The sequence below is a fragment of the Orbicella faveolata genome, unplaced genomic scaffold, assembly GCF_042242905.1.
Source record: "Orbicella faveolata isolate gen_17 unplaced genomic scaffold, um_ofav_v1 contig_47, whole genome shotgun sequence".
Classification (NCBI taxonomy): Eukaryota; Metazoa; Cnidaria; class Anthozoa; order Scleractinia; family Merulinidae; genus Orbicella; species Orbicella faveolata.
The window spans coordinates 10934539-11000795 of NW_028301577.1; the positions used below are offsets into that span (position 1 = coordinate 10934539).

Sequence of the window (66257 nt, forward strand, 5' to 3'; positions counted from 1 at the left end):
AACGCAACCTACACAAACACATAAAGGTGCCGAAAAGCCAAAAACCAAACAAAAAACAAAAATTACGAGGAGCCCAAAGGTTCCTAACCATGGAATCCTGGCTGCCCAGAAAATACGTTTTTCCAGTGGCACCCGGGCAATCATACAACCTGTTAAACCCCTTTACCAGTACAGCCTGTTTTGAAAGAGTCAAAGTTGAATTGTTTTCAACAGAATATTCAACAAACGGTACAACATGAAACTTATTTAATTATTCTACAAAAAATATTTACATTTCCTCATTTCTTGTAGTGGTCTCAGAGGCAACGAACTTTTTTTAGCCAGGAAATAACGCTCAGAATTTCAGATTAACCAATCGGCAGTGCTTTTCCTTGTCATGTTGTTTCTTTTCCACCAACGTGGTTGAAGAGCTTGTTTTTGATGACTTGAGACATGAGGCCGTGAACAGCCTCAATGGATGTCTTGGAGCTGAAATATCAAAACATAAACGTTAATATGGTAAAACAAAAAAAAAACTATTGAATGTAGAGGCAAAGTAAATGTAACTCAAGAAAATGTTTAGTGTACCTTTTTAATACAACAAATGTTACGTTACGTTATGTTGTTAGAATTATGTACACCGCTTACCTATCTCTGGTTGTCTTTGTCAGCTTTCCTTCTTCTTTCTTGTCTTGATCTATTCCCATCACAAAACTACCCATGCGGCCGACCTAACAAAGGTGAAGCAATACAGAGATTAATAAGCCCAAGATCAACAAGAGGATATACTATTAAAACTCAAGAAAAAAAAAGATTTTACGAACAAAGGCAAATTTTGAGCAAGTTTGACTCTTACGGCCGTTTCACAAGGCCTTGGTTCAGTAACTGAATAATTGGTTGAATGTTGGGTGGGGGAGGGGAAGAGGAGCCGTAGCCTCCATCTCTAAAGCTTAGCTGAAATTCAAAGTTAACCCTGGACTTTTCTGAAAAAAATGTATTCCAAGTTGACACCAAGCCCTGTTTAGATTAACTCTGCTTTAAGTTTAGTCAACTTGGTCAACCATTCTCTGTAAGGGGGTACAAAAGCCATGTATACTTCTTGCAGCTAACAGTTATTATTTAAGATTTCAAAAACAAACATTAAGCTACATGAGCATTAGCTCACGTAATTCAGTTCTGCTTTTTTCGCAGTCTGGTAGCACCCGTTTCCATGACAGAAAACGAAAAAGCCAATAAATTACTTAGCTTCTTACTTGAGATTCAGCTTGTTCCAATTTCTCGGAAAGATCTGCAATTTGATGGTTTGTGTAATCTGCATTCTAAGAACAAAAAAAACCAACAACATACTCAGCTCTTTAAACGGCCTAGCACTCACTCGGTCAAACAAAGGTAGTCATTTCTCTCATTGATGCATTTGTTGAACAGAGGTTGAAGATCAACTTGGTTTGGCGAATCTGTTTCAACCTGAAGGTAACACTGTTGTAATCACAGGAAACAATATTTATTCTTGGCATTACACGTATCTTCCTTAGCAATCCTAATGAATGAAATCATACTGCATTGTTTGTACGTGTTGGAAACGAGTGAGCCTGAGAAAAAAAATTGATGATCCACAACATACATGTACACACTTGTAGACGAAACATGTACACAATGCAAACTCTGAGGACTCCTTTAAAGTTGACAGTATTTGAAAAATGTCATTTATAACCATGGGTTTTTGTTATGAACAGCAATTTTAAATGACACAGCTGGCTGTAATGAAAGGAGGGGTATGAAGAACCTGCTTATTCCAAAAGCAATGCTCCTTCAAGGATGACAGAGGGAGAAAAGAATACATACTAGTTAAGTAAAGCTTTTGACTGGTATACTGTGGGATATCCGACGAGTCACTTGAATTTTCTCGGTATACACATCATTGGCCTTTAGGTGAGTGTGTATACCAAGCAAACACAAGTGACAAGTGGGGTATTCCATGATACTGTATATCACGAGAGAGCCTTGCATCACTATTTTATACTATGTCATAGATTAGAAAATGCACTGGTCAACACAATGGATGTAATGCCGTCTAATATACGACCGCTTTCCTGTACTCTGATTGGTTGTCGTTTCTATGGCATGGCATAAAAAGAGATATACAGTGTGCGATTTGTTACTTACCGTGAGCAGACTTGAAGATGAGAGCGTGTTAACCCAATATTTATTCCAGAGCATTTCAAGAAGCTTTCTGTCTAATGAGGACTTGAAATATGAAACCTCCAAAGAGTAGTATCTGCAAATTACATGTAAAGATTCAAATGGTTATGCAACTGGTACATTAAACTTCTCAAACTCATTAACAATTCATCAAGTTTAAACAAAGGAAATAGTGACTGCGACGGTGTTTTGATATCTGATCTTACTTACCATAGATTTTTATGATTTTATTTCTCCGTGTTCTTCTTAGCTTTAGCTTTCACTAAGACGATATACCAAACACTCAAGACAGTGTTTGACCACAGTACCAGACACCTCAAAGTTCATCAAAAATACTCCACTATGCACTGAATTTTCAACTCTCTTCTCGGTGCTTGGAAATGTGGTCAAACATGGTCTTTTGTGTTTGATATATTACATAAAACACGTACATGCACATGTATACAGATCTGTTTTGTTTTTCCTCACTGTTTTTCTTTTTACTTCCATTAATTCTCTTAATTAAACTGTTACAAAGACATGAAGCAGGGATGTACTTAGTATATGTTTTGAGAAACCTACTGTTTACAATGAACCCCAAAGTCTTCAATCTTGTTCAGTGGGATAGTTTGATATTCTGATGGCCCTTCATCTGGTGGTTTGTAGCCCTGATTAAAGACAAAACAAGAACATTCTTGGTGCTAACAAGAACATTGTTTGGTGCTAATTCAACAGGGACTAGACTAGTCTTCAATATTCCACCGTCAACCAAGGACCTTCATTTTGTACATATTTATAAATACATTTGGTGATCACAAAACAACATGAATACTCAACTGTCAGTGCAAAACTGAACAACAACTAAGTATTGGCCAACTGTAGAGGATAGCAGGTATAAGTGTAAGCAAGATGTGTAACTTCAGTATTATTTTTTCCCCAAGAACTCTTTAAGATTGGAATCAGCCCATCCCTCCTCTCCTCCTCCCTTAAATTGGTTGGTTTGTTGTCACTGGCTCTGTACCAACCTAATTAACAAGATGATGATAATTAAGCTATAAAATAGCTTCATCCTACCTTTGGATAGGTTCGGAATGCTCCTAAATTAACTTTTCCTGCTGAAATAGTTCTTGTAGGATCAATCTAGGACAAAATATATCACTTCAATTAATGGCAAGAACAAGAAAGTGTCAATAAGGTCTTCTTCAAGTTAACATTTGTCATGCAACATACAACTAAAAGATATTTAAACACCTTTTATTGGATGACAGAACTTCTTGGATATAATTACAAAGTTTTAGAAGCTTACGTGTAGAGTTAAACAGAACCTTGAAAAGTCAGTTCAAAACAAAATCAATGGGTGTGAATGCAATTATAAACTAAAAGTCAAACATCAAGTTAACTAATGGCCAGCTCAAACCAGCTCCCTAATTTGGCCAGATATCTTATTCAGACTGTAAGCCAATCCATATAATTATTATCAAGAGTCCTTAAAAAATTTCGCTGTACAAAGTCCACCTCTTTGAAATAGCCAGTTAATTCATCCCCAGGTGAATGGAATAAAAACACCCTAAAATTAAACTGCCTCATATCTAGGGGCACATTAAGAATTTCAGCCCAGTGCAAAAAGATCATCAAAGGTGTAAAATATCAATGGAGGGCTAACCTACCAAAGTGAAGCACATTCCTAAATTCCCTTCTGCCTTGGAGGACCACCCACGTACATGTAAGTAAGGTAGGTAAAGTCTGCATATGAGCAGCCAAATGGCTCACCAAGCAGGAGCTTATCCTAGTTTCTGTCACATGAAACAACTAGGAGTATTTCTACTCTCCCATGGATGGGACCCTAGTTCATTGCAGGGTTACCCCTAGCATTAAGGTTGCCAGTACCCATTCATACAACCGGGTGGAAAGAGGCACTGTGAGTGTACAGTGTCTTACCCAAGAACAGAACACAATGTCTGCGGCCCGGACTGCTCAATTCAGAGATGAGCGCACTACATGTAATCATGAGGCCACCATGTCTCCCCATGTAGGTAACACACAGTTAATTATGTATGCTGGTCAACACAGTGTTTTAAAATAATAATAATAATAATAATAATAATAATAATAATAATAATAATTTTTTTTAAATTTTTTGAACTAAACGGCTTTAATTAATATTCAACACAAAATAATAATAACAACAATAATAATAACAATAATAATAATAATAATAATAATAATAACACTTTCTGACAGTTCACAGCTACATTATGGTATGTACAATAATAATCTATGAGACGGTCACTGACAATAATGTTTATCAAAGCCCCTAAAGTACCAGTACACTGTACATTGTTTATACAGTGTTTTAAAATAATAATAATAATAATAATAATAATGATGATAATAATAAATTTTTTTAAATTTTATTTTAATTTTTTGAACTAAACGGCTTTAATTAATATTCAACACAAAATAATAACAACAATAATAATTATAATAATAATAATAATAATAATAATAATAATAACACTTTCTGACAGTTCACAGCTACATTATGGTATGTACAATAATAATCTATGAGACAGTCACTGACAATAATGTTTATCAAAGCCCCTAAAGTACCAGTACACTGTACATTGTTTATACAATTAAATTGTCATACTGACCACAATAGCTACAAAAGGTTCTTGAAATTGCTGGTTCACCATCTGAGTGCCAACATCAATTCCTGATAACCAACAGCCATAACCAGGGTGACTGTGGTACCAGCCAATGGCATTCTCCAAACGACCCACCTAATATGAAAAAACAAGCGGATACTAAAAATTGGTAAAAAAGGAAAGGAATTAAATGGTTGTCACTGGCTAAAAATATGTGGTTATCGGACGTTTCGGCCACTGCTGTTGCCTTCTTCAGTAAAAGATGGAAAATGCAAATGTTAAACGGTGTCCTGCTAGAATATGTAATAGATGTGTGATAAAACTAAATGAGCAATAGTCTCTAGAGTATTCTTAATGAGCGTAAAAATTCTTAATGCCATTGTACACGTTCGGTAGCGCTATGTGTTCGTTTATAGCGTTCCTGTCTCGCACGGAATGCCAAGCTTCAAGAATTAGTCTTTGTTTCCATACTGATGATCTGTCGACAATTTCAACGTTCTCCAAATCTATTTGGTGACCGTTGAGCATATGGTGTTTGGCCAATAAAGAGTTTTGTCCGATGTTGCTATAGCCTTTGTGTGTTCTTTCATACGTGTTTTTAACGCGTGTGATGACTGACCAACATAAACACAGTCACAGTCTTTACATTTGATCTTGTAAACAATGCCTCTGGAAGCCTCTTTCTCGATCTTGTCTTTAGGTTTTTTGAGTATGTTCGAGATGGTACGAATAGGTTTATGGGCGACCTTGATATTGAAACCTCGAAGAACGTTTGCGACTCTTTCGGAAAAACCTTTGGCGTAGGGGAGGATGACAAAACCACGATGGTCGGTATCATTCGTTTCTTGTTGTCTACTCTGTTGGCGGCCATTGTGAATGAAATTTGCAGGGTAGTTATTAGTGGCAAGAGCTTTCGTTACTCATTTAGTTTCCCGTGAAACTTCCTCCTCCGTGGAAGGAATGTTCCTTGCGCGATCCATGAGAGTGCGCACGACCGAGTGTTTATGCTGAGGATGGTGGTGTGATTTGAAATCAAGGTAACGGTCGGTGTTAGTAGCTTTCCTGTAAACAGACACAGTGATCGAGCCATCTTCTTGTCTGGTTGTTTTTGTGTCAAGAAAGGCAATGGAACCTTCTGATTCTATCTTGATTGTAAATTTGATGAGAGGGTTGATGGAATTGAGATGTGAGTGGAATTCATCTACGTGCTCTCTTTTAACACATACGTGGCTGTCATCTACGTATCTAAACCACCATTTAGGAGGGTTAGGGGTCGATGAGAGAGCCTTTTCTTCGACATGTTCCATGACGAGATTGGCCAAGATGGTGCTGACTGGGGATCCCATCGGACAACCAAAAATTTGTTGATAATGGTTGCCTTGGAAAATGAAGAAATTGTTGTCGAGGACAAACTGTAGAAGTGTCATGATATTTTGGATAGACAAGTTGGTTCTTTCCGGTAGTGATTGGTCAAAGTCCAGTCTCTCTTTAACCACTTCGATTGCTAGGTGGGTTGGAATGCAAGTAAACAGTGACACGACGTCAAAAGATACTAGAATCTCGTCGGGATCTACTGACAAGGTGCGGATCTTTTCGACGAAAGATGCACTGTTTTTAACTGTGTATTTATTATTCTGAAGTGGCGACAAGATGTTGGCGAGGTATTTGGATAGTTCATATGTGAGAGATCCAATGGCACTCATAATTGGTCTGATAGGGACGTTCTCTTTATGGATTTTAGGAAGGCCATAAAAAGACGCTGGTGTGGAATTGGTGCTGTGAAGTTTGTAGTAGAGCTTCGGTTCCAGCTGTTTCTTGCTGCTGTCATGCGAGGCTGGCTGATCTTTAATTTGTAGGAGAAGATTGTTGAGGGATTTTTCAGTGCTCGATGTTGGGTTCCTTCTTTTGTCTGTTATCTTGTGGTAGGTTTTGTTGTTGTTTAGAAGGTTGTTTATTTTGTCGGTGTAATCGTTGGTATTCATCACGACTACGGCTCGGCCCTTGTCGGCTGGTAAAATTGTGACCGACGTGTCTTTTGGCGAGGTCTCTGAGAGCTTTTTCCATTTCATTGGTAATGTTGTTTCGTTGAGGAGGACGCCAATTGTTGATGGCGGAGGTGACCGAAGCTCTGATAAGGTCTTTCTCGGCGTAACACTCGGCGTAACACTCGTAACGAGTAACACTCAGTGTAACTAGATTCAAGGACCATCTTCATTTCAACCACCGACTAAAGGACAACAACACTCTGCCTAAAAGTCTCCAGTTCAATCCACCCGTCAAGAGCAGAGAAGGCTGGAAAATTGCTAAGAAAGCAGGTCGGGCCTACCTACGGCTGCGCATCTCGAATTGTCACGCGCAAATCAAGAAGTTCTCTCAACGTTTGTCCCAAACAACACTCAAGCTACGAAAGATGATTAACAAGGAATCTTTTGACATTCTCCTCCACACAATCAAACAAAGATCACAGTGGGAAGCACAACGGAGAAGGGAGTGTCACAGGAAGAAACTCCATAATATCTTGCCATGTCCACATGGGCGCGAAATCAACCTCAAGGAGAAGTGGGTCGTGAACATCTCTGATAGACCTCTATCTACAAGTGAGCTTTCAGCATTAAGCCTCAACTTCAATTTTGCCATCACTCCTAAGGTTTTGCCAGTGCCTCAAATTGTTTCCTCAATTGAATCCGGCATAGATCAGCTCCCTGACGCCGAGAAAGACCTTATCAGAGCTTTGGTCACCTCTGCCATCAACAATTGGCGTCTTCCTCAATGAAACAACATTACCAATGAAATGGAAAAAGCTCTCAGAGACCTCGCCAAAGACACGTCGGTCACAATTTTACCAGCCGACAAGGGCCGAGCCGTAGTCGTGATGAATACCAATGATTACACTGACAAAATAAACAACCTTCTAAACAACAACAAAACCTACCACAAGATAACAGACAAAAGAAGGAACCCAACATCGAGCACTGAAAAATCCCTCAACAATCTTCTCCTACAAATTAAAGATCAGCCAGCCTCGCATGACAGCAGCAAGAAACAGCTGGAACCGAAGCTCTACTACAAACTTCACAGCACCAATTCCACACCAGCGTCTTTTTATGGCCTTCCTAAAATCCATAAAGAGAACGTCCCTATCAGACCAATTATGAGTGCCATTGGATCTCCCACATATGAACTATCCAAATACCTCGCCAACATCTTGTCGCCACTTCAGAATAATAAATACACAGTTAAAAACAGTGCATCTTTCGTCGAAAAGATCCGCACCTTGTCAGTAGATCCCGACGAGATTCTAGTATCTTTTGACGTCGTGTCACTGTTTACTTGCATTCCAACCCACCTAGCAATCGAAGTGGTTAAAGAGAGACTGGACTTTGACCAATCACTACCGGAAAGAACCAACTTGTCTATCCAAAATATCATGACACTTCTACAGTTTGTCCTCGACAACAATTTCTTCATTTTCCAAGGCAACCATTATCAACAAATTTTCGGTTGTCCGATGGGATCCCCAGTCAGCACCATCTTGGCCAATCTCGTCATGGAACATGTCGAAGAAAAGGCTCTCTCATCGACCCCTAACCCTCCTAAATGGTGGTTTAGATACGTAGATGACAGCCACGTATGTGTTAAAAGAGAGCACGTAGATGAATTCCACTCACATCTCAATTCCATCAACCCTCACATCAAATTTACAATCGAGATAGAATCAGAAGGTTCCATTGCCTTTCTTGACACAAAAACAACCAGACAAGAAGATGGCTCGATCACTGTGTCTGTTTACAGGAAAGCTACTAACACCGACCGTTACCTTGATTTCAAATCACACCACCATCCTCAGCATAAACACTCGGTCGTGCGCACTCTCATGGATCACGCAAGGAACATTCCTTCCACGGAGGAGGAAGTTTCACGGGAAACTAAACGAGTAACGAAAGCTCTTGCCACTAATAACTACCCTGCAAATTTCATTCACAATGGCCGCCAACAGAGTAGACAACAAGAAACGAATGATACCGACCATCGTGGTTTTGTCATCCTCCCCTACGCCAAAGGTTTTTCCGAAAGAGTCGCAAACGTTCTTCGAGGTTTCAATATCAAGGTCGCCCATAAACCTATTCGTACCATCTCGAACATACTCAAAAAACCTAAAGACAAGATCGAGAAAGAGGCTTCCAGAGACATTGTTTACAAGATCAAATGTAAAGACTGTGACTGTGTTTATGTTGGTCAGTCATCACACGCGTTAAAAACACGTATGAAAGAACACACAAAGGCTATAGCAACATCGGACAAAAACTCTTTATTGGCCAAACACCATATGCTCAACGGTCACCAAATAGATTTGGAGAATGTTGAAATTGTTGACAGATCATCAGTATGGAAACAAAGACTAATTCTTGAAGCTTGGCATTCCGTGCGAGACAGGAACGCTACAAACGAACACATAGCGCTACCGAATGTGTACAATGGCATTAAGAATTTTTACGCCCATTAAGAATACTCTAGAGACTATTGCTCATTTAGTTTTATCACACATCTATTACATATTCTAGCAGGACGCCGTTTAACATTTGCATTTTCCATCTTTTACTGAAGAAGGCAACAGCAGTGGCCGAAACGTCCGATAACCACATATTTTTAGCCAGTGACAACCATTTAATTCCTTTCCTTTTTTACCAATTTTTAACATGCCTGGCTACACACCGAATATTTTTAAGCGGATACTGTATTACTTGCATACTACTTGTAACTTATAACAATCATTATTAGCAGATCAAATAAAGTTGAGGCTACAAAGTAAGTTGAGTTAGGACTGCAGTCAATAAAACATTAGCAAACCTTCTTACCAGTTTAGCTGACTCAATGTAAGCTGCCATGTATTCATAAGCTGCAACTTGTGCATTCACTCTTGTTTCAGTTCCCTCCACTGGTAAAGCGAATGCATCCATTACAATCATTGTGTCGCCATCAACTTTACCCAGCATCAGTCCCATGACCTCCAGCGTACCGCCTGACCTGGCATGCATTACCTGATAAATCAATGTATAAACTTAGTGTTTTCATTTGAAGGCAATCAGTGAAAGATATAGAACTATATCACCAGGGTTGGTTCTAACAGGAGTCAAAATATAGTCCCATGCCTTATTTCACTTTTGAAGTTCACTAACACAGATCTAGTCTGAGTTGATAACACCAAGAACAGGGAAATTTGATTTTCTAGCTAACAATTTTTGGAATTTGTCATTTTTTGCTAGCCTGTCCGTGATGTCATAAACGTAGGATTTCCTGACAGCGACTTGTCGTCGTAGAATAACATGAAGGTAGATAAGTGATGACTTCTGATTTATACCTGATTCCAAATTTGAGTACAAATGGATAAACTAACCCAGTTTTGAACAAAAGCCAAGCCATGCATGTTTGAAAATGTAGTTGTCCAAACAACTAGATTTCCCATAACTGTTCTTACCTGTTTTTGCCTGGCTTAAAGCTCAATGATATATTTTAAGTTCTTATTTTACGACGAATTCTCTACAAAATAGCCCATGACCACAATTGTATTATTAGAACAAACAAAAAAATTCCTACCATTTTCAACAACGCCAACGCTGAGATTTTAATGTTCTTGAAATAGTGAGGACTGAAAAATAAAAATATGAAATATAGACAAAAGATGAGACAAGCTTAAACAATTGACCTTAAGTTAGTTAAGACTAATTTGTAGTTCTAAAGACGACTCACTCTTTTTGCCACGGTTTCGCTTGAAGAATTTCTTGTTGTTGCTGACGGTCGTATTTAAAAATTTCATCCACACTGTTGACTGTTTCAATGCTGTTTGACATCTCCCAAGTCTTGAAGGCCATTGAGGTATCCATTGCGGACATTTTTGGTCAAAACTGCAAGGAAGAACAAAATGGCGGTCCTCTACCCATAGTGCTCATCGCACCGCAAAACACTGTGAGGGTCTGGGGCGAGAATAAGAGCGACGCCATTTTGACAAAAAGCTGTGAACAGCGAAAACGGCGTTGTGTGGAGCGGAAATTGAGCGATCCTTTTTCTGCTTTTCCCGTATTTGTTGTTTCAAGACAATATATAGATATGGGAGAGGTCTATGCACCATCGGTAAGTGTTTTGGAGTAACACCTTTCAACTAATAATCTTAATTTTCTAGCCACATGTTCTGTCGTTATTTATCGCGGACCTGCCGGCGAATAGTAGCAGATGTTTGCCTGAATTCAATGATCTCACTTCAATACTTGTCTTGATAGTTTGGCTTCCTTGTTTTACATAATTTATTTGAATTCTTTCGCACAGTTTGTCTTTCGCTCCATGAAAGAAGTTTATTTCGACTCGTATATTAGTCAAATTTAAACGTTTGGCAGACAGGTGTTGACATTGTTCTGTGAAATAAAAATTGTCACAATCGATTTAAGCTCGCAGCGTGTACGATCTTTTAACACAAGCTGATCTCTAGAGGCTTGAGCTGTTAAGATCGGTTAAAGGAGGTGAACGTTTTCATGTGACTGTAACAAATATCATATGGAAGTTTGTTGTTATGCAGCTGTACAATGTACATTGTAAGGTAATGCTTATACATTGATGGTAAAAGCATTATTTTACAATGTACTTTGTGAAGTCATCATACAGTCACCATATTATTTTCTTTTTTGCTCTATTATCTTCAAAAAATAGTACAATATTATTTGTTTTATACACTGATTGTGGCAATATTAAAATGCTCGCTGTTATCCTCTCCACATGATCAGGATTTATTTAAACTGAATGATTGGAAATCAACGTGTAGTTCCAGAAAATATCCATACCCCCCATGGAAGGGATTTTCTATAATACCCCCCACCCCTCTGGAAATTCCTATTGACCTTCATGCAGTTCTTCAAATTTTTTGGTCTTACAGAACTCCTCACCCTCAGAAAAATCAAATCCCTTCTGTGAGGGGGGTGGGGGGAGTATGGATATTTTCTGGAACTGCACAATCAAGGTGTAGGGCACAAGCCAGTCAGACTGGGAGTTTGCCACTTTGTTATGCTAAATAACACAGCAGAAGGTGCTGTTATACCATTAATATTGTCTCAATTTAGACCAAAAAAGACCTTGGAGAAATCCACAAAATAGAAGCTTTGCCCCTTACTATGTGAGACCCATTAAAGCACCCTTACTAACAACTTTTGTTGTCTTTTCCTCACATGCTTTTCAAGTATGCTAGGACAGATATGCTAGGACAAGTGTCTAAATTAGAAATACAGTTTTACTACAGAATACTGGGTAGTTCTTGGAATCTGCCTCCAATAGGAACTTGTAGTGTTACAAATGTAAATATGTTTAAGGCTAGACCTACATTTGTAAGAGGTTAGAGTACTCATAACTCCAGTTTTATATAAATTTACTTTTTACAATTTTAGTATTACTTAAATATAATTATGTAATTCTAACCTGTTTGACGGTGATCTGTTTTTATATGGGGTCCTTGACTCTTTTACAGATTATCCTTTGGTCTTTTTTTTAGGAATTTATTGTTTTGTGTTTACACGTAATAATTTTAGTGCCGTAAATTGTTATACCATAAACTACAGTCAAGTTACAAATAGTGCAACACAAAATTACATACTAAGAGCTTCAAATTTCATATACATACATGTACATACTTCAGGGGATAATAAGTATATCTGAAGAACTGGATAATATTATATATAGATATATATATTTTTTTACATTGGACACTTATTAATCTTATCTGTGAGTTCCTGTTAGGGGGATATGGGTGTCCCCCATCTCACTTTCGATCCTTTTAATGTGGCAGTTTTGGAAAGTCTTCTCACGGCTGATTTAATTTCAACACAACTTGTGTCATTATTTGCGGTCCTCATCTCGCTGTTTAACATTGCATCCCATATCAAAATCGTATAGCCTCGTGTATGAGTTCCTGTATGTTTGTTGGTGTGATTTTGTTGTTCTCCAGACAAATCCACTGCACCTGGTGGAAATTTAAGGCTTAAACTTTGCTGGTAAGTCTGGTACATGTAGTAACATAAGAGGTTCGGCACCAAATGAATTGTGTGTAATTCTGAATGATTTGTTCTTCACAGGGTCAGTCTGAGGCCGCTCAACTTCTGGCCACTTTCTGGCCTCGTCAAATGCAAGAGATCAGAAATATGAGCACTGTAAGTACATTGACTATGTTAAGAGGTGTCAGGGATTTAATTTCACATACATATGGTTTATTGACCAAGCTTTTTGATTTCAGTCAAGATGGCTAGAGTTTGGCCAAGATCCTTTTTTGATGGCTATAGATCGTTTTCACTGTCACGCAACAAAAAAATAAATCGAAAACCATCTAGTGGAAAAAACTATGAAATTATGATGTTATAGAAGATAACTAAATAAGACACTTCTCCAAGTTTTAGGCATGTGCGTTTCCCCAAACTTCAGATATTCGTCGAAATGTTTCGCAGATATTTACAGAGCCCAGTATGAAAACACCATGTTGGTGTGCCTCCGTGGTACACCAATATGGCGGTCAGAAAATGGTGTAAACATCTGGAACTTACTTTGCCTGTCTAGGTGATTGATTATCAGTACTGATCAAACAAGCATTTACATAAGCACTTTTCATAATGCTCTAACTTCTAAAACGGCTCAAAATCATGAGATCAGTATATATTTTTTGACAAACTCGATCGTAAGCCTTGTGTCACGCACCTCCATAATCCTGAAATTCAAAATGCTCTGGATTCCAAATGAAGCGCACTATTGAGCTGTAAAATTATAAACAGATATAAATATACCGTCTCTTATGCCTGACGAGGATAAAAACTTTGGTGGCTCTTTAGTTTTGGATTTTAAAAAGTGATGACGTCACATGAAATGATCTATAGACTGAGACATCCAAAAATGCAAAAAAAAGAGAAAGAGATTGAGGCCAATATGCAGCCATCTTGAATAAACAAGCTAGGTTGATAATGGATTTTTCATATTATGGCAAACAAGGCACCATTTTCCTGTGAGAAACAGCAGGTAATCCTGAGTGGGCAAGATGGCCCCATTTTGCTCACTGGTGTACCCAATCACAGCACAAGATTTGGTTCACTGAGCCGGCTTCCAGAGTCAGCATTACAGTAGACAGTAGCTGCATTGTATTTCTCTTTTTCTCTCTAGAATGACTTCAAAATTCAAGAGTTACCACTGGCAAGAATCAAGAAGATAATGAAGCAAGATGAGGAAGTAAAGGTTGGTGTTTAGCTACCAAGAAGTGTCCCCACACAGACTAGTCCATCCATCGCAGGGTTACCCCCCAGCATTAAATTTGTGTGAGGTGCAGTGGCCTCATTTTTAGTGCACATGACTCTGGATCAAGCAGTCTGGGTTCAAACCCTAGGCGGGGACATTGTGTTGTGTTCTTGGGCGAGGCAATTTACTCTCACAGTGCCTCTCTCTGCCCAGGTGTACAAATGGGTACTGGTGAACCTAGTTGCTTCATGCTACCATGATAAGCTCTGACCTGATGGGTCACTTGGCTTGTATGCAGAATAAATACCTTTTCCTTACTGCTGTAGCTCCACACAGACTGATAAATACATACATACATACATACATACATACATACATACTTTATTGACTTTCCCTTTAGAGGCTTTTCAAAGACAATACAATAATAATTTAAAACTACTTAAAAACTCTAAGATTCATTAAGATTAATTAACTAGAATTAGGAATCTATAAAATCCTTAATAAGTTTACGTTTAAGATAAAACTTAAAAGCAGATACTTTCTCGAGAGTTTTTAGAGAGCTATCCATGGAGTTCCAGATACTGACTGTTCTGTAGTAGAACGTTCTCTGACCGTTGGCAGACTTAAAAAGAGGAATGTTCAGCATTTGTGAACTTCTTGTGGCACGTCCGCTTATTTCTCCTCGCTTGCTGAACTGGGAAGACAGATACTCCGGCACGCGAGATGTTAGACATTTGTAGGCCATGATAGCGCTCCTGAAATATAACTGAGTCACGACTGGTAGCCATTTAAGCTCTTTTAAAACTGGTGTGATGTGATCATATTTGTGTGTACTGGTCGCAATTCGAGCGGCAAAGTTCTGAATACCTTGTAATTTATTTATATTACTTTTTGATGTATTCGCCCACACGTTCGAACAATAAAAAAGTTTACTAAAAACTAAAGTATTTATAATAGTTAGTAGGGTGCATTTGTCAAAAACATGCTTTGTGCGGCTTATTTGACCGACACAAGACATACAGGAGGAGACAGTTTTGGTAATGTGTTCGTCATAGGTCAGGTTCTTGTCCAAAATCACCCCAAGATCTTTAGCGGTGTGCTCCGGTACGAGTTCTCTTCCCATGAAGGTGAGGCTGGGAGTGTCCAGTCTGGAATGCATTTGCCTGCTGCCAAACACCATGAGTTTAGTTTTGCTTGGGTTCAACAATAAATGGTTGTTGGAACACCATTGGCCTATTCTATGCAAATCAACTCTTAAGTCAGCAAAGGCGTTTACAGTATCTTTCATTTTGAAGGATATAACTAGCTTAGTGTCGTCCACGTAGCTCTGGACGCTGCAATTCTGTGGTGCTGAAGAAAGATCATTTGTGTAAATGCTAAATAAAAGTGGTCCCAGTATACTTCCCTGCGGAACGCCACAGACTATGGGCAAGGGCTCTGACAATGTTGAATGGATTCGAACCACTTGTCGTCTATCATTAAGGTAGCTACCAAACCACTGGATAACTGGGTCTGAGGCGCCTACATCTCGCAACTTCAAAATTAGGGTTTCGTGGTTGACGCTGTTGAATGCCTTACTCATGTCTAAGAGCACTACCGAAGTCAACATCTTCTGGTCTATCGCTTTAAGAATAGTGTCGGTTGTACATGTACTGTATATGAAATCTGTTGTGTTACAGGTATGCTCTATAGGAACTAATGGAGTTAACTTCAATGATACATTGCACATGTACAGTAGACACTGCATTCATAGAAGACCTAATTTTACATACAATTATTCCTGAGAAAGGAAGTTCGTCAATTATCAGGAAACTAACAATGGATGTTTTATTTTTATGTCACAGATGATCAGCGCAGAGGTGAGAACTGTTTTTTTTTTTGTTTTTTTGTCTTTTTGTCTCATTAATGTTCATACTGTGTACATTGAAATTAATCTTGCATGACAAAAATTAATATGTACAATATTATTGTTCTGAAAAGCCGAAAGTCCAACTTGTAAATTACAGAGCAAGACTTGCTTACAAGTACATCAGCTCATTCAGCTTGCATTATATTATAACCAGTGAGGTACATGCACATGTACCTGTACAGTAGAAATTTGATCAGTAAAGCCCTACAGGTGTAAGTCCACACTTATAATACCTTGATAGACTGATCAAAGTGGCCTGGAAATCATCTCGTACCCAAAGTGCTTCAAATACCTAATCATACCTTTTTTTTGGTATGCTTTGGTAGCATATCAGGCAAGTTTGATTTTTTCCCTCTGGTTGTTTTAGGCCCCAGTTTTGTTTGCAAAAGCAGCTCAGATTTTTATAAATGAGTTGTCTCTCAGAGCCTGGATACACACAGAAGATAACAAGAGAAGAACCCTACAGGTATATAATTTATCTTAGTTAGTTCTTTTATTGATATTTTGCTAAACCTGTACCCCTTTTGGTTAAAATCAAGACTTACACTTTAATACTACAAGAGGTTTGATCATTTACTAATTAAAGTCAGTTTATTTAATGATTCATAAATGATTCATAATTTTTTGTTTCTTGTTAATGAACAAATCAGAAATGTTCCAGTTAATCAGCTAGAACTATAACTACACTTAATTTCAGGAAATTGTCCCACTTGGGACAAATGTCCAGTATTATTTGTTCTCATTTCAATTCAAGAAAATCACGAAAAGAGTTAAAAAAGGGACATGTAATTTATTTAAACTCAGGGTCCTTGAGAAAAATTCAGAAAATCCAGCGTGCTAGCATTATAGACTGATCAGTTTTCACTTGAGTGTCAAAAAGTAATTCAGGGTTCGTACGGGTCCTGGAAAACCTGGTAAGTCCTGGAATTTTATTGTGGCATTTTCCAGGACTGGAAAGTCCTGGAAAAGGGCTACTGGTCCTGGAAAGTTCTGGAAATCTGTTAAAGTCAAGTAAAAAAACATGAAATGTATGGCAGACAGTAAGGAGAATTAACATTAAGATAATGGGAGTGAAAGGGTTAATGTGAATTTTAGAGTCCTGGAAAAATCAATCTGAGTCCTGGAAATTTGTTTCTGAAAAAGGGTACGAGCCCTGGTAATTGGTTTTACAATACTACACTACAAGATTGGCGTGAAAACTTGACCTGAAACTTTTTCATCCAATCATGATTTGCCCTCATTTTACATCAGCTACATGTTTTTCCTTCAAGTTTTGATTGGTTCAGTGGATTGCCTGACTGCGTAAATTGTGATTGGCCAGATTGATTACTCTGGTTTTGGTTTTACGAAACTCAATTGAAAACTGCATTATTGAAATTTAAAGGGAAACTGACTTTTGTACTGTTCTGTTAATAATTTCAGAGAAATGACATTGCCATGGCAATAACCAAGTTTGATCAGTTTGATTTTCTCATTGATATTGTGCCAAGAGATGAACTCAAACCTCCCAAACGACAGGTAACTTCAATGTGTAGCTGACAATTAAGAAGGAGTCCACCAAAAGTTTGAGTAACAAGCAGACAAAAACTTTGTACTGTGGTTATTTACATTGTATTGAAAATTTCTGTGTGACTGTTTTAAAAAATCTTCTCAAAAGATTAAATCATTTCTAACAACACCAAATGTCAGAAACAAATTTCGAAGTTCATATGAAACACTTGAAAGTACTAGTAAAATAAAACTGATATCTAGTGAAATTTTACCTGTGGTTGCACAATTTCTCTGAACATTGAATTTATTTTTTTGAGTTCCCAGGGGAAATTGTTTTTGGTGTTATTTCAGGCAACTATTTATATCTTTGGCTTTTAGAAAATGCGAAAGGACTTTGGTCTACTTAAAGATATTCTGGTACAAGGTGTTTGTCCAAGAAATGCTTTATTTCATATCTGCTTTTGTCTTAAACTGTTTAAAACTAACATCGTTTTTGTCAGGACCCAATACGTCAGACGGTAGTAGCCCCAGATCAAGTACAATACTACTTTCAACTGGCCCAGCATCAGGCCATCTCCATGCAGCAGCAACAGCAACAACAACAACAAGGACAACAAGCACCGCAGCAGGCACCACAACAACAACAGCAGCAGCAGATGGCAACGCAAGTTCAACAACAGCAAGTAACCGTCAGCACACAGCCGCAGGCTATCATCACTAGCGTGCCACAGCAGCAGATCGTTACCATGGCAGTAAGTTTGAAAGCTGTTGCATGCAGCACATTCAGTACATTGCACATGCAGTCCACATGGTTTCTGGGTAGTTACATGTAGGTTTCCTGAGGTGAATCCCTCGGGGTCTCCTCCACAATGTTTTGTACGGGGATGCCCTGCCCTGAGGTCCAACCCCTTACCATTTTGTATACCATTTTGACAGAAAAAGTACCCCTTTCACATAACTTTTATTGAGAAAAGGTACCCCTTTCACTAAACTACCTTATAAGAACACTGCATCCTTTGTCTAAACCCTTGGAATGAAGTTAATAAACAAAATAATTATAAGTTATCCATGGGAGAACATCAAGCATTGCCAGAGGAGATGTTAACCAAAAAAGACAGGTTAAACTCTCATTTATTCAGTTCCTGTTCACGTTATATCTAAATGACAGATTTCCTTACCCTTTATTATACCTCAATTTGTGAAGTCCCTACCCTTTCATATACCTGAAGGCTGAAAAAGGTACCCTATCCCTTTCAGCCAGAGCCTCCTCACAGAGGTCATTATAGGGAGAAACCCGGTGGGGCTAATCTCTAGGAAATTGATCACAGTAAAAAAATAAACCATAGTTCTCTGAGGACTAATTCTTTATTAGATCTTTCTGAAAACGCTTTGTTTTTGTGTCAAAAATTCACTTTCCTTAACTTGAGGTGCAATGTCAAGTGTGTATTGTACATACCTTGTTTTCAAAGGCCTGCTTGTTATATATTTATATTCATGCCACCCAGTTTTTTAAGTATCTGAGACTGCACTTGTGAGAAGCACAATTGAATGACAATTTCACCCAGTAGGTATAACACAGTGAAGTATTTTACTTTAGCCAGGACAAGCGCAGATGATACAGAACCAGCCACAAGACCAAACTGATGTGCAGTATCCAGTGAGTAGACCTGGGTGTCTTTTGTTTAAGTGTTTTTTTCATAATATCATACACTTTATTTGTTTTCTGCACCACTAGTGTTTATATCATTTATCTCTTACAGTTGACACTAATATTACTTACAGTGTACATATGATCTTCACTATTTATCTCGTACATTACTTAACTATTTTATTTACACCACATAACTACATACATTTCTCTCATAAATAACTTAACCTCTTTCTCTTTAACCTCTTTTTGGCTTGCCAGAGACGTTTACTGAAACCAAAACCCAAGTTTATGTATTATTTTCTGGTAATCAACAACTATATCCAACAACTAAATTAAGAACATTGTTAGCCTAAATTGCCGATATTTACCCCAAAATACAGGAAACTATTTTGCCAGACTTCCAAAAAAATGCAGGTTCTTGTAAACACACGGGTTTTTACTGCACTCTTGGGTGCAAACCATTTACAATGTTTTTTTTTTCGATTGTTCGCAGATCCATTTTAATTCAGCTCAAATGCAGTACATCCGCATGCAGCAGATCCAACAACTTCAACAACAGCAGCAACAACAACAGCAGTCGCAGGGTCAACAACAAGCACCACAACAAACGACACAGCAACAACAGGCCGGCCAGCAACCTACACAGACGACCGCTGAACAGGCACAACAGCAGGCTCAACAGCAAGCACAGCAAGCCACTGCTCAACCAACGGAGTTCACGTTTGCCTCTGGAGGACAGGTAACTAATGAACAAAGGATGAATATGTTGAACTAGCTTAGAAGCTGGTTTTTTTCCCCTTCTCAAACTCATGATTAATTCATCAATTTTAAAGAAAGGAAATCGTGACCGTGACTCTGTTTGGATATCTGATCTTAATTAGCATAGAGTTTTTCTTCACGATTTTATTTATCCGTTTTTTCCTCAGTTTAGTTTCGATTGAGAAGATCTATCAATTACTCAAGACAGTGTTTAACCACATCTCCAAACATCTCGGAGTTTTGATCAAACATACTCCGCTGAGCGTCGTATTTTCAACTCGTCTCGGAGTCTGGAAATGCGGTCAAACACGATCTTTCGTGTTTGATATACTGCGTCACATTTTACTGGGGTCTAGGCAGGTCTGAAGTTTTGTGTGTAAAGTATGGCTTATATGTGGATGGGTTGCATCTCAGATCTGCAAACAAGTTGAATCACGTTCTGCATGTATGTCTAACAAGCCGCCTATATGGTTTCGTTATTTTGTTAATGACAAATGTTAAGTTAGATATCTGTAAAATCCACCTTATTTAAAAATAAATATATATTGGCAGCATTAAAGGTTTTCAAAATTTTCTATTTATGAATTTTCAAAACCGCCAAGTTATTCTGTATAGCCTGGGAAAGTATGCTGTACTTAATTTTTGTGGGTTTTGCATCATTCTTTTTTTTTTTTTTTTTTTTTTTTTGGCAATAGTTAATGCAAGAATTTTTTTCAACATCAAAAATAGGACCTGTAGAGTCGAAAGCAGTTGCTCGATTTTCTCCCTATGGCTTCCCTTGCACGATTTTTCACCCAGCAGTTTTTGCTGTGCAGGATCAATTTTTTTTGGAAATTTCCAATCCCCCTTCCTCCCCCTCAAAAAAATAATGGTCCGTCCCTATTCCCTAACATCACTCTAACATACTCTAGAATGTGAAGCCATTGATGTGTTTCTTGCCCATTATCCAAAGATTTACCAGATCCAGCAGCACCCGCAGACCGGAGTGACAGCGGTAGCTGTAGCAGCACCCCAGGGAAGCTACATTCAGCAACAAGGCGTGACACCGGAACAAGCGTCACTCACAGCCAGCGAAGCACAACAACAGCAGTAGACAGGTAGTAAACTACGGGTAGAGTTAAAAGTGAAGAGATAATATTGTGTGATAACAGGTTTTTGGGCCGCTTAAGTTGTTATCCTTGTTACAACAATCCAGAGGGAAACACGCTTGCAGCGACGCAGTTTGTCAGACTCCTAGAGGACTCGGGATCTGTTACAGCAAAGCAATCCAACGGGAAGACAGATAATACACAGTTCTTGGGTCCAACAGTAGAGTTTAATCCACTAAGGTACTCGGAACGTACCCGAACATAACCAGAATGTAACCCAAGAATATTTTACAAGGCACGACTATTTAAGCCGAAAGCACAATTCTAAAGTATTACGTAAGGTTATTAAAAATTCTTAACTAAACATTATCTAATACATCTCAGAAAGCTCGATTGGCTATAACGGAATTCGACGTTTACAAGATTAATAACTTTCAAAACAATACAGGTAGATAACAGTTTAACAAAAGACTATCGCAGGTAGTAATTACAGTTCGGTTCTAACTACAGTTATGATCTTACACAAAACAGCAGGTGTTTGGTACGGTCAATGAACTGGAACAGTAACCTGTAACTCAGAAACGTAAAACGAACTAAAACAAATATATCTATGTTGGATTTCTATATTTTCTGATAGCGAAAGCGAATATGTAAAACGTACTTAACTATCTAATTTTCTCTCCTCACAATTGCAATTCTGTTTGCAAGTTATTGAATTAAAAGGAAATCTGTTAGAAAAATCAATGCTTGGACAGGGACCTCTCACTTATCTGGAACACTGCTTGGAGGAGATTTGCACCCGCGATGTTCTTTAAACTAAGTTGCGAAGCCACATACATTGAGAATAGATACATGTAAGTTGTGACTCGCAAATGAGTTTACGAAAAAATTTTCTTTCATTTCTTTTTCTTTGTTTTTTTGTTTTTGTTTTGCAGGTTGTTTGACCATATGGAGTCTTCTTAAAACATTATTAAGTCGTAAAAGTTCTGTTCGTATATACAACACCGCTGGCAACTCGCCACAGCAGATACCAAAGTGAAGTAATTTATTTTTGCTGCGATTACTGCCACTGTCTAATGTTTTATACGCATTTTATCCAAGTTATCATGGTGCAATTTAGAGACAGAGTCGGGATAGAGTGTATACGTGAAAAAACACACGAAGCTGGTTGTAGTATACCTCAGTCGTGTTGGTTCTTTATTCATAGAAAAAAAAAAGAAATTCTTTATTAAGTTTTATGTAAAAGAGTAAGGGTGGTGTACAAATTGTAAAAACGGTTTCAATTTTTTTTTCTTTCTTAATAGGCCTTCTTCGAGCTGTCTCATGCCTCGGCGTCAAAACGGGTCTTTTCGCAAAACGATTCACAACGAAAGGTGTTTGATCTGTACGTTCATTGTCATGCAGATCAAAGTCATTTTTCATACAGGTGTAAGAAACGTTTTGCATGGGGTCTCGTTTTGAAACAGAGGCAAAAGGAACATCGCAAATGGCCTATGTTGTTTGGTGTGTCGGTCTCTTTGATTAGTTCATTTGCCCCTTTCTGTACATCTAGCTTCAGTTTTTACCCCACAAAGCAGGCGCCTCCGTGAATTCTTTGTTGGCCTCAAGTTCTTTCCTTTACTGTCGTTCTTTCGCGTTGGTGAAGTCGCCTGTTCACAAGCTGTATTAAACTTCACGCGATTTGTGAGATTGTCACTCTGTGGAGAAGAACTTTCACAAGCTTTTACAATTCAAAGAGACCTTCGCTACTTTCTCGAATCCTCTTCTTTTATTAACACCCTCAGTAATGCTTAGCAAAGCTCTCCAGGTTTATCTAATGGTCAAAAATGGATCGGGGGATCTAACAGCCTGATGTCTCCCACAAGTTTGCATTCCAAAGGATTTGGCTTCAACCATGTTTCTGATATCGGGTTACACTGCACTGTACCGTAATATTACTTCTGTTATGATTGTTTCCACTATATCCATAGCCTGTTCTGCGTTCTTCCTCTCTGCTCGTAATTTTCTTTGTTCTCAAATCTTTTTAGCTATAAATATCAGACGATGTGTTGATGACTGCTATTTTTATTATGCATTGAGCGAAAACAAAATAAAGCTATTTAACTTCACTGGCTGATTTCATTCTGTTTCAGAGTAAGACAACAAGCTAGAGAGAGCTTGTAATTATAAGAGAGAGGGCATCAGTCTGTTTTCTTAGATGATAATAATCCTGCTTAAAGATGATTTTCAGTCCGTACTGCGCAGTCCCAGCACCCCAATGTTTACATACATTTTAAGTCTCACTCGATGGAATGCGAATCGATGTTACTCGTTACGAACCACACGCCTTATCTTTGAGGCCTTTGAAATTCTTTTTTCAACAGCTTCATTGATTTTTACGGCTGCGAAGTTGTTCCATCAAGTGATATGAGAAAGAACGAAGCATAACGCTTCGCATCCATAATGGCGGTTGACATGAAACTTTGAACCTACTTCATGTCAGTAGTTGTGAAATGTTTACATTTTGTGATGTCTTACATGAAACAAACTAAAAAACGTAAACAAACTCGAGAGAGTGCGTATAGTACGGACTAGAAATCATCTTTAATCTCTCGTCACATCTGTTTCCCGCAAAAGCACCCACACAGGCATTCTAACCAATTTTCTAAGTTTGTCATCCTTTGTCTACAAATTCGTTTCAAAACAACGCTGGTGGAGAGGCCAATTCAAATCAGTAACACCCAGACTGGCTTCCGCAGCATCATCAAGGACCTTACTAATATTTTGGACAGAAGAATCTGTTTCCATCCCATGTTGTGAACAAAATTGTTTGTTGGCCTTTCCCTACAAATTAGGTCGAAAACGAACGGTGGTCGACATGACTGTTAAAATCAAGAACACCCGGACTGGCTTCCACAGCAATGTTAACGACCTTACTAATATTTTGGAGAGAAGAATCAGTTTCCATCCCGTGTTGTGAACAAAATTATTTGCCGCCCTTTTCCTGCAAATAAGGATTAAGTTGGTCTTTGCTACCTTCAAGATCAAGAACTTAATCGGTGTCAAAGATGCGATACCCCAAACATTACGTTCTCGTGCACGTATGGTTTATAAATTTTCCCGTAGCATGTAGCTCTTGTTTCGTCGCGACAAATCGACATCTTACACTTCAGAGAACTTCCCGATCTCCCAACACATCAATTTGTCAGATACACGTAAAGCTTTGTGCTTTAAAAATTGTTTCTCAATTCTTGATATCGCCCCCACGTCTTTCCAACTTAACATCAGGGAGGCGTTGCACATTAGTTGGGAAGTACTGCCATTAATTTAAAGAAAACGACAAAACTTAAGAGTTTCGAAGACATGTTTCAACAGAACCAACAGTTGATTGATCCAGACAAAGCGTTGGAGGTTGAATTTATAATAAATAAAAGAAAAATGCTAATTTGACAACAAAATGACGCAAAGTGTGAAAGATGAGAATAGACCACTTTACAGTTGTCAGCTTAGTGACCTGGCCTTTGATTGGCAGCGAGGCTGGAGGTGACCTTGCTTTGATACAGACGTTACTTTTTTTGTTGTGTAAATCAAGTTGTTCTTATCATTATTCTTATTATGCTAACTAGTTGGCATTTAAACATGTTAAATGAGAAAAGCAGGGAGGTCTGTATGAAAGCAAGGTCACCTCCAGCCTCGCTTGCATTCATGGCCAGGTAACTAAGCATAAGACTGTAAAAATGGCTTATTATAAGAGTCTAATAAGGACAGTTTTAGATTTACATGGTATAATTGTTGATCCAAAGAGCGTTGTTCTTTTTGAATATGAATAGCCTCTTTTATCTTAAGTTGGAAACTACTGAAGGCGTGATACAAAACAGGAAAACAATCTGCTGAACATAAGGTGCGACAATGTTCCGAATTCTGCAGATGTGTGGAAATGTGAGAGGAGCCCTTATCACCGGATAAATGCTCTCACAAACGCGTGGAAAAATGCCGGGCCGTTTTGCCGACGTAACAGGCATTACAGCCCGCACATGCAAACTGCAGATGACTGTAGGCTCTGTCGAGTTATGTCTTTGAAAGTTAAAAGTTTTATCCTTTTCTTCAAATTCTTGACTTGCCTGCTATTATCAAGACCCTTTATTAACATTAATGCATTGCCGAGCCACTACCTCCCTTCCTGGTCTCTCCTAAGCCAGGGAGGGAGGAGGGGGTGGAATTCTCTTACATTAACTACATGGGTAGGTGTCGCTGTGAAATGATGGCCACACGGTTCTCAAGCAATTTACTAGAGTGTGATAGAATACAGAATTCAGTCAGTTCTGGTCTAGTAATGGGTATAATTTACCGGAAAAGTAGCCAGTAAAAAATAATTCAGTCTAGAACCGGAGGTCATACTGTTGCTATGGTAACCTATTGCGTCACGAAAATGATGACAACTTGTTCACCAATGATTGGGCAGTTTTGTGATACCATCATTGTAGCAACAAGTGATAAAGAGTGGTTATAACGACCCATCAAAATTTAAGCGCTGGAAACTGTTTTGAGCCACCTTAAGCTGGCTTAAAACAGATTCCAGCAATTTCCAAGACTTAGATTTTGAATCATTATAACCTCTCTACCAATTGATGATACAAAATGCCCAGTCATTGGTGAATACGCTGTTATCATTTTCGTGTCACAACAGGTTATTATAGCAACAGTATGACCTTCTGAAAACACCCTTAATTGTAGCTTTAAGGGCCTATGATTCAAAAACGGAACGGTGAAATTTTTTTTATATTAACAGATTTTGACTATCAGGATAAGACGTAGCGTTTGGCAAATTTTTTTTAAAAAGTCTGTACATGGGGCTCAGAACCACCTTAAAGTTTTAAAAACTTTGAAAGTCTTGAAAAACGCTGGAAACCGGTTGTGAGCCTATTTTGTACTTTAAGACATCACTTCTGTCTAACCTTTGCTTTTCTTTAAATCTAGCCCCACTTTAAAATCTTGCATTGCTCAAAGCTTACATAAATGAACTTTCAAATCACACGATACGTAATGATTTTGAGCAGCAAATGATTCGTCACTTGAATAGCGCCACGAAATAATGAAGTCAACACACAACCCTACGGTCCCTACCCATCGATCATTACAATAACGTACAAGTGACCTTAGCTTCGGGAGGGCTGCTTCTTAAACACTGGGAGAAGATGGGTACTGTTGATCGAGTGGCCTAGTGCCGTCTAATTTTAATACAGAGGAACCCCGCTTTTCGGACACCCACTTTATACGGACAGCTTTGTTCGCCTAAATATGAAACTCGTATATTTTCTCTCGCAATTGTCCGCTCCATACAGACACCAGTTAATACGGACAACGGACACTTTTCTGTGACCGAGTGACGTGCTCTCATACAAAGTTAACTTTGCATATTCTTTTAGAATGGATTCTGTTTTAAGTGGTGTTGTTTTGCTTTGCCGGTGATGGTTCTTCGGAGTGAAAAGCCATGATGGTTTGTCGGACCAAAGAGAGGCTCACTGGCTGGTAAACCAAGAAGAGGCTTGCCTTTCTTGACAATCGGTTCTCTTCAGTGAAGGCTGACTTCAGCATTGCCCAGCAGGGTAGACTGTCTTCACTACATATTTCTTTAAAGATTCTTCATGTAAGGTGTTAACTGTGGCGCCAGTGTCCAGTTGGCCGGAATGGCACTCGGTGACCAGCATTAACAGCATAAATACAAGAAGTCTGTCTTTGTGATCAGGATTTTCCACAACGTAGACTTGTTCCTTAATATCTACACAAGCAACATATTCATCAGAGTCAGAATCCTCTACCACATACTCAGGCTTGCGGATAACAAAAAAAAAAAAAAATGAAAAAAAAAAAAAAAAAAAATTAGGCTTGTTCCAGACATACGATTTAGTGCAAAACTTGCAGCGGTTTCCTTCCTCGTTTTGTGGGAGACGGAGGAGTCTTTTTGTTCAACTGATTAATTACAATTAATTCCAAAGTTCAAAAACCCTTCTTTATCCCTTCAAAACGTGATACTCTTTCAAAGTCCTTCAAGAGTTCAACTGTCTCATCGCTGAGGATTTTTCCGCGTATTATGAATCCGTGTTATCCACGGAGCAGATGCATTGGCTACACTTATCTTGGTGTTGATCTTCATGTGCAAATAAAGAAAATCAGTACTAATATTTGTGTTTATTTTGGAAAATAAATTGCTAACGAAATTCAGCTATAATTCAATATACCTCTGACGTGGCATATAGGTTAGCGGTGTTTTTTATTTGCCATAAAGGTCACAACTTTCTACTCATCTACGAATCTCAGGTGGAAAACATATGGAGGACATAAACATGTTGCTTATGTTTTGTCGCTAAGGAGTCCAAGACATCGTTTTTTAAAATAAAATTTATTTACATCGTCTTTAGCAAAGCTTAACCGACAAGATAATTTGTTGGGACTCAGTGGTTGCCGCGCTATTTGGGATCAATTGCGCCGTTTTTAATTTCTTAATCCAATCAGTTTCCAAATCTTACCAGGTGATCCAAAATGATCATACAGCTTTCTTCGACTTGACGAAATTCTAAATTTTATTCAAAATACTTTCCCTTGTCCAAGGTTGCTATGCTACGCAAGAAGAATGTTTGTCGATTTGCTAGAAATTTAACACCAAGATCATTACGATTTCTGAATATTCTTGATTTTCGTTACCCTGGAGTTTTCCATCAAACCAATTTGGATGTTTCATTAGGCCTTCAAAAAACGGAAATGAAATCACATTTCCTGCAGGATGCAACAGAAAGTGGCTAGTCAAATACAAAGTTTAATAGCAATTGTGACTTTTCGAATAGCAACGTATGGATCATAAGGGTGATATTATACATGAGACATAATGTTGAAATTTTGTAGATTAATAAAACGTGTTAAGTATCAGATCGGTAACAAGTAACACGCCTGTCTAAATAATGCTCTTTTTTAGTTTGCACAATAACAGATTCATCGATGTACTTTTCTCTAAATTCGCACGGAGTAGTACCGCACGGCGAAAACGTGGCCACTTAAATCAGAGAAATTTGATACGGGCGTCATTTTAATATTCAGGCCACTTTTTTTGAAATTTCGTTCTCTTGTAAATTAGAATACAAGGTCGAATGATTGTCTTTGGCATGTTTCGTCCAATCATAACAAAAGAGCCAGGAGATACTGTCATCTACTCTATAGCCCTTTGTAAATTTCCTTAAACGTTACTAGCGTAATACGGTTATTAGCTTGGGAAAATGGCATCTGAACATTTCTGAGATCGGAACACATAAAGGTCGAAGTTGTAGCTAAAGTTCCTGTTTCCTAGCCGTCCGAAGAACACTCTTGTAAAGGCTCCATTGTATCCACAAGAAGCTAGTAAAAGCTCTGGGTATCAAGGTAGCGTAACCAAAGACGAAAATGGCCGAGAAACGTGCTTTGTTAGTTTGGGTGGTGTTGGCTTCAATCATGTCCAGAAGTGTTGGCTTCCCAGCAAGTGAGTATTTTTAAAACGTTTAATCGCCACGAAGTCAGTTTTAGAGGAAGATTCTTTTATTCGAGACTTATTAATTAGGCTGTCAAGTAGAGCTTAGTTTTTCTTTATCCATTGTTAATACAATATACAGAATACTGTTTTGTTGTTCGGCGATCATCAAACCATTTTTTGCGACATTTTGTTTCTAAAGCGCAATGCGCCAGGGACGTTTAAAGCAAACATAGAAAAGAGAGATCTTTTTACGCCTACGTATTCTTAGAGTGTGGGATAAATCTATCTATACTACACGCATACTTGGGGTCTATTTTGTTCAATACTTGTCAAAAATTTCGTTTAATCCTGTCAGTGGGACTTGACAATTGTAACGAGCTGTTTGCTAAGCTGAAAACACGTTCTGGAAAAGGCTAGTGCCAGACGATATAAAGAATGAAGAATGAAACGTTCCTTGAAATTTCATAGATTCAATTTCTGTATCAAACAAAACTTGAAAAATGAAACTCCAAAAAACCTCAAAAAGGGGCATAAAAATTAACAATGAGCAGCATTCCAGCATTAATTTGCCACTTAGGTGCTGAGGGATTCTATTTTCTGTGTTTTTTTTTTTGAAATATAAAATTAAAGAATTCTAACATAACACCTACGAAAGCGAACAACAGCATACTTCAGAGCATGCTTCATGGTTAGAGACGAGACAACCTTGCCGAATTGTTTAGTAGGAAAGTTGAAGTTGCAAATAATTCTTCTCATTGTGATCTAATAAGATTTGAAAAAAAGCTTATTACTAGAAATGACTTGCGTGTTGCTTCATATCTGTTACACTGCTTCGTAACGATCAGTTCTGATACCTTCAGGAAGTTAGCTTAGACTGTGAGGAATAAACGTACTCCCCAATTTTTGTTGCCACTTGTACAAATGAGACGCTTTCGTGAATGCTGAGTGAACTTCTACAATACACTTTTTTAAGGACATAGTTTATAAGAATATCGAAGCTGAAATTTTCGAAATTTTATGAATATTATAAGAATTAACCCGATGTTGAGATTTTGAAAAGAATATAACTTTGAGTGTTGAAAATTTATAAATACAATACAATTATATGTTTTTTTACTAAACCGTATTAAAATTCTTCTTTTCTCTAAACGGCAAAATTAGCCAAAAAGCGACAAAAACAGCGATAACTGTACATTTGTTTCATGCCGATAACATTTCTGAAAGAAGCTGTGTGTGTAATATTAGGCTTTATCCAGGGGGGCGGGGAGGGGGGTACTTGGCCAAGAAAAGTTGGGTAGGGGTGTCCGGCCCGCTTCCCAAAACCCTTACCCTATTTATGACCAAAATCTGCGATATTCCCCACCCTATTTAGGACTTGACCAAATATTCGAAACCCTATTTATGACCTGACCATTTAATCAAAACCCTGTTTCAGAACTGCGTTATAATTAGTTCTCTAGTTCAGACCAATGCTAAGTTAAATTACCGTAAACATAATTTGTGAAGGACTTTTGTTGATTTTCTTTTCGATAATGATGAAAAAGTGGTTTCCTCTTAAAAACATACCCATATCAAGGCTAGAGTGCAAAAACCATACCCTATTTATGACCAAAATGGCCACCATAGGCTAAAATCGATACCCTATTTATGACCAAAACGGTTGAAAAACCATACCCTTTGGGATCGCACATACCTATGTAGCTCATATAAGGGCGTACCCCCCGGGGGCTTTATTTTGCCTGCAGTCTGGCCCCAAAATTACTTCAACGCCATCAAAGTCATGATCGGACAGATAAACTGACGTTTTATCGGCGTAGTCCAATCTGTATTCCTATAATCTAAGAAAATTCACATGAATATTTTCAACCTAAGATCGGCAGAAACATAACAAGGGTCAAGGGTAACCCAACCCGGTAAGAACTGTTAAGGGTAACCGAACCTAGTAAAAATTGTTATGGTGTGCCAACGGGAATGTGAACCACTTAGCTAAACGTGGTACTGAACAAGACATTCATAAAGGTAAATTAACTGTCGAAATTAATACGGACAACTGACGTTTCTGAAACTAAAATTCGTCCAACCAAATTAATAAAAGGAAGCGTTTGCCAGTGTGAACCAGAGAGTTACCGGCGTGAAAGAAAAACAAAAATGTTCTGTCAAAGCAATGTTAACGCAAAAAAATTTGATATTTCAATCTTTAGTAGGGAGAGACGGAGAGGAAGAGGAGGAAATTTCAAGCAACCTGGACAAAGCCAATAAAGGTGAGTGGAAATAGTTCAATGAACATTAAGTAGCAAAAGAATAACGAGCAAGGGCATGCAAAGGATCACTTTTCTGAGATATCTGTTGCTCGGCCGAGTTATTGGTTGTAGGGAAAACCAAGAGCACACGCCCTCTTTAAGCTAATACTGAGCCTGAAACTAATTATTTACCGTGGAATGTCCTGGTACCCTACCCCCAAGAGTGTATTTTAATCTTAGTGTGAGAAAATTCTGGAGATGTGTCTGCTGGCTGGGAAATTTCACAAGGAAATTACCTGGGAAGTAGAGAATTTGAGGAAATACCCCTGGAAAATAAGAAGAGGAATAAATTCGCCATCAAGAGGAAAAATTGTTTTCAAAGTGCTTAAATAACTACCTACACAAAATATGCAAGTTCAAAAATCCATTAAAATTAATTAAAATCTTTTTAAAAAGTTTTCGGCTTCGTTTTTGACAATACTTTTCTGATAGTTAGTTGCTACTGATAACAGTCGTCCTAGGGAAATTCTGACAAATGAGCTCGTTACATGATGTATGCAGTAGCGGATCTAGGGGCGGGGCCCGGGGGGCCCGCCCCCCCTTATTTTGGGAAAAAAAGAAGGCATGACAGAAGGAAGAAAAGCTGGCAGGGCAAGTAAAACAACCCCCCCGCCACCCCCCTTAGCTCAAGGTCTGGATCCGCTACTGGTATACTTGAATGCGATACGACATAATTTTGGTTACCTCTCACGACAGGATGAAATGCATAGACTGGGTTCACAAAATGCTTCACTAGTGTCCTGGTAATTTAATCACGTTAAAACTGAGTAACTTTAGGCCCGGTTCATACGTCGCATTTCTGCCATGTCGAATTCAATTCAACGAATTAAATTCGACAGAAATTCGACGTCTGAATCGGCTGCAGCATTTCTGCCGCACGTTCGACTGGTCTTGTCGCATTATCCGACAGAAATACAACACCGATTCAAACGTCGAATTTCTGCCGTGTCGAATCTAATTCATACATTATGTTAATGTATTGAGCATGCGTAAATTTGGTCCCGTCAAAGAGAAAGAAGGAACTTGGCTATTCTCAACCCAATGCAACCTGAAAATATTGCAAAACAAACTACTGCATTGTCAGCCTTCTCCTTCTCATTCCATTGGCGGACAATTTTTCGCAAAATTTAAGTCCCTCAGTATCTCCGTCCGCCATATTGAATACTCTGCGTTTAGAACATTTTCCGCTGACCGACATACCCGACAGTATTAATTCTGAATTAAATTTGACACAAGTGCGACGTATGAATCGACAGTCGCATTTCTGCCGCACTTAATTGAATTGAATTCGACAAGGCAGAAATGCGACGTATGAACCGGACCTTATTCATTTTGCAGCCGTCACTAAATCCTTGTTTGAGGGTGACATCGTTTTATCTGCCTTTGACCGGAGGTTCGTGGACACCCGAGAGGAAGGAGATGTCGACGGTGATCTGGGGCAGAGCCGGCAAAAACGGAATGCTAACCGTAACAGGATGGTTCTCTGGCAGAACAAAATTGTCCCTTACGAGTTTGATCCGGGACTTCCAAGTAAGAAAAAAAAGCAGCTTTTTGCCGAAAACTACATACTAAACAATTAGATTATGAGCTCGAGATTTCTAGCGCGAGATAGTTGACGAGGGCTGCGCCCTCGTCAACTATCACGCGTAGAAATCGAGAGCGAATAATCTAATAGACCAATTTCGATACATTAAAATTCAGCCTAACACAATAGACCTCAGCACGAGGCTCCGGGGAGTAAACCCCACAAACTCTGTAATTATTCCCCAGAGCCTCGCACTGAGGTCTATTGTTTTAGGCTGAATTTTGATATATCGAAATTGGTCTATTGTTTTAGCATAAATCTACTAGTCGTTCAAAACGTTATCTAAAGCCTCTCCACAGACACTTCAAAAACGCCAAGAAGGTTGTTTGTTAACAAGGGTACATTGCTACGCTAATCACTATCTATCACAGAATAGATAGTGAATAGTGTAGCCAATCAGAGAACGGCATTCGTGATAGAACTCCAGTAGATTTATACTCCAGCGAAATAGAGATTGACTGTTTTACTGGGACTCGATCAAGATATAGATCAGTTTACTGTCTCGGAGATTGGACTGAGCTGCTATTTCACTTGAGTCTGAGGTTATTTTCTTTTGCTGCTGGAAGGCATAAAAGAGAGGCGAAAGGTAACCCTTTGGCCCCGTTTCTATTTCAAACCGCTAACAGCTGCAATAAAGGATAGCCCAAAACAACTTGTCTCGTGCACGTTTTCGATCTTCCTTTGCGTTTACTATATCTCCCCAGTTTCACATTTTGCAAAAGGGTTTCACCCGAGAATTGGTCAGTGGGTTTCTAGCCGTCCAAAAGCGACAGGCCTTTCCACATGCGTTGTGAAGAAATAAGCAAAAAGCCCAATTGGCTTCGTCTGTTTTCCCATTTTTGCATCTGCCAGATTCCTTTCGTATTATATGGCCTTGTAAAAAACAATGTGTTTTATTCGTTGCAGTCGAGTACCAGGCAACCATTCTTGAAGCCATAGCAGAGTACCACAAACACACTTGTCTGACGTTTGTCGTGCGAACTAACGAACCAAACTGGCTCCTGTTTGTGCACAAAGAAGGGTAAGAAATGAGAAGGTTAGGTTTAGCTTAGCAAACCACTGAGTAACTGGCAAACTTGCAATCTGATTGGCTAGGCAATTACTGACCAGCAGATCCGTAGTCGGCCATATTATGCATCTGGAGCATGCACGTGTGATGCTTCACGATGCTCTTGGTAACTCCAATTTTTCTCATCGTCTCGTTGTTAAAACGTGAGTCCACATAAAAAAGAAGAAGGAAACAAAGAAAATTTTTCAAACCCAACGCGCATGCTAAACATCATCAGGAATTACACTAAAGTTATTTTCTCAGATCCTTCTCTTCTACTTGTCTGCATGCGCAGCTGGGAAGGAGATACTCTTTCAAAGAGATTGCTTTGAAAACAGGAAGTTGTTTTATATACCGGAAACAATTGTTCGGACTCGCCCATGTATTTTAGCTGATTCTGGTAGCTCAAACGTGAGATAACTTTACTATTCGCCACCTAAGGTGACTTACTACAGTTTTGATGGATTATAACATCCCAACTTGTAACTTTTTTGAAAAATGTTCCGAAATGTTTTTCCTTTCGCTATTTACTGTTTACTTACGTCTTTTACCATTCTATGTGAAACTTGAACAATAAACATCAACAAATGGCCAAAATGAACGACCGAGTACTTAAGGAGAGACTGGGCACTAGTAGGTTAAATAATATACCCGTATGACCCCACCTCAAAATTTCAGGAATAAGAAATTGGCTCTGATTTAACATTTATACAAAGTAAAATAAAAATCTGTAAGACCGATTTTTCGTAAATAAAGAAATCAAAAATAGCTCAAAATCTGTCTTACAGATTTTTATTTTACTTTACGTTAGAAGTTGGGCTGTTTTATTCCACCAAAGTTGTAGTAAGCCACCTTAAAGAAACGGTAAAAAACAAGGACAAGTCTCATCTCAGTCGCAGTTGGTTGCAGGACCGTTACTGGAGACAAAACAAAAGACGAGAACTCATATTTTCCCAGCAACGATCCCGCAAGTCACTGCAAGATAAGGACAACTAAAAGACTATTAAATAGGGCAATTCTGATATGACGTAAACTTTTTTCTTGGCTTTGCATTGCATGAGCACGGGTTTGGAAACTAGTCAATCACTCTAACCAAAGGATTTACATATTCTCGCAAAGTCAGTGAAACATAGTTTAATCACGAAGTCCAGTTTATCTTGCGAAAAAATAGGCCAATTTTGATATATTGAAATTCTAACTTAGCTCCGAGGCTTAGGGGAATAAAACAAAAGGAATTAATTATTCATCCCTCATCCTCGATGCGATTTCTTTTGCTTTATTCCCCTAAGCCTCGGAGCCAAGTTAAAATTTTAATAAACTTCCGCTTCCGTTTGAATTGAAGGCCTTGGGTTCATGCGAAATTGTCATCTCAGCCAAGACAATAACTTTCAGCAGGAGCCATAATCGGGGACGGAGACCGTAAGTCTCGGGATTCGCGCGCACCTATGATATGGGACAATTTTTCTATTTTTAGAACAGATTGCGCCATCCTGACGTCATATATCCGCGCGGATTCACGCACATGTCAGGGGCTCTCGCGTGGATGTTGTCACGCTGCGTGATCAAATAGTGAGAGTTGAGAGATTCTCTTGCGTATTTTTCACAGCGATGACAGGGAATAAGGCAGGGAATACGAACCAGGGCGCTTATATGTAGTTTTATGCTCTGAGCCAACGGAAAAGGTGGGTTTTTCAGGGTCGAAAACAAGACTTCAATCTCGCGCTGGGAATGAATAATAAGATCTGCTCACGCTAGTTGCAAACTTACGCGTATGTTTTTGCGTTTGTTCTGACTTAAGAATATAGCAAGAAAACTCTTTACTCTGGTATCGAGTTAATTTGTGAGTTTATCAGACAATGGTTAATCATAACCAAAACCTGTTTTGATGGTTTCTTATTGTTTCTGCTTGTTTGGTGAGTTTGTAAAAGTTTTTGAAAGGAAAGTCTGACGCGTACAATTAGCTAATTTGCATAGTGCAGCTCGTGCACTTTCAAGTCTGAGTTGGTGTTTTCAATTGTCAACAAATCTTTACAAAGATTTCTTTCGTTATCTTTTGTGCTGAGGTGCTGCAACAAATTTCACGAACGCAAAAAAGCCAACTAACATCATTTGTGTTTCTTCAACATAAGCATAGTGAAGTTTTACACTGCGAAAATGAAAATAGACAAGGAGTTTTGATAACTCGATCAACAAAATCGAAATCGTAATTCCAAGTTGATTAAAGAAAGCGTCATCGTAACTTTGCTGATTATTTCTGCTTTATTCACATATTTTCAGCTAAGCTTTTAATATGTTCTCAAACATTTATCAATCTTAAACATATTTAAAAACTATAGAGCTATTGTTTGAGTTCGATGTACGCTTTCACACGAAAGTGCGGCGGAAGTACAATTTGTCATGTTTACTGACTATACAAGACACGCAACGGCGGGCGCTCTCATTCATCGACAACAGAGAATTTACTGGATTTTTGCACGAATAAAACTGAGCAGTATCTATGGACGTAAAGTTATTAAGCCTTGATGAAACATCAAGCGTTGCTTACAATTCAAGCGAAACTCAAACTAGCAATTATTTTGTTTTACTTTTCGGTCGCGATAGACTGACAAATTCCTCGCAAGCATGTGGCAAGAGGAGCTAGGAAACTATGAAGTCCTGAAGCTCTGCTATATCCAAATATATCCAGCTAGTTTTTTGCTGTGTAATGGGAAAGCTGTTAATCTTCAAAATATGTGAAATTTAAAGTGGAGTAATGTACAGCTCATGTAAAAGAAGCATCCGTCGGAACACAACTTGGTCAGCGATATATATAAGCTTACAGCGGAACATACCTAAATTCGACACTGTCTTACTTCACTCAGACTGGAGCAGCTTACGACGAAAATACTTAAGCAAAATTCCAACAGACGTAAACGCGTTGAGTTGTGGGCCAAAAACATGAAAAATTTCGGGACTTTCGGACGCCATTTCCCCCGCGCGACATCCGCAAAAATCCTCGCAGCATGTACGCGCGTGTGCCGCGGGTGATGGCCGGCGCAATTTGTTCTAAAAATATAATTATTGTCCCATATCATGGGGACAACCCCAATACTTGAAATGGCGCGCGCTTACGGTCTCCGTCCCCGATTATGGCTCCTGCTTTCAGGGAAAACTTACTTTTGTTTGCAGAAAACCTCCATCACAAACAAATTAAAGCAGACACTTAGAAGAAAGATATATTTCTTTTTTTTCCACAAATCGTAATTTTACCTTTTTATCTAGATGCTGGTCTAGTGTTGGGAAAAAATACTGGAGAGTCGACTACGGTCAGGATGTTTCTTTGGGCAACGGTTGTAACCATAAAGGGACAATCATGCATGAAATAATGCACGCAATTGGATTCTGGCACGAGCAGTCGCGGCCTGACAGAAATCAGTACGTAGAAGTACTCTGGGAGAATATCTTATCCGGTAATGTTATCTTAGAGTTATTGCATTCTTGTCACAGATCCATTGAAAGCGAGCTGTTCGTTAATCAAACAAAAATTGTCACTTATACTTCCATTGTTCAGGCGAGGCACACAACTTCAACAAGTACGACAGAGGCAAAGTAGACACACTCAAGATTCCATACGATTATGACAGCATCATGCATTATGGAACGGATGGCTTCTCCAAGAACGGAAAACCTACTCTGAGGTCGATCAAAGACCCTGCAAGGGTACTTGGTCAGAGAAATGGCTTCACTCAGATTGATATCCAAGAAATCAATTCCTTGTATGAATGCAGCAGTAAGTCATGTGATTTAACGTACTATCAGAAACCAATTGTTGTAAGGGGAAGGGGAAGGTTACTGCTCATTTGAATACCTGGTTTGCTTAGAAACAGCAAAGCAAACTTTCCGAAAAAGGCAACACAGCTGTTCGCCGAATTCGCTTTTGAGGGATGGCGAATGGTCCTTCAAAAACTCGGGGTCTCGATAAATTTTAGGCATATTTCACGGGTCTCGCAATCTCGTTTTTTAACAGTTATGTGCGTCTCACAGTCTCGATTTTTAGACGAAGCAGTCTCGGAGTCTCGATTTTTCGCAAGGCTAAGGGTCTCCAAGTCCTGATTCGTTCGTTTACCTGTCTTTATTAATGACTCCTTTTCGTCACTTGATATTGAATTTCAATGAAGCAACTTACAAATTTCAGAGAAAAAGTTAATCCTAACTTCTAAATTAGCTCTAAATTGTCTGAATTCCACAAAAAGCTACAAAACCTACCGAAACATCCGTTTTGGTGTAATTTTTCTTATGCGTGATATGCGGAGAAATTTTTTACCCAAATTTATAGAGATTTGTATGGAGACGCCATGCTGGTGCACGGTTATTTTGTTCTAGGATATCATAACGTAGCGTGTTATAATCGAATTTCCAGTTCCAGCCAGTTCGAAGACCGGGGGGGGGGGGTACTTTGGGAATTTCTGGGTGGGGATGTGCCGCTGGGACCCTGGAACCCTTAGCCTATACCAGAAGTAGTTCAACTGAATTTTGCTAACCTATACTAGAGTAAACTCCCCAAATCCCCCAATCTATCGACAGCATTGAGACTGATTTGCGTAAATTTAAACTTGCCGATTTGATTTTTTTACATTTTTGGGTGGTAATTCCTGGTTTCCTTACTCAAGATAAAATTTTCAATCAAGCAGTCAGTTTTGTGAAAAATGATACCCTATTCTAGACCCAAACGCTCTGATTTATATACCCTATCCTAGAGTGAACTGCTTGAAAACCATACCCTTCACAGCGGCACATACCTATATAGCCCATATATGGTAGTGCCCCCCCCCCAGGTTCGAAGAAGCTGGCCAAAAAGCTGTACAAGCTCATTTTAGCTCTCAACTAAATCTGGTGCTCGAATTTAAGAGTCTGGACGTCTCGCACTTAAAGCACTTTGAAGTCCGCGCCTCGCAATCTAAAAAGTTAAAATGCCTCAGGCTCGCAGAGAAAAACGCTTGTCTTGCCGTCTCGTAAAGTCTCGCATTTACCATTCGCCACCCCCCCCCCCCCCCTTTGCATTGTATGCAACGCGACAAAAGGGCCTTGCGATACCCTTTGTACTATCGCGCCCGGTCAGTGTATATCGCCTAAAGTGGGAGATTCTGGAAGATATATTACTGTCTTATATTTATCCTTTAAGCAAGGGCTTTCTTTACGTGATTGTTATACCTTTTGAGTAGTATGCCACAAAGCACTCCGGACGTGTTTAATGAGTAGAAGAATCAAGCTACGAGTAAAGAATCCAAAGAGACACAATTGCAGAATCTTGTTTATACACTACAGCTAATGTCAAGATTTGGGTCAAACACCTAACACAAAACCTGTAAAGCACAAGGAATATTCAATAGCTTCCTACTTTTCTGCTTGGCTGCATTCTGTACATCACCATCATCATCATCATCATCATCATCATCATCATCATCATTATCATCATGCTATCATCTTTTCTCATCTCATCGCGGTGGGGTAGTCTCCCTGTCTGTGTCCCCTAAAGCTTTTATTTGTCGGCTAGAGTCTTTCACTCCTGGTAAGGTCACCCAATGCCGAACAGGCCGAAGGGTAGAGACCAGACGATATCCCCTGGTCCTCTAGGTTGGAGGTTGCCACATTAAAAGCTAGTTGCCACAGAAATTTGAATTTTTTCCATCGATACAACACGAATTGGAGGTGTCGTTGCCGGGGCCGTAATAACGCTCTTGGGACAATGCCAATTCTGTATATCAGTGTGACAAATATAGATATCAACGTGCTGTTTCCCCTTCCTCCCTTCGTTCCCACTTGTAAGCTATTCCACATTGACCTCATATTTTTGTAATTCCGTTTTTGTTCTAGATGCTATAAATTCAGGCAGGCCCGGATGGAGCAGCTGGTCGGACTTTGGACCCTGCAGTTCCAATTGTAAGAAAACTCGTCAAAGATTCTGCACTTCCTCTAACAAAGATGTAGACTGTCCTGGTCAGTCGTACGGCGTGGAGAGCCAAGAGGTGGTGTGTCCCCCCCAAGAGTGCAAAGGTTAGTAACAGGTGGCGGGGGGAGGGGGTGCGAAGCATTGCGGGAGGGGACGACAAAAGGTGACAATGACAAAACTTGCATACTGTTGTCGCGCCTGAAATTTGAACTGAGCAATCAGGGTTGTAAGAAGGCGGGAAAAACTCTACTGTCCTGACCTCAATGTATGATAAAAGGAAAGAGATTGTAGTTGGGCAACATTCCTCACTGGAGACGGCATTGCGTATTCACGAAAGATGATTTATAATTCTAAACCACCAGATAACCATGAAACAAGTGAAAAATATGATATATTTTGTGTCTCCAAGCTTTTTATTTGGCACCAAAAATGGGTCGACCGCGTCCGGCAACTCGCTCTTTGATCACTATCGCCGGATAAGAGTCATTTTGAACAAAATATGCTGTTCCTTGTCAAATTAAACCCAGAATACTCGAGTTAAACAAATTTTAGCATTGTCTTTATTTTGTTAGCTGCGAAAAAAGACTATTATATATCGTGTTGTTTCGGAAGTTCAGCTCGATTTTAATTGCCGTTATTACTGCTTTTTTCGCAATAAAGATGTCTTCGGTCTGTTTGATTGAGCGTTTTAAAATCTTAAGTGCAATCCCGATTACTCGAACTCCGGGTTTTTCGAATCTCCTCATGACTGAAACCAAAAGTCGTCTCCCTTCCCTTCAGTTCAACACTGTAAATTTAAGTGAAAATGTTGAAGGGCCGCAGCCGGGATAAATCAGGGTAAAATTTTAAAAGCGATCTCTGGCGAAACGATTAAAAAATGACAAGCTTTCGAATGCCTGAACTGCAGCCTTTGACGAGTCAAATGTGAATGTAAAATGACACCAACATTTTACTCCTCGAAGACTGTAGTTCAGGCAGTCGAAAGCTTGTAATTTTTAAATCGTTTCAGCTGGAGATCGTTTTAAATTTTTACTCTAAATTTACCCCGACTGTTCTCGAACTACCTTATTTTTCAAGGCAATTTTCGTTTCCCTTGGAGGTTTGCAAAATCGGGATTCAACTGTAGTTCTAAACCGTTTCAAGCCCGGAAATCTTTTGGAAAAAGTTTTTTGTAATCGGATTCCTCAACTATTCCACCGCTTCCACTAAGTCGATCAATTAAACCAACCAAACTTGCTGAATGTGGAAAACAGGACAACCCCGACCAAACCGCAGTAAAACACCAACTTAACTTTATTGAACAATTAATGTGAATTAATGCATGATAATGTATTCCGCAGCACCCGTGGATGGCCACTGGGGCCGCTGGTCATCATGGAGCGCTTGCAGCGCAACATGTGATAGGGGAACGAAAGTGAGAACTCGTAAATGCGACGATCCCATCCCAGCTAATTCCGGAAAACCTTGTCCTGGAGACGACAAGCAGCAGGAGGCTTGCATAGTCAGGAGGTGTAGTTCGGGTGAGTACATTTTCCCTCATGTGCTGTTGGGAGACCTTAAAATGGACGGAAAGTAGATCCGTTTTTTCTCGATGTTACAGTCAAGCCTCTGAACAACAGAACGCGAAAAATCTGGATCTTGCTTCAAGTTACGAGATCAAGCATAGGTGCTGAACATAGCAAGTACCACCTGTTAGGAAACTAAAAATAGATTCAGAAAATCATTTCAGGTCACTGTTAGTCTTTCTCTTACTTATCCTCTCTTGAACCAGGATAACAGTTTCCTTTAAATTCAAGTAACTGTTTTATTGTCTAATGCATTGATCGATTACGACTCTTTCTGTTGACAGACCCCGATGATTGTGACGTTGATTTTGTTGGATCCTGCCCCCATTGGTCTACAAAGAATGACAACAGTGATAAATTTGAGTGGCTTGAGGGGTCTGGTGCGACTCCCAGTAGCAACACTGGACCTTCTGCTGACCACACTACCGGCGCAGGTACAAAGCTCATTTTAGGATAGGTTAGTTCCACTTTGAGTTCTATTATATTAACACTAATGTAATGTTACCATTCTTCAGGTAACTATTTTTACGTTGAAGCATCCAGTCCCGCCCAGGAAGGTAATAAGGCTTGGTTACTCAGTAATCAATTTCCAGCAACCGCTGGTCGGTGCTTATCGTTTTGGTACCACATGTACGGCTCATCAACTGGAGCTCTAAATGTCTACATCGTGGACAAAGACGATAAATCAACCCTTGTTTGGTCCAAATCTGGTGATCAAGGGAATCAGTGGAGCGAAGCTAAATTTACGCTTGAAAGTAACCTAGATTACAAGGTAGGGTAAAGGATCCGTTTCTTTCTCATCGTTGGAAAAGAAACTCGTCATTTGAGGTTTAGTATAAAACAAAACAAAATTAAACTTGGAACAGGCAGAAGAGTAAATCAATTTTCACTCGCATACTCGCAAAGAAGTTTACGACCTGTCCGCCATGGCCGCGAATGCGAGGAACAGACAACAAAATCAACAACAGCAACAAGTCTATTTCCCTGTGAAGATTTTACAAGTTTAGTAAAACTCCATGTCTGAAATGTCTGTTACTGTAAATGCGGAACGACTTCAACTAAATGAGTGTCCAGTATAAAAATACTGGATTACCTTATTTTCCAGGTGCAGTTTGAAGCCGTAAGAGGAGCCAGTTTTCGAGGAGATACTGGACTTGATGATATCAGATTTACCGACGGACCGTGCGGTAAGTTTTGACGCCCGATGTTTTCCTCAAACACAGATCCAAAATGACTGGTGATAGTATCCGGCGCAGGGTGGTCGGAAAACATGTGATGCGTTTTTAGAGTTTTCAATTTTCTCCGACGCTGAGTAAGCATCCGTGAGATAAGTAAGAAAGAGATAAGTGAGATAGGTGAAGTCTGCATGCGAGCCAAGTGGCCCTAGAAGATAAGTGAACAACATTGATAGAAACATATATTGCCTTGCTTTGATGTACTTCCAGATTCTCAGCTTTTAAAATTTTGAATTTCAACCTGTGAGAAGAAGGGAGAATTTGAATCTCCAGCATGGGACTAAAAGGGTTCATTTTTAAATTCTCGATAGTTAAAGAAGTCGGCTGCTTTCAGGATAACGCAAACGACCGATCTTTCCCGACGATGCTGAAGAATCTGAGAGGTGGGATAGACTGGCATAATCTGAAGAAAATCGTTCAGAAGTGTGCTTCTCTTACTAAAGAGAACAATTATAAGGTGAAGTGCTCGACCACTTGCAAAGCCCATTAATTTTACATTTTTTGTGTTTCTCTATCATTATACAAAGAGGTAGATTCCTTGTTGCCGTGCGTCTGTTCAGTAACAGGTCACAGAAGACGTCAAAATGCGGTAAGAACTTCAGTGACAGACTCGGCCATCGCCTCTTGAGCCACTTTTTGTTCTTACAACATTTTGACGTGATCTGTGATCTGTTACTGAACAGACGGACGGCAACATGAAATCTGTTTGTTAAACTGACGTCAACAACTACTCAACTACATGTTTGTAAACGTAAATTTTCCTCTTAAACAGTTTGATTCATACAGTGTTAACACTGCTCCAGACAACTTCATTTTCACACTGTGGGTTACTTGTAATTCACTAGGTTACCACTCGGTCTGCGAGGGGCCTTAGAAAGAAAAGTTTATATTATCTTTCCAAGGGTTCAATTGATTAATAACAATATTTTTTAGAAGAGGTAGTCTTGTGTCTGAGGTGAAAATGGCTATAAAATTTCTACCAGAGTCACTCTGCAGCGAAGTATTGCGGCAGCTGATACTGCTTTGTTTCCTCTTCAGATCCATTGTCCAACGCATGCATAGCTAAACGTTGCTCAACCCACTGACGAAGTATAAACAAACTCGCAATGTTTTTTTGATTGCTTTCTTCAGGTTTTTGCCATTCAGTTTTACGGGGAATGCTGGAGTGGAGACTCATCCAAGGTGCAGTACGATCGCTGGGGAGCAGCTGATAAATCCCAATGTCTGTTTGGAGTCGGAGCAGCAAATATCAATGCTGTGTACAGACTTCTTCCTTAGACGCCACAGCGATGAATGATTTAAATTAAAAGTCGGAAAGTTATTCATCGTTTATCAAAATGGCTCTGGGAGAAAGTAAAGAGAAGAATATATGTAGCATGTGCATCGGCTAATAGTTTCGAAGCAAAGAAGTGGAATAAAGAAATAATGTCTATTTGTCGCGTTGTATATTTATTAACAGTTTGGAATCTTTAAAACGGGATGGTGTGCTTTGAAGGGCTTGGCCATGCCTACTTCCCACACCGTGAAAATTGCATTTTAAGTCAACACAGTCATAAATTCTGTCTAATCTTTGCATTGTTTAGAATTTTTGCTCCTCTATAAGCCCTCCATTGCTCAAAGAGGGTCCACAATAGGGTTCTCAGATCCCGCTTTTCCGCCCATTTTTTCCTGTTAATCCCACCATCCCGCCCTTTTTTGCCTGGAAATCCCGCTCCCGCCTGCTTTTCAAGGACGTTTCTCCGTTAATTATTGATTTTTTAAATTAATAATTAATTTAATTATTGATACAGACTTTTTAAAACAAGATATTGCATACAAGATCACAAAAGAACTCAATGGGTAGCAGATAAGTAAGCACAAATGATCATAACGTTTCTTTCTGTAAACGGTTTACTGTTTTGTTTCCTTTTGTCCACGTATCAGTGAAAGAAAAAGATTGCTCATTCCCGTATACAACAGATGGCCCGTAAACACACTTGACAGTTTCTTTCAAGGCTTCCAGCGTCTTCACTTTACTTAAAATCTGGGCTCAGAACTTTTCTTTCCAATTAAAGGCATTCCTGCTCGCACATCCTTTTCGTATTATGGTCTAATATATGATGACGCAATTTGTAATGTCGCATACTTCGCTTGGTAAATCACTATCACCGCCATCCGGTGTGGCCATCCTGGCGAAAACAAGCCAAGCGCTTTGGAAAAGGTCGAAAGACTAGAAAAACTAGAAAGGATCGGGAGGTCAAGGTTACAGACGCAAGCTTCGAAAATGATGGAAATGGACGATACGTTTGACAGAACCTGACAGGGTACAGAGCGGTTGCTATTCATTACTTGAAACCTGACACAGCTATACGGTTCGTTTCTGCCAGCTTGTAGTTTTTGCACTGGTCAATAATTAATTTATGAGGTCACGTAAGAATTGAAATCCCGTATCCCGCTCTGTTCCCCTTGCAAATCCCGCATCCCAACCCCATAAAAACATGAAATCCCGCTCCCGCTCGTAATTGTAATTCCCGCTTCCCGCCCCTGTTTTCAACTCAAATCCCAAATATTACGGCGAAAAAAAAGCCAAATCCCGCATCGCACCAAACCTATTGGGAACCCTCCTCAAAGCTTAACAAATGAACGCACTGGCTTGGGTTTGCCTACTTCCCACGCTGTGAAAATTACATTTAAACATGTTTAGGATTTTCTTATATAATTTCTGGTCTTTTGGGAAAGAGTTCTTCTGTCACATACTGTCTACAACCCGAAAGCGAGGCGGGCAGAAGGCACGGACATGATCATTTATCGCGTTCTTGAGAAAACTTCTGTTTTTGCTATATGGTACGGAAACCAATATTTTAAGTAGATAGGAGTTCTGGGGGGGAAGGGGGGAAGGCTGTCGAATAAGAAAACAATGTCAAACCCCGGGGCGAGGGTATGTCCGGGGGGGGGGGTTGTAATAGATGAAATTGAACCACGCATAAATAAAACAAGACTAGTGTTTAGTGTAGTAAAATAGGCACCACAGAAATAGAACAGAATTGTCACTTAAGGACGGTGCCTACTTTTGTTAGTGCGCACACGTTCTGCGCATCACGTAAGGCATGGTTAAGCGTCATGCGCGCGCTGGGGTTGACATTGACGCAATCAACTACGCTACCAAGTACACAACTAAAATGAAAGCAAAATTTCCCTACTGTGACCAAATCAAGTTTAATGAGCCTGTACTTAACCAGGAACCACAGAATAGCAGCATATCACTAACCACTAACTGTTAACGTCTTCCAGCTGAAGAACTAGCCGTTATCTGTCGAAAATTATACTGAAATCCAACTGTAAACATGAACCTGCAGATGGCGTAGTGCGCGCGAATGTTTTACTTACTGGGGAGGTGACAGGAAAAAACGTAACGGGCACCGTGAAAGTTTTCAAAAAAGATCAATAACCTTAAAAAACGCGTGGTTATCCCCACATTTTATGTTATGAAATGGAAGTGGCAAGCCTATTCAACACGTGATTAGTTTCTGGTTGTGAGCAAACGGTACTTCGACTGTCTTTTAGCTGAACCAGAGGAAGGCTGTAAGAGACGCTAAAAGCGTTGTTTCAACGTTTTTGTTAATAAAGACAAACCAAAACTGGTTTTTATGTTATCATTTACCATGTAGTTTTAAGATCTTTATAAATGTGTTTGCTTTTCTGGATGTAAAGGCGAATTCTAAGGAAATCTGTGAATAAATATCCTTTCCTTCTTTTTTTCAGAAAAATGCTGATGTCAGCATTTTTGTTGAGATTCAAGGCTAATTATCTCGAAAAAATACGTGGCTACCCTAATTTTTCTCTGTGGCACAGAAGCTTTTACTACGCATGAAGAATTTGAGGACTACCTCGACCAGATAAGCAATACTTAGAAAATAATCTCTTAATGTACCGTTCTAAATTGTCAAATTCTATGTCGTAAACACTCTGAAATTTCTTCCCTTCTATAATTTAGACGACAGGGAATTTAGCTTTGCTATTGTTAATTGGTCTAGGAATATAAATCAATTAATCGAGCTTGATCTTTACAACCTTCTACCAAATCCAGATAAAAATGATGAAGCTGACCCTGATCTAATGTTTATAAATACTCAGTCTGAATACTATGATATCCCTAAGCTTGATAATATCTTATGTAATGCTCAAGGTAAAGGTATTTCTCTTTTCCATTGTAATATTAGAAGTTTGCCAAAAAACTTGACCTTACTGAATGACATGCTGTACTCTATTGATTCAAGGCCAGACATAATTGCTGTCACAGAAACCAGATTAAATCCTAATTCGATCTCAAATGTAGACCTGTCAAATTACAATTTTTTTCATAGTGATTCACCAAAACTTGCAGGAGGCACAGCTATTTATGTCAATGATACTCTAAAAACTATCCCCAGGCCTGACTTGATAATAGATCTTTCATCAGTAGAATCCTGTTGGCTTGAAATTGACCCTGGTAACAATAAGAAGCATATTATGATTGGCTGCATTTATAAGCACCCATCTGCAAATGTGGATGAATTCACATCGATACTCAATGAATTCCTGCAAGAATTAAATATGAACAGATATGAAGTATATATATTAGGGGATATGAATATTGACCTTTTAAAATATCACACACACCTGCAAACAGGTAGATACCTTGACATGATTTATTCCCACAATCTATTACCAGCTATATAGTGATAACAAAACCCACTAGAATCACCAGTCATACTGCAACCTTAATTGATCATATTTATACAAATACAGTTAACAGGTTGATCTCAGGGGTTACAGCCGTTGATATCTCAGATCATTTACCAATTTTCTGCACAGTTGAAACATCACTTAGAAAACAAAATGGGCAACTTTACTTCAGAGACTACAGTAAGTTCAACCCTGAATCATATCTTCAAGACATCAGTGCTGTGGATTGGAATTTCATCTCTGGTAAATGTAATAATTTGCATGAAACAACAGCTAGAACTATTAATACACTCAAATTAATTGTCAATAAGCATGCACCCCTAAAACAAGTGTCTGGAAATAAACAAAAGCAATTAAGAAAACCTTGGATCTCAAAGGGAATGCTCAAATCCATTAAAACTAAACATGCTATGTACAAAACCCATTATCTATCCAATGACCCAGTCAAAATTTGTGAATTTAAAAAATACTCAAATAGATTAAACCATCTCAAAAACATTAATAAGAAAGCCTATTTTTGTAAAAAATTTGACTTGTGTAAAAATAACTTAAAGGCTACATGGAAAATAATTGGTAATTTAATTAAAAGGAAGACAAAGGGACAGACCTCACCTCAAAGAATAGTAAGGAACAACAAGACTTTCACTAGTAATGAAGATATTGCTGATCAGTTTAATAAACATTTTGTCAATGTTGGCCCAAGCTTAGCCAGCAGAATTGAAGATAGCTTTGAAAACCCTACACAATATATCCTGTCATCTCCAGCTAATAGTTCTGTTATGTCCACTGTTACAGAAACCCAGGTTTCAAACTTGTTTAAGATATTAGATAAGAATAAATCATCAATTGATATACCTAATAATTTGATAAAAATAGCAGCTGAACCCTTATCAGTACCTTTCACTCAAATCTATAATCAATCAATACAAACTGGTGTTGTACCAAATATTTTGAAAGTCTCTCAAGTTACTCCGGTTTACAAATGTGGTGATGTAACTGACCCAGGAAACTATAAGCCCATTTCAACTCTTTCACCTTTCAGTAAGGTACTTGAAAAATTAATTTATAATCAACTATACGATTTTCTGGAAAAACACAACATTCTGTGTAGATATCAGTTTGGTTTTAGGAAAGGGCACTCACCAGAGCAAGCCATTTTTGAGATCACTGACACCCTCGAACAGGCAATGTATAAAAAGCTGGTTACCTGTGGTGTTTTTTTAGATTTTTCTAAAGCATTTGATACTGTGAACCATAATATTCTTTTATCTAAACTTTACCACTATGGCATACGAGGAATAAACCTTAACTGGTTTGAAAACTATCTACATAATCGCACTCAGTTTGTTAAGATTGGTAGCATCCAATCTAGTTCTGAAACCATTACTTGTGGAATACCACAGGGATCAACTTTGGGTCCTCTTCTATTCCTGCTTTATATTAATGACTTACCTAACTGCTCAAAAAAACTATCCTTCCGTATATTTGCTGATGATACAAATATGTTTTATGCAAGTGATAATCTGCATCAGCTTGAGTATGTCATGAATGAGGAATTGAAATTAGTTTTTAAATATTGTATCATCAACAAACTATCTATAAATCTTACCAAGACTAATTACATGATAATTTCATCTACAAGACTAAGACCGTATATACATATTCCTAACATTGCACATAAAAGTCAAATTAAGTATTTAGGTATTTATATAGATCAAAATTTACAATGGGGACCGCAGATCCAGCACATTAATAATAAATTAGCAAAAAATATAGCAATTATTAATAAATTAAGATATTTTGTTGATCGTCATACATTGAAACAATTGTATTATTCTTTCATATATCCATACTTATCCTATGCTATCATAAGTTGGGGTAGTGCATGTAAAACTAATTTATGTAAAATCATAACTAAGCAGAATAAATGTGTCCGAAGCATATTCTTTGCTTATAGCAGGGAAAATGCTTCACCATATTACAATCTTTTAGGAATTCTCAAATTTGAAAATGTGTACAAATTAAAAGTGGCTCTATTTACTCATAAAATTTTAAATGACTCAACAAACATTCCAACTATATTCCATAGAACCCTTACTCAGGCATCAGAAGTCCATACCTACAATACAAGATTTGCTGCGAATTTGAATTTTCATAGGCCAAAAGTAAATAATAACTATGGGTCCTCTACTTTATCTTTTGTTACATCAAAACTTTGGGAAATTATTCGAACAGAATTTAAAAAACTGCCTTGCACTTCCTTTTATAAGCAATATAAACTATACCTTTTAAATACTCAATATTACTCTTCAGCATTATGATTTATTCATTTAACTTGTTTATTTCGAATACTTTTGTTATTCACATTTTACTTCCTTTATTGCATTGCTTCTATTAATTGATGTGTCTTGTCTTTTATTTTTGAACGTGTCAGTGACCAACACGATAGCATATGCTTCTTTGGTCACTGAGCACATTTTGTTTTGGTTTTATTATTATTATATTTTCCTTATTTTAATGAATGAATTTTTTGTAATAGTGTGTGATAGTGAAATATGTCTGTAAATAGTGTCAATTAATAAAAAATCTGAAATCTAAATCTGAAATCTGTGGATTCCAATAGCCCTCGCAAAGATCTACGTTTTCCTCGTGGTCTTATCCTGGCGCAAAAACCTTTGTATTTAGTAAGCACCGTCCTTAATACAGTGCCAAATTTAAAACCTGCTGTAAACAGTAGTATACCCGTTGCTAAAAACACTTTTAGATCATCATAGGCATAATAATTACAATACAGTTCGAAGGATTCGGGTGACCTTTTGTCAGATTGACACTACAATTCATGGTTTGGCTCTCGGATCCACATAAAGCTAGGGCTTTTTCTTGCCAGTCCTTGCTACAAAATACGTATTGGAGTGGAATGTAGCGAGGCTGAGTTCATTGATTTCCATGAATGTAGAGCCGAATATTTTCAGCACCATTTTTTGTTACCTTCTTTTTTTGCAATTATAACAAGAAAAAAACGTAAAATCCAATTGCAAAGTGTTATCAACAAACACCTGGAATTTCTTTCCAATCGAAGCTTTATACAATCGTTAATTTCCGGCTCACTAGAACAACGTCACTATAATGATTCGGCACTCTGAACCTTTTGTCATTTTTTCTCTTTTAGTCAATCGCGCTACATTACATCACGTTAGTAACGAAGAACACGTTCGTTATCCACCTTTTACTCGATTTTATCACAGAAATTTAGTTTCCATGGCAATAACTGACCAATTGCAAGCTTTAAACGATGGCTTCCCACAATTCCAAAATGCCATGGTAACTAAAGAACATAACGGTAAACAATTACGTCTCTCATATCTGTTCACCGTTCCCGAATTACCAGCCATCCATTTTGCATTATCGAATACTTGTCTCCAATCAAACATCTGCAACTGATACTTTGGGCAGTTAACGTCACTCTTCCCTGTTGTTAATAAATTAGTCCTAATTTCCTGTTTATTGAACCAAATTATTTGTTAACTGACTGACCCTGCGAGCAGAGGTCCCTTCGACCTTCCTAGAAAATTAAAGTCGCCTCCTCTTCCCGACTTCTCTAGGATGATCGAAGGAGCCTCTGCTCACAGGGTACTGTATAACTTGTAGTTAAAATAAATAATTACTGGAACAGAAAATAATTCCCAGTTATCATACTTCCAAACAACAAATCAGACACCTTACCGCGCAATCTGACCTGAAAAGTTGTCGAACAGTTTTTGTGTAGCTTACACAAAGTGTGTAGCCACGCTATGTCATGATCCAATTTATTTATTTGTCCACGATACACGAGAGTCAGTCACGTAGTCCTGTGTCGTACGGCACACTAGTCTGAGCCATTTTGGTTGTAATCGTGATTTCTAGTTTCCTTTGCTGTTAGTTTTACAGGTAAGTCGTTTTTCATTTTGAGCTTAAAGCTAAGACAGACTTGGCATGTATCCAGTGCAGGTTCTACAGGAGCTATTGTACCTTTAAAAGACAATATTCATTGCTTTGAACCGTCAGAAGTTTAAAATGTCTCCATGGGTGACCACAAATTCAAAGACAGTACCGCTTGAGTTTGAAAACAATATAAATCACAGACGCCTTCTCAAGACTTTCGGAAACAAGAGGGTAATATATTTCATCGCTTTACATTTGGATGGAATAAGTGGAACTACTTGTTTACAAATGTAAGTCATGGAAGAGGTCATTCAACGATCAGTTGACTGTAAAGCCATCGATTTGCGGAATATATTTTTACCCTTTTGAGTAAGTACGCTTCTTCGCCTCAGTTTGAGTATGAACTGTGACCTTTTCTCTTTGTGCAAATAAAATATTTAAAAGTGAAATAAATTACCATGGCACATTAGTGAATAATCTGTAGGTTGCGCTGTTTCCCAGAATTAACTGTAGGCTTTTAGCCAACGAGAAGACAGATAGTCACTACAATGTATCATAAAAACAATTATTGCACTCACGCCTGTTGGATATGAAATGATTATAGCCAACTCAATGCTACATGCCTCGTTGGCTATCCATCGTCTCATGTCCAACCTGCACTCATGGAATAACCGTTAATCATTTGCGGGCTTCATAAAAAGAGCTAGGCTTTCTTAGGAATCCACACAGCCTAGACCTATTGTGGTTATGCTTTGATATGGTGTGAGCTTGTACTTTGTGGTATAAATGAAGCTAAAATATTGATTGAATGATTGACTGATTGATTGAATGATTGACTGTTTGATTGATTGATTGATTGACTGAAAGATAATAATAATAATAATAAATAATAAATAAATATTTATATAGCGCCTATCCATGCCTGCTCTAGGCGCTGTACAATTCACCAAAATGAGCTGTACTAATCTTAATAATTAAAAATGTGCATTTAAGAAAGTAATAGAAAGTAAAAATCGCTAAGAATAATAAGTTTTCTTAAAAAGATGAGTTTTGAGTTTAGATTTAAAAGAACTTAGAGTGTCACATGAGCGGATAGAAACGGGTAGACTGTTCCAGAGTTCAGGAGCGGAAACAGCAAAAGCTCGAGAACCATATGTCTTCAGGTGAAAATTCGTGGGGTTAAGAAGTAATAAGTGTGATGATCGGAGGATTCTGGAAGGTTGGTAGTACGCAACTAGATCTTGAATGTACACAGGAGATTGTTGATGAAGAGCCTTAAAGGTAAGTAACATAATCTTGAATTTAATGCGTTCAGAAACAGGAAGCCAGTGTATTCTTTCAGTATTGGAGTGATGTGGTCGTACTTTCGGGAACAGGTGATAAGTCGGGCAGCGGCGTTTTGAACAGACTGGAGCTTTTTTAAAGCACACTTCGGTACATTGTACAAAAGAGAGTTGCAGTGGTCGAGTTTGGAAGACACAAAAGCATGGACCAGGATCTCGTTGGTTTTCGTAGATAAGAATTTCCTTATCCGGGAGATGTTGCGGAGATGATAAGAGGCTGATTTACAAATAGAACTGATATGCGGAAGCATAGTCATGGTACTGTCAACTATCACACCGATGTTTCTAGCAAATTGAGATGGCTGAATTATGTCTTGACCAAAACGGATTGGTGGTAGAGACTGCTGCGGGTTGTGTTTCGAGTATAGATAAAGAAGTTCCGTCTTGTCCTTATTCAGTTTTAGCTTGTTAAGAGACATCCACTTGTCAAGATCAGACAAACATTCCTCAATTTTTCCAACTGCATTAGTTAATTCGACGTCGTTGTTTGTTGAAAAAGAGATATATAACTGAGTATCGTCAGCGTAGAAGTGAAATTGCATTTCGTGGTACCGTAGAATGTCAGCCAGTGGTGCAGTATAAAGTAAGTACAGGATAGGCGCTAGGACCGAACCTTGGGGGACTCCACATTTAAGCTCACGAGACTGTGATTTTTTTCCATCGATTAAGGTAAATTGTGTGCGGTTTGTAAGATAGGAACGAAACCATTCAAGGGCAGTGCCACAGATTGAAAACTTGGATTTCAGTCTTGTTAGAAGAATGTCGTGATCAACAGTGTCAAAAGCAGCAGATAGATCAAGTAGCAGGAGTATAACACAGTGACGATCGTCAATGGCACGCAAAATATCATTGTGTACACGTACAAGAGCGGTTTCACAGCTATGAAATCGCTTGTAGGCTGATTGTAGCGGTTCATTAAGTTGGTTGGATTCCAAGTAGTCCTGAAGACGTACTGCAACAACTTTTTCGATGATTTTTGAAATGACCTTGAGATTTGAGATAGGCCTATAATTACAAGGATTTCGTGGTCCAAGGATGGTTTCTTGAGTAGTGGCAGTAAGACGGCGGTTTTTAGTGAAGGAGGCACATATCCAGATTCCAGGGACAAGTTTACAATCCTGCAAAGTGTGGGTAGAAGCATGTCAAAATTTTCTTTTAACAAGACGGCAGGCATAGGGTCCAGGCTACAAGACTTAGACCTACACTCCTATAACATATATCTCATCTCATCAGCTAGCACAAAAAATGGCAAATGCTTCCCAATTAACCGATTGCCAACATTTTAAAGGGCTTGCTTTGCAGCAGGAAATAATACAGTGAATGTATAATACAATGAAACAGTTAATCTTTGGCTGATTTTGCTGACTTTCACAAATAGTGTGCTAAACCCTTAAGAAAAATTCATATTTCTTATTTTGTTTTGTTTTTTAAGTTTCGTTTGGGATATATTTATCAAGGCCTGTTAATCTTTTAGTTATGGGCTGAAGCAATATGTTTCAATCACTCGCAAATTAGCAAGTACATTTACAATAAAGCAGCATCTCATTTACCATATCGTAACTACTAGTACGATAAAACTAAATAATTGGGAGCCCCACACAAGCACACTTTGTGATTCTCTGAAAATAGCACCCTATTCTCTTAAATATCTCATATTTTAACCTTCTACTATCGATCACTGACCTTTCGAGCTGAAAATTTTAGTAGTGTCTTTCATTTTTTTTTCCATGATAATTCAATTTATCCTAATTAAGTATAACTTGTAAGCCACACATGTACGCACTGCGGACCTATTTTTCATGATGACGCCGTTAGCCGTCCACGCAACATTAAGCAGCGATTGTCTTCTAATCATTTCACCTAAATATAGAATTGCCTGACAGTATTATGATTGATTTGGAGGTCAAGCTGTCTTGATCGTTGCAGTTCTTAGAATCCTTAGCTCTTTCTGTCATTATTCTAAGGAGTCACATCATGACAAGTCTATTGTCTAATTTCGTCCCATGATTGGTCAGTATTGTCAAACTACGACAAATACCACTTTATCCGATCACGCACATCCCTTCATTGTTTGAGGCATTTTCAGCTACAAACTCGATCTTCTCACCGAACCTCTAAGTTTCCGCCTTTTATTATGGATGTTAAAACCTTGCTAAACAATCTTCATGAAGAAGTATCCTGTTCTGTGTGCATGACAACATTCACTGATCCAAAAACACTGCCATGTTTACACAGTTTTTGCCTTCACTGCTTGCAGGGCATTCAACGAGCGAGTGGCCGCCAGGATATCCTAACATGCCCGGAATGTAGAAGAGAGAGCAAAGTCCCTAGTGGAAGCCTCAACGACCTGCCCACCAACTTTCGAATCAATAGTTTGCTTGATGTGTTGGCAATCAAAGAGTGTAACACCACTGGCGTACAATGTGGAAATTGTGACAAGAAGAGCTCGAAGAGTTTCTACTGCTTCCAGTGTTGCACATTCTGGTGCGAAGCCAATTGTATAAGCCTTCATAATGGCATCAAAGCCAATAAAGAACACCGAGTGTTGGCCCTCAAAGACTTTCAAGACAAAGACTTTGAGAATGTTTTAAAGCGTCCAGCATTTTGCTCAAAGAAACACCACGAGAAAGAAGAGCTGAAGTTCTTTTGCAAGGACTGTGAAGTTGCTATTTGCAACACTTGTGTTGTAACACTTCACGACGGCCATGCCAAGATAACTTTGGAAGAAGCTGCAGATGAACGGAAGTTACAAGTGAAGTCTGTGCTTGAGTCCCAAAAGCAAAAGGCGCAGCTGCAGAGAAATAAAATCGCTATGCTTGACGAAAGCTGTATTCGAATTCAAGAACAGGCTGCAACCGTAAAACGAGACGCAGAGAAATTTGCTGAAATGATGACCACACTCATCGAAGCGAAGAGGCAGCAAATATTTAAGAAAGTAGACGCTGCGGCAGAATCCTCACTCGAGCGTATTGTAATACACAAGAGTGAAATTGAGCACCAAGTGAAAATAAGCGAGACAGCAATTGAAGAAATTGAAACACTTTTAAAACGAAGCACAATCGCTGAGATTGTACAGTTAGACACAATCCTACCGGAAGAAGTGAGTCAGATGACTGAAAGTAAATTTATCTGTGACCTTGAAGTTCTTCATCAATTGATTTTCTCAGAAAACGAAACATTAATGGACAAAACAGACAATGAAGGAATCGGCTCATTCAAAATCGTTCGTAGCAAGACTAAAGCGCACCAATCAAGTGCCAAAGGAGAAGGACTCCAAGAGGCGACTGTGGAACTTGAGGCAGAATTTGTTTTGACTACAAGAAATTCTGAGGGACAACAACGTTACGAGGAGCATGACTACGTGACAGTGCAGATCAAAAATCATCAAGGACATGACTGTGCCACGAAAAAGCAACTCCAGGATAACAAAGACGGCACCTACAAGGTCGGCTATTTTCCAAAAGAAACCGGAGAATGCGAAGCATCAGTGAAAGTAAATGGCGAAGATGTTCGTGGCAGCCCGTTTGTAATTCAAGTCAAAACCAGGCGTCAACTCAGACCCGTGTCATCATTTGGACAAGAAGGTGCGTCTGTTGGAATGGTTAATGGCCCTTGGGGGGTAGCAGTAAATCATCGAGACGAGATAGCAGTAACTGACTATTTTAACCACGGGGTCCAGATCTTTAGTAGTGACGGTACCTGTTTAAGATCTTTTGGTAGAAAGGGAGGTATGCTGGGGGAATTTAACCGCCCTTGTGGGATAACGTTTGATAAAAACGGTAACATTATAGTGGTGGACTCTTTTAACCACCGTGTTCAAATGTTCAGTGAGCACGGTGAGTACCTAAGCCACTTCGGTGGCTTAGGTACTCTGGATCACCAGTTAACCTATCCCCATGGTCTGAGTTTGGACAAGGACGGAAACTTCATTGTTGCTGACAGTTATAACTATCTTGTCAAGATATTTTCCTCCAGTGGTAAGTTTTTACGCAAAATCGGCGGACATGGTATTTTCTCGTTTCCCCTTCAGTGTGTTCAACATGACAAATATCTTATAATTTCGGAATGTGATGAAAATTGTATAAAAGTTTTCGATAACAATGGAAATTTTCTGTACACATTTGGAAAGGAGGGGGAAGGGGACGGGAATTTCCACGATCTTCGTTGCTTATCAGTTACCGAGGCAGGGCAACTTCTGGTCTGTGACAGAAACAATCACAGAATCCAAATTCTTGAGCTGAATGGGAAATTCTTTGCAAAGTTTGGGACGTACGGCAGCGAGATAGGACAGTTAAGTGGACCAATTTCTGCTGCATTTCTTAGTGATGGTAGAATAGTTGTGACTGATATCGTTAACAACCGGCTTCAGATACTTGAGTAATTCATTACGCTTATCTATAACTTTGAACCTGAAGTCTCGTCGGATACACTTTTACAACCCGTATTCTTTTAGTGGAAAACTCTGCCTCAGTTTTTTCCAAGTCAGTGTCTAACAGAGGTTTAGGTCTTAAAAAAAGACAAGCAGAAAAAATAAAATAAATAAATAAATAAGAAAAAAAGGAAAAACAAAGCTCCTTCAAACTGCATTGCCACAATATTCCACGAGGATCGACACTTTGTCCTAGGCTCCCAGAAGAGCGCGAAGTCTTGGGCTCAAGGCTTCAATCCCCTGAGGATTCCAAAACCCCCGCTTTGGGACCATGCTAAACAGTTTTTTTGGTTTTATGTTATTCAGTAAAGAAGCTAAATCAAGTGCCCTTAACAAAAGATATGACCGGTCATATGAGTGTTAGCAAAAGAAAAATATTATTACAGTTTTTTCATTGACAAGTTTTAAAAGAAATGGAACTAGAATATATGATTGTTTTGGTAAATAGCAGGTAGCAAAATGGATTTAATGAGAAACTGAAGTGAAAACATGCAGGCTGCTCAATTTAAGTCTACCATCAAAAACACAAATGCAATTTTTAAATTCTCTGATTGTAGAGTATACTGCCTCAGGCTTTTAGAAACTGAGAAAGGTATTGTTTACCACACTTTATACTTTCTGATACGTAAGCTGTGCTTATTATATATTATGCAAGACTTAGACCATAATCCTGATCATTGTAGACAGCGGAAAGCTTAGTGGGAAAATAGTGAAATTAATCTTTATTATATAGTGTACGTCAAGTTTATTATATAAATGTCAATTGAGTTGATCAGTAACTGCAAATTGAATTGTATGCTAGAATTATCATTGTAGTCAATAAAAATGTAGTTGTTATATTGTTGTTCTTAAAATAAATTTTGTTGTCATTCATGATGGAGAGTTGACTGTTTTGTGTGTTTTCCTAAAATGTTTCATAAATGTTACTTCTGGTAATTTGAAGTACATGCACCAGTCGATGATTTTAATTATAATTCCCATCGCTTGTCCGCTTGACAGGGTATTTATATTGCATGGATAAATCAGATGCTGATCACTATTACTAAAACAAAGGTTTCAGTGTCGCGCGTAGGGAGTGAAGTGTAGCGCTATTGGAGACTAGTAAGAACGGGATTATATATTAAGTTGGTGAATAGGTGGAATTATCGATAGCATACGAGTAGCCTTTCCTGTTGCCAACTAACAAAGAAAAGCGGAATGTGGCAGAGCAACTCTCGACACAGTTTTCCATCAAAACTATCAGGTCACGTAGCAGACACTGACTGAATTCTAAGAATTCCTGACGCTTTCTGTAATTATTTTCAGAAGTCAACCCATGTCAGAACATCTATCTCTAATAACGCATCGTGATTGGTCAATGACAACGAAAATATTTTGATTTGCCTCATACGGTAATCGAATCCGCAAAGTTACCTGAAGGTCAAGCTAGTTGTTCTAGTTGTCATGATTCTTTTCGCCATGTGCCATCATTCCTAGATATATAACTTATATGTATTAGGGGTACCTCCTCTTAGGTGTTTGGGAAAGATGAGAACGACCGGTGAGCCCGGAAATTGAGCCTACAATTTTACCCCTGTAAAACAGTGAGTGGTCTGTTGGCAAGACTGACTACTGTGTCTCGAATTTACGTTTGCAACTAAATCGTGAGATGAAAAAGAGTAGCGACGTCAGGCCCGGGTTGTTCGAAATGTGGATAACGCTATCCACCGGATAAATTACTATCCGTTAGAGTGGTTTGTTTTGTTAACACTTATCCCCGGGCACTTATCCACTGGATAGCGATTTATCTGGTGGATAGCGTTGAATCCACCTTTCGAACAACTGGGGCCAGGTAAATAGACCTCGACGAGAGTTCAGAGGCATCAATGAAATGCAATGAATTATCGATAATCGTACATCACACAACATTTCAGACATTTACCAAGTAATCTGACCTGAGCGCTGAAAAGTTGTCTAACTGCTTTTGATTTTTAAGTGATGACGTAGTCGTCGCTTACAGCTGGCAAGCTGCATTCCTTTGGTTAAGTGACTCGGCACGTTTTTCGGACTCCGGTTATGTCGCGCACGATTTACCCCTCTCTGTGGAAGCGAAATGCACTCTCGGAGCTAGTAAGTAAGACAGACCTTTGCGGCCGACCTTTGGAGTTTGTAGGATCCGCGGAGTGCCTTTATTTTCAGCTTTTAAATGAAGATTTTGAGTGTGGATTGTGCTTTATCGTGTATCCGAAAAATTTGCTCTCACGGACAAACTCAAAATAAGAATATATCGTCCATTTCTACAACCTTAGATCGACAAGAAAGTCGCACACGCGATAGGTCAAGGGTCCACATTAAATTTACGTATTGATGAGCCTTGTCTAGGCCGGACCTTTGCCTGTCCTGAGTTGAATTAAACGAGCACTGTCAGAGCATTGTATGAGCATTGTACGAGCAGTGAATTATCTGAACTAAACTTAAGTGTGTGTCACACGCGATAGGTCAAGGGTCCACATTTACGTATTGGTGAGTCAGTGTTGTTTAGGCCTGAACTATTCGTACCTGTGGCTGAAATATTGGTAAAATTGAACTTGAATTGGAGAAGAGCATTGAAGAAGTTCGCTGTGAAACCAGTTGAGATAGCAGAAAGCAATGGAGAATAGTGTAACAAAAAGGTGAGCTACCTGAAGGTTTTGTCTTGATCAGAACTGGTTAATGGGGGGAGAGGGGAGAGGGTACTTTGGGAATTTCTGGGTGGGGATATGCCGCTGTGATCCTGGAACCCTTAGCCTATACCAGAGCTAGTTCAGCTGAACTTTGCTAACCTATACTAGAGTAAACTCCCTAAATCCTCCCATCTATTGACACTGTTGAGGCTGATCTGCGTAAATTTAAACTTGCCGGTTTGATTTTTTCATATTTTTGAGTGGCAATTTCTGGTTTCCTTACTCTAGATAAATTCTTCAACCAACCAGTCAGTTTTGTGAAAAATGATACCCTATTCTAGACCCAAACGCTCTGATTTATATACCCTATCCTAGAATAAACTGCTTGAAAACCATACCCTTCACAGCGGCACATACCTATATAGTCCATATATGGTAGTGCCCCACAAGATCATGGTTTCTTTAATGCAGTACAGAGCGGCGGTTGGGTTACGCAACATTGATTTGAAAGCCAAAGAATAATCAAGTCGTGTAAGAGGGAAGTTCTGGTCTATGCTATTGTTTATGTTTTACCTGGAGGCAATATAACTTCCAACTTTAAAAAAAGTAATTCGCTCGTGGCAAATGAAGTATTAATAATAATAATAATAACGAATATTTATACAGGATAGCCCTTCAGTGCAAGAGTACTGTTATCAAAGGGGTCCTGTTTAAATAACATAATACATGTATAAGGATTAAAACTAAAATAAGTTAAGAATGACTTCGTAAATTATTAACTACACTATACATAAAATTGATCTAAAGACTCCCTGAATGGTACCCTACTGCTAATTTGCTCGATTTTTAAAGGTAAAGAATTAAAAGCTGAAGCGCCTAAAAAGTAAAAACTTTTTCGAGCAAAGTCAAGTTTCACTTTCGGCAGAGCAATGGTGGTCCCGCTGTTCCTTGTATTAAAATCGTGGGTTAAAAAATTAAAATAATTTTTAAAAGGACTACAAACATTGCCTTTTAGGCAATCAAAAAAAAAAATAAACAAGCCTTTTTCTCAGCTTTAAAAAATTTTCAATTGTGGATAGGCGGAGTTCACAGTTCAGACATTTGGAGTTTTGCAGAATAATCCTGTGACTTATTATGGAAGGTTTTGGTTCACTTATATGTGTGTGTATCGTTTTTACATTCCTTTGTTGATTCTATTAGCTAATGATGTCGAAATGAATCCCGCATGCTGGGTCTTGTTATCGGTAAGCTGGTAAATGAGAAACCGACACCGAAAATTCGCCATCTTTGGTTTCGGGAAGGGGGAAACTTGTCCTTTGTGGCGTTCCTTTGCAGTTTCTAGGATCAGCGGAAAGAGTTTATTCGCCATCTTTGGTTTCGGGGAAAACTTATCCTTTGCGGCTGTCTTTTGCAGTTTGTAGGATCCGCGGAGTGCATATAATTTCAGCCTTTAAAGTAAATGAAGATTTTGAGTCTGGATTGTGCTTTATGTAATATCAGATAAATTTGCGGTCACGGGCAAACTCATAATACAAACACATTGTCTATACATGCAACTTTAGATCTACAAGCAAGTAGCACACACGGTAGGTCATGGGTCCACATTAAATTCACGTATTGGTAAGCGCTGTTTAGGCCGGATTTTTTGCTGTCTTGAAGTGAATTCAATTGAATGAGCACTGTCAGGGCAGTGTATGAGCACTGAAACATCTGAACTAAACTTATGTGTGAACTGAAATAAACTGTATTGGTGAAAGTTTGGATCCGCCACTGGATTCGTCTTCGGGACACCTATCACAATGTTCTTTTTACACTGTTTTATTTCATAAAAGAAATTTAAGTCTCACTACTGGTCATTTCGTCTATCGGCTGCCGGTCATAGTCACAGCGTTTAAGTAAAGCTGGAAACAAGTAGGGATATCTGCGGGAACAGATAACATAGCAAAATTTGAAGTGAAACGAAGATCTTCGTATGAAACAGATCACGTTTCCATTCTTTACAACGTGCATTTACTTAACAACTAATTGTCTTGCTGTAATGAAAGAGGTTATAACTGTCACACATCAGGGGCACCCAACGACCGTTTTCTCTCGAATGCTGTTAGACGCTGTTTTAGGCTATCTGGAGTACTTTTAAAGCTCTGTAGGTTAATTTTAGGTTGCACTAAAAAAATTTTATCTGTTCGGATATTCTAGGGGAACTTGAGTATTCTCGAATTTATTAGGGCTTTTTTGTCCATTTCCCGAAAACCTTAGGTCTTATCATAGTTAGTAGAGGAGACTGGTTAGGAAACTCGGCGAACTTCAAAGGACCATGGGTCTTATCGCCTTTCCGAAAATGATAGCTGACCTTTTTTCGGTACCCAAAACGACATTTTCAACAGTCCGAAAACAACAGACATTAAATTTCTCATATCACGAAAGTTCGAGGTGCGAATTCTCTCAAGAAAATCAGAGGGGATTAAAGGCCTTCCGAACAGATAATTTACCGAAACGATCCGTTGGGTGCCCCTGACACATGATAAGAGCACAAATTAGGTTTGGTTCGTGAAAAACAACTAGAAGACATGTAATGTAACCACAGGATTTACAGCTGAAAAAAACATTCACAGTGGAAAACTGGTTACCTTTGCAATAGAATAGAAGGTCTACAGTAGTGATAAGTCAAGTTACAATTCATTTGCAGTTTCAGTTGTGAAGTTTTACAAAAGTAGTATTTTAAATTTTCTGTTAACAGAAGAGTGGTTGTCATTAAACAGTCGATAATGGTTGGTCAGTAGAAAAACAATAGGAAGGTTCATTGATAACGGGTATAAGGTTAAAACAACAAATTAATTTCCGGTAAGGTGTTCGTATTCAGAGAGAAACAATGAGAATACTGTTTGTTGTTTTCAAGTTTGCGTATGTTGTTGATGTACTTTAAACAACACGTTTCCGAAACGGAGAGATGTAAGTTGATTTTGCAGTATTGCAGTTTGTTGAAAGAGTATACAACTCTGAATTCATATTATTTCACCCTTTGAGTTGCCTTACACCTTTTTGTGGTGTTACTAGTTAAGTCGAAGTAAAGCTTCTCAGAGAGTGTTAACTTCACTGTTTTCCTGCTTTTTTTTTTAACGGGCCACAAATATTACTGAGATTTGTGAGTTTAAATAACCACTTACCTTACCAGACGTTTGCTGGTGATTAACAAAAATTGAAAGCTGGGCTTCGCCTTCTTGGCGAGCCTTGCTATGAAAAGATTCTGGGAGATTTGCGTCCTCAGTTAAACGTAATCGCTTCTGCATACATTGCGTGCCTTCTATTAGGTCAAGCCATCCTGACCACATTTTGTAGAATCCTCTTAGTGCTTTTAAAATTTGTGATCATTCGCAGAAATCAGACAACATGTCGAAGAACCTGAGTCGGTGACGTTTACATCCTGAGACCCGAGTTAATATGAACACCCAAAAACACGGACACTATTCCCAAAACTCATAATGATATGCGAAGTTGAAATACGTAACAACAATGTAGTTTTCTCAACTAGGTGAGCATTCTTCGCACCAGTTACCATAGTCTTTTAATATTTACTGCGAGTAGCTATATTGATGGAATCATAAGAAGGTTTACAAAATCAAACAAGAACAAATTAAAAGTTCTGTAAAAACTAAACCGAATAACAAAATATTGCATTCTGTGACAGCTCCGTCTGTTGGCAAACTTAAATGATCTGTCTACTAAAACGTGGACAACAAAATCATGCATTCTTTTTGCAGCGACCGTTTGAAACAGGTTGCTCACAATGGAAATGACAATAAAAGTCAAGTTTAAGGTGTCCGCGTCCGCTTAATAGAGGTGTACGTTGAATGCAAGTATTTTTTACAGTGAATGTGGGAAAAGAAAAATGGGACTCGCACTGCTGTCCGCTTGATAGAGGGTGTCCGCTTAATATTGGGTCCGCTTAATACAGGTTTGACTGTATAATGATTCGGCACTTAACTTTTTCTCATTTTTCTCCTTCATTTACTGGCGCTACATTGCGTCAAACATTCCACCTTAGTAACAAAGAACTCGTTTGTTATCCACCTTTTACTTGATTTAACTGATCACAGAAATTATTATTTCCATGGCAATAACTGACCAATTGCAAACTTTAAACGTTGGCTTCTCAATTCCAAAATGCCATGGTAACTAAAGAAAATACCGGTGAACAATTACGTCTCTCAATTCTGTTCACCGTTCCCGAATTACCCGGCCATCATTCATTTTGCATTATCGAATACTTCCCTCCAATCAAATATCATGCAACTGATATTTGGACAGTTAACCTCATTCATCCCTGTTGTTAATAACTTGGTCCTGATCTCCTGTTTATTGAACCAAATTATTTTTTAAGGCTGACCCTGCGAACAGAGGTCCCTTCGATCTTCCTAGAAAAGTCGCTTCCTCTTTCCGAGTTTTCTAGGAAGATCGAAGGAACCTCTGCTCAGAGGGTACTGTATAACTTGTAGTAAAACTAAACAGAAAATAATTGCAGGTTATCACGCTATCTTTGCCCTCGGCTCCAAGAAGAGCGCGAAGTCTTGAGCTCAAGGCTTCAATTCCCTGAATGTAGTATCGTATGTTAGGACTGGGCTGTAGGCCCATTGCATGCTGGGCCAACGCAGACGCGGTTACCGTGGTCGTTGTAGTTTCGTAGCTAGTATGGCAGCCATAGTCTTTTAAACTGAAGATCCCAAAAAACCCCGCTTTGGGACCATGCTAAAAAGTTGTTTGGTTTTATGTTATTCAGTAAAGAAGCTAAATCAAGTGCCCTTAACAAAAGATATAGCCGGTCATATGAGTTTTAGCAAAACAATATTATTACAGTTTGTATTGATAAGTTTAAAAAGAAATAGAACCAGAACATATGATTGTTTTGGTAAATAGAAGGTACTAAATTAAAATGATATGGATTTAATGAGGAACTAAAGTGAAAACATGCAGGCTGCTCAATGCAACTCTACCAACAAAAATAGAAATGCAGTTTAGTTCACTATGCTGCCTCAGGTTTTAGCATTGTTTACTTATTTATATATTACCTGATACGTAAGCTGTGGTTATGAACTGATATATATTAAAGCTTAGGCCATAATTATTATTATGTCGACAGCGGAAAGCCTAGTGGAAAAATAGTTAAATTGATCTTTATTATTTAGTGTACGTCAAGTTCACTAAATAAATAATGATAATTGAGTTGATCAGTAACTGTAAATTGAACTGTATGCAAGAATTATCATTGTAGGCAATAAACATGTAGCTGTTATATTGTTGTTCTTAAAATAAAGTTTGTTGTCATTCATGATGGAGAGTTGACTCTTTTGCCTGATTTCTTTAAATATATGTTACTTCTGGTAATTTGAAGTACATCCATAAGTCGATGATTTTAATTATAAGTCCGATCGCTTGTCCGCTTGACAGGGTATTTATACTGCATGGATAAATTTGATGCTGATCACTACTAATAATACAAAGGTTTCAGTGGTGCGTGCAGGGAGTGAAGTGTTGCCCTATTGGAGACTAGTAAGAACGGGATTATATGTTAAGTCGATGAATATGTGGAATTATCGATAACATTTGTATAATTGGCCACTAGTAGCCTTTCCCTGTTTCGAACAAACAAAGAAAAGCAGAAAGCGGCAGAGCAACTCTCGAGACAGTTTCCTATCAAAACTGTCAGGTCACGTAGCAGACCACTGACTGAATTCTAAGAATTCTTGACGCTTTCTGTAATTATTTTTAGAAGTCACCCCTTGTCAGAACATCTCTAAAAACGCATTGTGTTCCCTGAGACAAGTGCGCCCGGTGATTTTTAGATCTACCAAATTTTGTCAAGGCTTACTAAACTTCAAAGACGCCGTCGTCCTGCCTCGGAGCAGGACAAATTTTTGTCAGGCGTGAAATATGACAGATTTGTCAATTTACACGCCATGATTTGAAGGAAACTGTCAATCAAGAAAATTTGATCTCTATTTTTAGTCGGAGTATTTCAGTGCAGAGCCCGCCAAAATTATTTCATATTTGCGCGGCAATCAAACGGTGAAGTTGGAAGATTCGTACCTCGGTATGCTGAATGACAGTCCTTACTGAGAATACAATACAACTTTTGCATTTCCCAAGTTTACGTTCCAGCTGCATCTCCAGGGCCAAGTACTGTTCAATTTGTCAGCATTTGTACATCCCTATGCAAACCGACCAAATACACATCTGTATGCAAACCACCCGAGTCAGCCGAGTACATGTACAAGTACTTGTGGTTAACAAATATGTTGCTACGTCTCACTGCGCCCACGCTTGACAAATTGAAAATTTGGCAGAGACAAATTTTGTAGAGATTTTTGGAAGGGCCAAACAAATTTTGTCAGTCCAGTGCGTCCGGACCCATATATAGCTTATAGCGGAGCTCCCGCGCGCCGAAGGCGCGCGAGCAGAGCCCCATTCCTTAGAAATTTTGGTAAACTTATCAAGCCGAGAAAATTTGGTTATGACGTCACCGTACGAGCGAGCGAGCGAGCGAACGCCGTCCGTACAGACTCTGGGGGAGAGGGAGAGGAGCTTCGCGGTAACGCAAAGTGGGGAACCGAGGAATGCCATCTTTTTATGGCGGGATTTTTAAAGAAAAGAAAACTCATTTCTATTTGTCATGTCAACAAATGATAGCGGAGGTTGATCTAACGTTTTTAAGATGGGGTTGCACTGAAGTATAAAACAGAAACAGAAAGCAAGAATTTACAGGCAAAGAAGTAGCGAAGAAGATCGTGAAAGAGATAGAGCGGGCCAGCGCTGGGGAAGGAGGCGAAACAATACTGAACAATGCCGTGAATTATAGCGAGTCAAGGACTAGAGAAAGGGGATGAAATAATACGGAACAATACCGTGAAGTAAAGCTAACGAGGACTATAGAAAGGAGACGAAATACCCGACGACTACAGAACTGCTCAAGTTAATTCGCGCGTCGAGATGCTGTGCAGCCGAGCAAGAAAAGTCACATGATTAAAATCAGGTGACGAACTTGAGAACTGTTTGTTTAGAGTAATTGCAAAACAGAAAACACAGCGGAAAAAAGTGGTTTATTCGTTGAGCTATCGAAAAGATTAGATCAG

At 38.8% G+C, this 66257-nt stretch overlaps 5 protein-coding genes and 3 pseudogenes across 7 annotated transcripts in view; 6 read left to right on the forward strand and 2 right to left on the reverse strand.

Moving 5' to 3' along the window:
* Positions 1-229: 229 nt before the first annotated feature.
* LOC110041906 (COP9 signalosome complex subunit 5-like) lies at positions 230-10776 on the reverse strand. The gene is made up of 10 exons (XM_089279148.1): positions 10554-10776; positions 10401-10452; positions 9662-9844; positions 4812-4940; positions 3232-3297; positions 2740-2825; positions 2143-2254; positions 1233-1298; positions 628-710; positions 230-468 (listed from the first exon to the last, which is right to left on the reverse strand). Exons 1-10 carry the CDS (start codon positions 10694-10696, stop codon positions 375-377), a joined length of 1014 nt encoding a protein of 337 aa, XP_089135274.1. The 5' UTR covers positions 10697-10776; the 3' UTR covers positions 230-374.
* LOC149097128 (uncharacterized) lies at positions 5361-6159 on the reverse strand (annotated as a pseudogene).
* LOC149097129 (uncharacterized) lies at positions 8314-9242 on the forward strand (annotated as a pseudogene).
* Positions 10777-10804: 28 nt separating the features above from the next.
* LOC110041895 (uncharacterized) lies at positions 10805-23063 on the forward strand. Its single transcript, XM_089279147.1, has 11 exons — positions 10805-10934; positions 12917-12991; positions 13986-14057; positions 15902-15916; positions 16334-16432; positions 17389-17484; positions 17958-18209; positions 19055-19114; positions 19602-19847; positions 20820-20964; positions 21891-23063. Exons 1-10 carry the CDS (start codon positions 10911-10913, stop codon positions 20958-20960), a joined length of 1080 nt encoding a protein of 359 aa, XP_089135273.1. The 5' UTR covers positions 10805-10910; the 3' UTR covers positions 20961-20964; positions 21891-23063.
* A 5124-nt stretch (positions 23064-28187) lies between these two features.
* Positions 28188-43526, forward strand: LOC110041857 (meprin A subunit alpha-like). Its single transcript, XM_089280236.1, has 13 exons — positions 28188-28441; positions 30634-30693; positions 32071-32262; positions 33224-33338; positions 36627-36814; positions 36916-37134; positions 39219-39398; positions 40635-40814; positions 41144-41293; positions 41375-41631; positions 41965-42046; positions 42406-42551; positions 43226-43526. The coding sequence occupies exons 1-13, from the start codon at positions 28366-28368 to the stop codon at positions 43370-43372; spliced, it is 1992 nt and encodes a 663-aa protein (XP_089136362.1). The 5' UTR covers positions 28188-28365; the 3' UTR covers positions 43373-43526.
* A 2498-nt stretch (positions 43527-46024) lies between these two features.
* LOC149097130 (uncharacterized) lies at positions 46025-52142 on the forward strand (annotated as a pseudogene).
* A 2019-nt stretch (positions 52143-54161) lies between these two features.
* LOC110041899 (E3 ubiquitin-protein ligase TRIM71-like) lies at positions 54162-57371 on the forward strand. Its single transcript, XM_089280302.1, has one exon. The coding sequence runs from the start codon at positions 54197-54199 to the stop codon at positions 56441-56443; it is 2247 nt and encodes a 748-aa protein (XP_089136428.1). The 5' UTR covers positions 54162-54196; the 3' UTR covers positions 56444-57371.
* Positions 57372-65934: 8563 nt separating this feature from the next.
* The window catches only part of LOC149097131 (uncharacterized), a 5667-nt gene continuing 5344 nt past the window's right edge, over positions 65935-66257 (forward strand). For all 3 annotated transcript variants that reach the window (XR_016204329.1, XR_016204330.1, XM_089280260.1), the window contains exon 1: positions 65935-66257. This exon is cut by the window's right edge and continues 80 nt beyond it. The gene's annotated coding sequence lies outside the window, so the exon portion shown is untranslated.

Bases quoted from the DNA above. Each gene is read 5' to 3' on its own strand.
- LOC110041906 (XM_089279148.1), bottom strand. From the start codon at position 10,696: ATGTCCGCAATGGATACCTCAATGGCCTTCAAGACTTGGGAGATGTCA. The intron at 9,845-10,400 runs GTAGGAATTTTT...TTGATTTATCAG, and splicing joins CGTTGGCGTTGTTGAAAATG to GTAATGCATGCCAGGTCAGG. The intron at 4,941-9,661 runs GTAAGAAGGTTT...TTTTCATATTAG, and splicing joins ACATTGAGTCAGCTAAACTG to GTGGGTCGTTTGGAGAATGC.
- LOC110041895 (XM_089279147.1), top strand. From the start codon at position 10,911: ATGGGAGAGGTCTATGCACCATCG. The intron at 18,210-19,054 runs GTAAGTTTGAAA...ATTTTACTTTAG, and splicing joins AGCAGATCGTTACCATGGCA to CCAGGACAAGCGCAGATGAT. The intron at 19,115-19,601 runs GTGAGTAGACCT...GATTGTTCGCAG, and splicing joins AAACTGATGTGCAGTATCCA to ATCCATTTTAATTCAGCTCA.
- LOC110041857 (XM_089280236.1), top strand. From the start codon at position 28,366: ATGGCCGAGAAACGTGCTTTGTTAGTTTGGGTGGTGTTGGCTTCAATC. The intron at 37,135-39,218 runs GTAAGTCATGTG...TTTTTGTTCTAG, and splicing joins TTCCTTGTATGAATGCAGCA to ATGCTATAAATTCAGGCAGG. The intron at 40,815-41,143 runs GTGAGTACATTT...TTCTGTTGACAG, and splicing joins AGTCAGGAGGTGTAGTTCGG to ACCCCGATGATTGTGACGTT.
- LOC110041899 (XM_089280302.1), top strand. From the start codon at position 54,197: ATGGATGTTAAAACCTTGCTAAACAATCTTCATGAAGAAGTATCCTGT.